Consider the following 72,089-nt stretch of genomic DNA (forward strand, 5'->3'; position numbering starts at 1 on the left):
AGTCTTAGTTTAAAATATAAGTCAGCCTTACATGAATTTTTTTAAATAGTTCCTAACCCCCCCCTTGAAACTAACTTTGTCACGTTTCACGGGACCAACAAATGGTATCAGAGCTTAACCAGCTCAGTGCACAAGATATAACTATCTTGAGCTGATCCCCATAATGGTTGAGAACAACACTCGTTTCTGTTGGTCCCTAGTAATTAGTTCCAAGGGGGGGATATGAACTAATGTAACTATTTCGCTTTTAATTATGCTGACTTAATGTTATTTTAAGAGTTTGTTAACTCAGCGTGTTGGTCAGCACAGCTGATTGATTAGTCAGACAGTTTTAGTTCTATGCTGACTAAGACTGCTTGACCTGAGAGTTGGGAATTGACTCTTGAGAGGTCAGCTTCCAACTCAGCACTCAGATTTACTCAGTTTCAGTTTTAACGATTTATATGCTGAGTAAATATCACAAGCAACACATGCACACACACACACACACACACACACATATATATATATATATATATATATATATTGAGAGAAAGAGTTTAGAAGTTACTCAGTACGACTTATCCTGGTTCGGCCTCTCTGCCTACGTCCAGTCCCCAGTTCCTCCTGGGATTTTTCAATCCAATACTGAGCTCTTTCAAGGTAGAGCATAAACCCTTTACAAGGCAGTGAGTATGCAAGAGTACGTCCTCTATTCGTCTACTCAGCTCCTACTAAGTACTACAACCCAGCACTTAGATTTTTCTACCACTGAATGCTTACAACCAAGCACCCAGCATACACTCTCAATATTACAATTGATAAACACTTGTTCTTTTTTCAGTAAAGAACACTTTAGAAGATTACACAGAATCACTCTAGCATTTACACAAAGAATAGAAGACTTGGTGTAAGATCTTTGTATTTGAGTGCTTTGAAGATTTCTCTCTTGGATTTTTCTTCTTTGTGATTCGGCAAATGTCCAAGTGAAATCCTTGTCCATTTTATAGATGAATTCTGGAGATTAGGCCATTTGAATTTGGTGTGTCCGTTGATTCCAAAATGGCTCTTTTAGTAGACAGCTTCTGGTCAGCTTCAATTTTGCAGGCCAATCCTGTCATCTGTTCTCTTCAGGTGTCAGCCTTGTCTTCTTCCTATAGACTTGTCTTTTTGTAGCAGTTGTCTTTTACCAATAATCCATTGACCCGTGTTTCTTGGAATTAGTCTTCTGTGTATTTTTGAGGCTTCAATTATTGGTGCAGAAGATTGGCAGACTTTGTCCTTTAGTGAACGGATCCTTCATGCTATCCTGACTGTCACTCAGCTTCATTCGTTATCTTCGAATGTTCAACTTCCATGCTGAGTTCCTTCTTAGTCAGCTCCGTTCTGTTTATACGATTCTGAAGGAATCTTCTAATTTAGTCAGCTTCGTTCTGGCAACTTTGAAGGAGACTTCTGAGACTGAGTTCTACTCCACTCAGCTTCTATTCTTTCATGCTGAGTTTCATTCCACTCAGCTTGGCTTATGCTGACTTTTGTCCTGTCTAACTTTATATATATATTTTTGCACTCAATATTGAACAAACACATTAGTACAATTAAATCAAAGCATTTAAATTTAATTGCCTCTTAATCATGGATGATTTTGTCAAATCAAAATCTTGTGGAAAGGTGTTTCAAAAAACTCCCCCATTTTGATGTTGGCAAAATACATAATTATGGAACTCAGTTATAAGTTACCCCATGATTGATTTATTTTTGAAATAACTCCCCCGTAAGGGTTGCACATATTGTCTTAGCTTAATTCTAAACCTTCCAAGATTTAATTGAATTATCCTTAAGACATTTGTGTATACTGACTTAGTTTAATGTTAGATTTTTCAAGATCTGAGCTAATTGGATTTAAGTCAGTTTTCAAAAATATTAGAAGTATGTTGTTACTCAGTTTATTACATAAGTATTTTAGTGTTAATGTATACTGAGTATGTTTTACTTCTTAATTTGTTTGTTCAATTTTATCAGCCAGGTTGAGAAAATGGTACTTGTCATAGATTAAGCAAAAACATATGAGGAAAGATTCTATGCTAAGTTCTAAACATTGACTAAGCTATAACTAGTTCTTCTTCTTTTCCTTCATATTGACCTGAGCTTGATGGTCAGCTTGATATACTCCTTTGCCTTTATCTTTACTTCCTGAGGCATTACCTGCAAGCTGAGTTCCGTATTGGCTTTTCTCCCCCGTTTTGCCATCATCGGGTATATAAAGGAAGGTTTCGTTTCTAGCTGCAGTGGAGAGGAAATGTGAGTAACGCTGGAGCCTCTTTGTGCTTTCACTCAAGCCATCAATTATAGGGACACTGTCATCTTGGACATGGCAAGGAACCCGGAGAGAGCTACTAATCATGCTGAGTAGGCATTCATGTGATTTGCTAAGCCAGGTGTGCGCACTGGTGAGCTGAGCAAAAGATTGGTGGTACATCTTTAGTATGGCAGAGTCATAAAACATGCGCTGAGCATTGTTGATGCGCATTGCCTTCATAATTGCTTGGGAAAAGCTTAAGAGTTGACCATTGGAGACTGGGTCAACATCCATCTGAGCCTTATTGACGTTAAGTAGACTTACCGCTTCACTCAGTTGGTCAATGGTGCACTGAGAGGTAGAAGATACTAATTCACGCGTACTGGTCAGTTCCGCAGTTAGCTTGGCAAAGCAGTCTTGTAACTCAGCAGAGGTAGCATACTCAGGATTGCCAGTTGCGCTTGATTTGGTCAGTTATGCAGTTAACTTAGCAAAATAGCGTTGAAGCTCAGTGGAAGTTGCATACCCTGGATTAACTTCCGACAGTTGTTGGATTTTACCTTCAAGCGAGTTCAAATGGTTCACCATTGTGAGTATCAATTCAGTCAGCTTTGCTATTTGGTCTTGCCTGGGTTGCTGAGTTTGAACGGTGGTCATAATACTTACAAGATCCTACATACCTATACCGATTATATTTGTTTGTATGCACTTATTTATATATATTCATTTATGATAGCTATCCTTATTTATACTTACGCTTGTATATATTTGTTTGTACGAATATGTAGCTATCAACTTCACCTATACGTGTCTGTATATGTTTATCTGTACCATTCTTATACTTGTACAAAACTGTATGATTTGTATGATTTTCTTTCAGCTTTCATTTATTTATGTATTTATCTTTTCTCAGCATATGCCTACGAGTTCAGCAAAAATACCGGTTGTCCCTCTTAACCCTGAACTTGAACGTACTCTTCGCAGGAGCAAACAGATCGGAAAGCTGAAGCAAGACGAGATCATCGAGCCTATCGAGCCCGTCAAGATGACTGACAATGAACGGAACAATGAGAACACCGGACCAGAGAGCGACACTCGTCTGATGAGTGAGATCCTGGCACCCCACCGACATCAGCATCTGTCAGGCATTGCTGCTCCAAACATTCCGACAAACACATACGAAATCAAGTCTGGTATAATTCACTTGATCCAACAGACTGGATTGTTTGGAGGAGAAGCACATGAAAGCCCGAATGATCATCTGGATCGCTTCCTAATGTGCGCAGACACTGCAAGGACCAACGGGGTCCCCCAAGATGCTGCTAGGCTGAAACTTTTCCCATTCTCTTTGACAGGGCAAGCTTTGGAATGGCTGAGAACACTGGAGCCTGGTTCAATCACAACATGGGCAGGGTTGGAAAAGGAGTTCTTGTCCTACTACTTCCCTCCCTCGAAAACAGCAATGCTCAGGGGTGAGATCACATCCTTCCACCAACCTGAACATGAGGCGCTCCACACATCTTGGACTCGATTCAGGAAAATGCTGCGCATGTGCCCTCATCATGACATACCTAAGCATCAGTTAGTGAGTGTCTTCTATCACGGACTGACACCCACCAACAGAGCCATTGTTGACTCCGCAGTGGGTGGAGATTTGTTTAGGAAGACAGCAGCAGAGGCATATGACATGATCAATGAGCTGGCCAGAAAGAGTGTGCAGTGGCAAGAACAGAAGCTCGTCGGCCCCACTAGGCAGCGGGTATTTGCTGTGGAAGAACAGGAGCAGAATCCAGTTGTTGCAGATTTGAGTAGGAAGATGGATGTACTGTTGGCTACACTTAGCCGACCTCCTACCTGTGTGCACTATGGCGGCGACCACAATGGTAAGGATTGTCAAGCAGGTAGCCCTTTCGCTGGAGATGGGGTGGAGATGGTGAATTACGTTGGGGGACAGCCGCGGTACAATCAGAATTACAACAACGGTAACCCCAACAACTACAACTCCTACAACAACAATGGCAACTACAGGAGGCCTCAGCACCCGAACCTTTCTTACGGGAATTCAAACCAGAATGTGCTTCGACCTCCTAACGGATTTGTTCAAGAGCATAGAGAGCAGGGGCTTGGCATGGCCCCATACCAACAGCATAATCAAGGGCCAGTGCAACACCCTAAGGAATCTGACGAAGTGATCACCCTTCTGAAGGAGATCTCAGCTAGGCTTGCCAACAACGAAGCCTTCTGCAAGGACTTGAGCAATCAGGTGGCTCAGATTAATAGGGACAGGCAGGAAAGGCCACAGGGTTCTCTCCCGAGCACAATGGAGAAGAATCCAAAGATCCTGAGAAAGGATTGAGTAAGGGGGAGAAATCGGGTTCTCCTCGGTTTTAATCCAAAGTTTGAACAATTTGATTCTGCAATTTTCTTTTCTCTTCTTTTATTTTGCTCTTATCTCCTTTTGTTATTTTGGTTAATTGAATTTTGATCTTGTTTGTTTTAACTGTCAAACTTTGTTTCCCCCGTACTCTATAAAAAAAAAAAAAAAAATTTCGCCCAGCCTAGGCGAGTTGGGCACTGCCCAACTCACCGGGTTGGTCGGCCGAGCCAGCCAGCTCAGCCGACAAGGGCTGTTCGGGATTTTAAAAATCCCGAGCCAAAAAAAAAAAAGATGGAAAAAGGAAAAGAATAAGAAAAGAAAAAAAGGGGGGGGGATGACTCATCATCCCTTTCCCCACCTTCTTCTTTCCTTCTCTCTTCTTTCTTTTCTTTTTATTCCACCATTTTTCTTCTCCTTCTCTTTTGCTTCTTCAAAACCTAACCCCCCAAATCCTTCATTCTAACCCGAATTCAAGATATAAGGTATGAATCTTTACCTATTTTTGATTTCTAACATGTTTATAGGCCTAAATTTTAGCTTAGGGTGATAATTTTTGAGATTTAAGGAAAACCTAAGTTTTGGGTTTTTTCCCCTTTTCTCAAATTAATGTCTTGTTTGCTTCTAAATTCTTGATTTCCTTGCAATTTATGTTAACATAATGATTAATCTATAGTTTGGGTGTGATTTTTATTCCTAATTTGTGAATATTTGGAGAAATTGCTCAATTTGGGCAAAATCCCCATTTAAGCTCAAAGTTCAACTATTCAATCTATAGTTAGAAACTTGTCAAAGAGGTTGGGAATTGCATTCTTTTTTTGTTTTAGTCATTGGGTATCTCCAATTTTGCATGAATTTTGTGAATTTCGGGTAAAACACTTAGAAGACCAAATGCTTATGATTTAGTCCCTAAGTGCCTAAAGCTATGATTATGCCTATGAATGATTTATTGGGGGTTTATGTTGAAGCTTGAGAATATTTTCTAACTCTCCCATTTTTGGTCTATTCCTCAGGAAATATGGGTCGGAAAGGAAAAGCTAAGATCATCGTCGAGAACGAAGCCGAATCGGAGGTCGAGTTCGATGAAAGCCTCCAAGCTAAGTATGATCCACCCTTTGGCCTTATTGATGAGCGTGAGGGTCTTTTGTATGATAGGTTTCCAAGCAAGACCTTGCTACACATATAATTGTCGATCAAACCTATTTATCGAGTCTAGGTCTAAAGAAGGATTTCAATGAACTCCTCAAATTCCACGGCTGGTATAGACTAGCCACAACCCAGACTCCGGTTTATCACAATTTCACCATATAATTCTTGACAACTTGGAAAAAGGAGCTACCCTTGGGCGGTGGGAAGCATTCCTTTAGGTTAAACGGTAAACCTTACCGCATTGATGCTACCACACTAGCAGCCTTAATGGGGGTTTATAATCACCCAGAGGCAATCTCAGACTTTGAATTGCCTCTAACAAAAGATATAGCTTGGGAGAAACTCACAGGCATATCAAGCTTTAACTCCCAGACTGCTAGCCTGGGCGCTCTCTGAGACCCGCTTCTCAATCTCGTCCACAAGTTTGTGGCCCATAACTTGTTGGGCAAAAACGAGAGCAATAAAGTCTCAAAGACGGAATTGCTCATATTATGGTGTGTGGCCAACCACAAACCCGTGGACACTGTCAAGGCCGTGTTTGAAGGCTTCTCGAGCCAAACAAGTAGAAAACGTGGTTCCCTAGGCCTTGGGCATCTAGTGACCAACCTGCTTGAGAGCCAATTCAAGAACTTAGATAATCCCGAAATTGCTATTTATCCTACTCTACTAAACTCCAAGTTTTTGGGGAAATCTACTTTTCAAGAAGTTTTAAACAGGAACCCAACTGGAGGAGCGAGCTCCAGCGGAGGAGGAAGAAAAAGAGCACGAGTTCCACAACAGAGAAGGGATAAAGAACCTGAGGAAGAAGAACCTGCAACGGCAGGAGACCAAAGGGAACACCAAGCGTCGGGGACGGAGGCCCAGTTCCAAGCCATCAACACCATGATGGCAGAAATGCAGGATCTTAACCTTCGGACTTTTAACACTGTTCAACAGATGGACCAACGGTTCACCAACTTTGAGCAGAATATGGACCGAAGGCTTTCGGGTCTTGAATACGTAGCGGCTGATTACTGCGAGCGCTACAACATGCCTTGGCCTTACCCCCCGGCCGATCAGTAAGTTGTCTTCTCCACCCTAACTTTTTACACTCGTATTTCATGATCTATAATGCAATGTTGGAACTTATTGCATATTTTAAGTGTGAGGAGGAAGGGTAGACAAACTTACAAAAATTGTATAAATTTTTAAATTTTTGTTGCGTCGTGTCTAGTTTAGGTTTGCGTTTTGGCGTTTTATTATGTTTTTGCATGTTTAGGACCTAAAACCGTGAACCTCCTTCGAATCTAAACTTCGTTATTTGTCTTTAAGGGCTGAAAACCGAATCTAAAATTGCATGACAACTAGTTTAGGCGTAGGACACAACTCTTGTATCTGTAAAAGCATGAGCTACAGTTTGCATTTAGACCCTACTTTTGAAGAAATGCTAAAATCATTACTTAAGTAGATAACTTAAGAATTGAAGGCATGTGATATTAAACTTGAGTTTGGGGAAAACTAGTAAACACAAATTGAAACCCAAAGAATTGTGAGCTGAATTTGAGCCTAAGAGCGAACATCAAAAAGCTCTTTTTCTTGACATTTTTGTGTGAATGCTTTGACTTGTGGAAGATTACAGATTTTGCACCTAATACTGTGTTGAACCTACATGCAATGATTTGAGATGATAAACGATGAATCAGCCTCATTAGAATTAACCTTTTCTTTACCTTGTTTTTCTTTTTCATCCACTCTAGGAAGCCCCTTTGAGCCGACATTTTTGTAGTTTGTAGATTTTTCTTTCGTTCTAACCCGTTTTTGCGAACCACAACTTAGTTCGCTACTTAACCTTTGTTTTTGCAAAGCTCAAATTGAGCCTTTGTTTTTCTCTAGCGCTTTATCGTTGTTTATGGCATTATAGTAGCAAGCCAAAAGGCTAAGAAGTGAATGAGCATCACTATTCCAAAAGAAAAAAAAAAGAGAAGAAGAAAAACAGAAAAATAAAAAGAAAAGAAAAGAGACGAACAAAAGGGAAGAACTCCATTCCCCAGTTCTTAGAAAAATCAAAAACGTCTCAAAGAAAACATCCCAAAAAGAAAACAATAAGGGACGAATAAAAAGCTCAATCACTTCATATTTGCTAAAGCCATTTAAACTTTGTTGTTGTAGCGCTATAACACTTAACCTTTGTTGTACCTTTAACCCTCTAACCACATTACAACCCCAATTAGAGGCTGTTTTTGATATCATCGGAGTCATTTAGCATAGTAGAGGAACTCGGATGAACGTTCAAAATCAACGTAATCCTAAGCAAGAATATAAGCCGAGAGTAAACACTTTAGCCACCAAAATTGTGTGAATGAGTGAACTACCTATGGTGAGGTGTTTTACTTAGCGATCCCCTCAAGCTCGTTCAATTGAACATGTGTCCTTTTACTTAAAACTATGACCTATTGTAATTGAAATGCGGCTTTTGGATATCGTGTCTCTACTTTGTATTTCCGAATGCATGTAATTACAGATGCTCGAAATTGTGTCAAGCACCTAGTCAAACTGGGAAGTTTTCTAGCTTGCTTGTGATGGCGGGTTTAGTTTTTTAGTTTACTTGGGGACAAGTAAAGTTTTAAGTGCGAGGAGGTTTGATAGGGGTCAAAAACCCCTATCTTTAGGTACGGTTTTAGGACGGTTTTTAGGTTTATTTGGCTAATAAGCGAGCAATTCTCGCATTTAAATGCTTTTGTGTGAGTTAGTTAGAAATTGGAAGCATTCTATTTACTTTTCATCGTTTAGGCTCGTTTTATGATCAATTTAGGCAAATACGGCCGAAATAACACGCATATTAGAATTCCGTTATCTTTTGAAGCTAATTGGTCCGTCAAAAGTCGCACCAAACGAAGCGTTTGCTCAAAATAAGCGATTGACGGATCAATTTGGCTTTTGGACTAATGTTTTCTGGAGTTTTTATGCGTGTGCAGGTGTAAGTTCGGACGAAAAAGGGTTTGGAAGTCATCCGGCACGGATCGAGCGCGCTTCGGGCGAAAACGCTCGGCGAGCAGGGCCCCCCGGGCCATTTCTGCTCGCCGAGCAGGCCGCCAGAGGCCTGCTCGCCGAGCAGGTCACCAGGCGCCTGCTCGGCGAGCAGGGGCTGCTCGTCGCAATTCTGCTCGGTGAGCAGCCTTTCCTGCTCGGCGAGCAGACCTGCGGGAATTGGTCAAAAAGACCAATTCCGCCCCCACAAAGCCACGTTCGGCCCCACGTCTTCCTACACCAACAAGGACACGAAATTAGGTCAAAACGAGGCCCGAGACGCGTCTATAAATAGGAATTTCCAATTGTAAATTAGAGATCTTTCGTTTTTGTAAATTATTTAAGCTTTCCCCTTGTAATTCCTCTCCATCTTCTCCATCTTCCTCAAACTCCATTGAAGCTCCTTCAAAGCTTTCTACCGAGGAATTATCAAGGTCCGTCCTTAAGATCATGTCGCCGGCTGCAGAGTAAACAGGTTCCCTGAAAGGGACTTTTGTATCTTCTTTCATCTTTCTATGTTTGTACTCTTTGATACAGTTGCCGAACTTGTCTTATTGTATCTTGTGACAATCATCTCGCCTTTAATAATAATTTAGCTCTTGTTTTGTTCTATGTTTATTGTCTAATTCTTGTCTTACGCTTTATTCAATTGGTTTAACTCATTCAAAAGCCCCAAAATCTAGTAGGCACATATTGCGAGCTGAATCTGACCTAGCCAGAGCCTAGGAGATTGACGACCTCTTAGTTGATTAAGCGCCAATTTACTGAGCCTTAGACCTAGTTTCGGCCTTAGGGAATCACGCGCTAGGAACCTCAGGAGGGTAAGTAGGGTTAATCGCCTTGAATACAAGTGACTTGGATTAGGTTTTACTCAATAGACTTGATAATCTATCTTAATTATTATCGATCATTCCATGTTCCTTCGAATAGTTTCATTAATGAAAGATCAATTAGGGGTAGAGTAATTTAGTTAGGCTTAGAATAACTTAGCTAGAATTAGATAACTTAGTTAGAATTAGATAATTTAGCTAGGATTAGCACAATTCAACCTAGGAGTAGATTAATTTAACAAAACCAAACTCAAAACCCCCTAAGCCTAGATAACATCCGAGACTTAGTAGCTTGATACTTGCAGAAATAAATCCTGTGGACGATAACCTGGACTTAAACCAGAAATTTATTACTTGATAACGACGGGGTACACTTATCCCTTAGTGAGGTTTCGCGAGAAGCCGCATCAGAAGGCATGTCATTTGCCAGTCGAATTAGAACATAAAGCCTATGGGCTATTAGAGAACTTAACTTTGATTTACGACAAGCAGGTAAGAAACGTTTGCTCAATTTGAATGAGTTAGATGAGTTACGTCATCTATCTTACGAAAATGCAAAGATTTATAAAGAAAAAGTGAAAAAATGGTACGATGCCAAAATTAAAGTCAAACACTTTAATGTTGGGGATAAAGTGCTGTTATTTAATTCACGACTTCGTTTATTTCCAGAAAAACTTAAGTCCAGATGGTTAGGACCATATTTAGTCGTCAAAACATTCGATTATGGTTCTTTAGAACTGGAAGGTCCTACCGGAGTTCGATTCAAAGTTAATGGTAATCGATATAAAATCTATTACGAAAATATTTCACAAATAGAAATTCCGTTCGTAACAAGATTATCTGACGTATAAATTACTCAGTTTATCTTACACAGTTTATTTTGTTTTATTGTTTTTATATTTTTAGTTTAATTTATTTTATTTTATTTTTATTTTAGTTTAATTTTATTTTATTTTTCCAAAATGCCATTTTTATGATTAGATGACTTTATGTTATGATTTAAATGCATAAAATATTTTTATTTCATGATTTTAGATTTAATTTGTAGGAAATTAAGATGAATTTGAAGTTTCAGGCAATTCTCTGCCGAGAATTTAGAATTCCCTGTCGAGAATCCTCTTTTTAAGAACAGTCCAAATAGGTTAAGATTTCTCTGTTCATACCGAGAATTTTAAATTCTCTACCGTGAATCAGGAAGAGCTATCGATGCCTGATTTTCGAAAGGAAATCGCGTGTCGCGACCGCGGCTTAGCCATTCTCGGTCGCGACACGCGTAATTTCTACGCTATCAGGTCTGAAACATCCTAACCCTTTCGACGAACCTCTTACCAAACGAAACATTAAGTTTCTTCATTCCCGAAAGGTGTAATTTTATACCTTTTCATAATTAAAACAACACCTCTTTTCATCTAAAACTCTTATAAATTAATCCTTGAGGATTCGAGTTCTGTTACAATTCTTTTCATCTTTGTCAGAACTCTGATTTTCTTCGCAAACACCGTTCTTGCTAAAGTAACACAAACTTTGCACCATGCCTACCAAATACAAACCATCTAGGCACAATGCTGCCTCAATCAACAAACGCCCAGACTTATCCAAACGATATGGGGGGCCTTTTCATATCTTCAATCACGATGAAGGTAGGCGTTATTAGAATCTCCATTACAAATTCTTCACCGGAATGTTGTATATGGATGAATTCCTTAACAACCAACTTGGAATTAGTGATGACATGAGCCGCTATATGGAGCGCTTAGGGTGGACAAAATTCGCCCAAATGCGATTTCCAATAATAGGCGACTGGATACTCGAATTCTTTTGTACCGTGCGTTTCACTAATAAACGACGAGTACATCTCAGTTTTCGTCGAGAAGGCGAAATCTTCACTTTCGGCTATCCCGAGTTGCATGCTTGGTTTGGTTTTCCCCCAAGGGATACAATCAAACGTCATCCTGGAAGAGACATGACATCCACTGATATTTGGAGAATGCTCACTGGATTCTGGCGATTCAATTCAAAACTCGCCTATAATCACTCTTTTCGCTCCAACTCCATGCTGTATCTGCACAAATTCCTGTGTCACAGTTTATTCGGGCGCACATTCAGTAGTGTGGTCCGTGACACAGATTTGTATGTTCTTGGAGATATATTCCAGGGAAATGCAGTGGATTCTTCCAAAATTCTGATGGAGGGTCTTGTCGCCGCTTCTCGATCCAAGGATAAGAAGATTGGGTTCGGCAATATAATCTGTGGAATAATTCTCGGTTCAAAGGGTACCATTGATGTTCCCTGGAGTGATGATGAATTCTTCCCGACAATTGACTATGAATTTCTCGAGCACGAAGGACTTGTGAAACGTGTCTTTCGAGCAGGGCCTCAATTTTTGTCTGCACCAGAAGGTGAAACTTTCGTGCAGTTTCAAATTGATCGTATTAAGGCTAGAAATATCCCGTTTGATATGGATGAATATGTAGAATAGTTTATGTTTTTCATTTTATTTTTGTATATATTTTGTTTTGTATTAATTATTGGTTTGTTTTCATTATTTGTACATATGTTAATATAATAAAGATCTTATTTAGTTCAATTCTTAATTTTATTAGACTTATCCATTTGATCCATTATCTATACTTAGCATATTTCATATGGGTCTGATAACCCGCGAAGCCCAAAACGGGTTATATTCATTTCGCAAGCCCAGCCCATATTAAAGCCCCATGGGCTAAGATTGGACGGGACCCGAATGAAGGAAGCGGGCGCAGCGAGTAAACCGCCCCGAATTCCTAAACGGAGCGTCAAGACTCCCACTCAGAACCACGTTCGTTGCCATGAAAGCCACGAAAGGGACATGGCCTAAAAAGGGGTAACCGCCCTCAGAACGTGGCCCACTAAGGAGTAACCGCCCTCGGCGGTTACCCAAAAAACACCTATAAAAGGCCTTAAGAATAAGGGGGGAGGTACGTTCACATTTTTTCCCACAAAGCTATTGCTAAATTATAGACTCATTTTTATAAAAACTGACTTGATCGTCGGAGAGTTTTCCCGGAGATCCTGTCTCCGGTTTTGTTTTGCAGGTAACTCCGGCAAAGAATATCAAAGCAAATCCAGCAAGTTATCATTGGTGCGGTGAACGTGAACCTTTTTTACCAACACTTGGTTAAAGGTACACGAAGAACATGTCAGAACCATCACGAACGACCGGTGTTACGACCAGATCCACTAGCATGAACTCACGAGGTTCACGGATTACAAATTCGCAGCCTGCAGGTACTCAGCCTGTGGTGCCTAGCTCGTCAGGCCCCTCGGGACAATTGGGTCCCTTATTGGAAGTGCAGGTGCAAAATGAAATGGAGATGTCCAATAGCGATTTCGTGCAGATGGCAGGACAGGTCTTGGCTTCAAATATGAGCCAGGCGGCTGGCGATCGAATGATTAATTTATTAACCGCCCTCGCCGAACGCGATACCGCCATGGCGCCTGCCCCTCAGGAACCTGTGGTTATCTCAACACAATCACCGACTATTCCTGTCATACCTGTCCTTCCGCAGCCATCTCAGGTGCCAAATCAAGTGGGCCAGAATAGTCGCACGAATCCACACAGTCACCCGAGCAACTACTCGCACCCAGATCTCATTACGACGACACCTCCAACCTGGCAGCCATCCCAACCGTTGCCAGGAATGCAAGGCACTCTTCCGCTACAACAACTGGACCCTTTTCCTCACAGACGTTCGAAATTGATGACGCCTAACACAACTATGTCTGGGCGTGAGCACACATGGAACTTTGATCCTATAACGGGACGGCGATTGGTCCACCAACAGGCACCCATCTCAACACCGATGGGCGAGTGGATGCCATCCAGAATTCACCAGCAGCGGATGGAAGAGGTCCGGCGAGTACCCGATATTGACTTAGAAGATCAATTACGGAGCATGATGGAGCGAATGGGGTACTCACCTCGGCCGAGAGCAGAGGTCCAGAGCGATTCACCTTTTGCCCCTTCGTTGCGGGAATTCATTCCAGATCACAGAATCAAAGCACCTGCCATACCAAAATACTATGGGGATCCAAATTCTGACCCTGAGGCTCATGTCAGGAACTACAGAGAGTTAATGGATGTTGCAGGGGCAAGCGAAAGCATAATTTGCAGGTTATTCTCGACAACTTTGGGCGGTGCGGCATCTGATTGGTTTCGATCTTTACCGGAAGAATCTATTCACAATTGGCAACAATATAGTCGGGATTTCTATGCGAAGTTCGTGGGATGTAAAGCGGCAGATGTGACAGATAGGCAGCTGAAGGAGATCAAACAGAGAAACTATAATTCCCTAAGGGAATTTGTTGTCGCCTTTAACGATATCCTGGTGCGATTGCAGAACCCAGATATCGTGAGTATTCGCAACATCATGGCGGATGGAACCACAGATTGGAGCATGCGGGAAGAAATCATCCGTAACAAACCACGCACTGTAGCCGAGCTCATGAAGATAGCAAAGGAATTCATGGAAGTGGATGATGTCAACAGGGAACATAGGGCCCAAACTCGGCGAGAAAGAGATGCCGCTAGAACCACTTCGGACAGTCGGCGTCAGACCCAGTCCAAAAGTAATTTTGTTCGAAGAGGCGATCGTCCCTTTCAAGGTGGAGGATATCACACACCACTAAACACGACTCGCCAAGAGGTGTTACTTTGGATCGAAAAGAGCCCCTTGTTGAAGGATGTGCGGTTCCCCGAGGTGAAAGGCCGAACCAGTTTGGGGCGCTATCCTAGTAAGTATTGCAGGTTCCACAGGTTGAATGGCCATGACACAGATGATTGCTACGAACTGAAGAAGGAAATAGAAAAACTGATCGAGAGAGGCAAGCTGAGTCAATTTGTAAGAAAAGAAACAGCTGATGAGAAAACAACGCTCCCGCATGAGGGAGAAACACGGCCAGAAAAGAAGCAGAAGAAGGGGGTGATAAACGTGATAGCATGCGGAATCTACGAGCCTCCAACAAAAAGAACTCGCCGTGAACGGCGAAAGAGCAACACACATAGGGGGGATGCCCTCAATTACTCATTTGCGAGAATCACGGAGCCACATGCGGATGCCCTGGTGATCACGATGGCCATTGAAGGATGGGACGTCAAGCGGGTCCTTATCGACACATGCAGTTCTTGCAACATCATTACCCGGACAGCATTCAACAAGTTGGGAATCAACGACGAGCGGGTGGAACACACCTTCATAGATGTAACTGGTTTTGGGGGTCAATCCTCCCAAACAAGTGGGCAGGTGGTGTTGGAGGCAGAAATGGGCGATAAGAATCTAAAATGGCGAGGTGATTTAGAATTCGCAATTGTTGATCTCCCACTGGCCTACAACATAATTCTGGGACGGCCATTCCTGTCGGAGACGGAGTCGCTCATCTCAATGAAGCATTTAACGTTACATTTGCCAACACACCAAGGGCGAGTCATAGTTGAAGGTGATCAACTTGTATCTCAACAGGCCTATACATTATCACTTGAACCAAAACCGGAAGAGGAGGATAAAGTCGAAGAGAAGCTGCCGGCGGAAGCATTGGGAGAAACGGAACTATTCGCCATCTCGAATGACAAGAACGTGCGAATAGCGGTTGGACTCTCAGAAGAAACAAAGAAGGCCATTACCGAGGTATTGATCCAATGTGAGTCGGCATTTGCCGCCCCAAATGAAGTGTTAAAAGGAATAAGCCCAGACGTAGCAACCCATCGGTTGAATGTAGACAAAGGGGCAACCCCAGTGCGGCAAAAGAAGAGGGGACATGCTCCTGAGCGGCAAAAGGCGATTGAAAAAGCAGTGGCGGACTTGCTAAGGTCGGATGCGATTCGAGAAGTCACCTATCCGGAATGGCTAGCCAATGTGGTGCTAGTCAAAAAGCCGAATGGAACGTACAGAATGTGCGTCGACTTCAACGACTTGAACAAGGCATGTCCGAAAGATATGTATCCACTTCCTAACATTGATATATTGGTAGATGGAACTGCAGGATATGAAGCTTTATCATTCACCGACGTGAAATCCAGTTACCATCAGATACCCATGGAGAAGGTGGATGAAATCAAAACATCATTCATAACTCACCAGGCGACTTATTGCTTCAAGGTGATGCCCTTTGGATTGAAAAACGCGGGAGCAACATACCAAAGGATGATGAACAAGATATTTTCAGACAAATCCGATGAGAACTTCTCGATCTATGTTGATGACATGATCATCAAAAGCAAGAAAATGCAAGACCACCCGCGGGATATCAAAGAAATCCTAGAAGTGTTGATCAAATATGGCCTCAAATTGAACCCAGAGAAATGCACATTCGGAGCAAGAGCGGGAAAGTTCCTGGGTTTCATTGTTAGCGGCAAAGGGGTTGAGGCGAATCCTGAGAAGGTTAAAGCAGTAATGGAGATGAAGACGCCAAGGAACATAAGGGAAGTACAGAGACTGAACGGGCGGTTGGTGGCATTAGGGCGATTCATATCATGCTCAGCTAGGCGATGTCTACCTTTCTACAATGCCATCAAAAAATCCAAGTCCTTTGAATGGACGCCGGATTGTCAAGAAGCATTTGAGGGGATAAAGCGATTACTATGTTATCCGCCCTTAATGAGCAGGCCGGAAGACGGAGAAGATCTGTTTCTTTATGTATCCGTCACCAGCATGGCGATATGCACTGTGATGGTGCGAGAAGAAGAAGGGCAACAATATCCAGTATACTACGTGAGCAAAGTCTTGAAGGACGCAGAACTCCGGTATTCGAAGTTGGACAAAATGGCCCTCGCGGTGATAACCACGGCGACTAGATTGAAACCATATTTTCAGGCGCATACTGTCATTGTGAGAACTGGCATCCCAATGCGAAAGGTACTGCAGAAACCTGACGCATCCGGCCGGTTGATGGAATGGTCGATTCGCCTGGGCGAATTCGATATCCGCTATGAAGGAAGACCAGCGCTAAAGAGCCAAGTGCTCGCCGACTTCGTGAACGAATTCACCTGGGATGATGATGAATGTCCAAAGGCACAAAAAGAAGAGTGGAGCATGTACACAGATGGGGCCTTATCTGCAGACGGAGCTGGGCTAGGAATCGTCATCAAAGGTCCGGAGGTTATCCGCCTGTACTATGCAGCAAAATTAACTTTCAAAACTACCAATAATGCCGCAGAATACGAGGCTATGATATGTGGATTGAGGTTGCTCAATGAACTCACCCCAGAAAGAGTGGTAATCTACAGCGATTCCAAACTCATGATAAACCAGATCACAAAAAATTATCTGGTGAAACAGGAGGAGCTAGTAAAATACCATCAGGTGGTCAGCCGATTGACACAAGAGTTAACGCACAAGGGAGTCGTTTGGGAGATGGTGCATGTTCCACGAGGCCAAAATGCAAAAGCTGACGAATTGGCAAAAGCAGCGGCAAGTAGAGAACCATGGAGTCAAAAAGCATGCAGCTTGGAAATAAAATCGGCACCAGCATTCGAGGTTGATCAGATTATGATCATCGAGGAACTGGAAGACGATGAAGATTGGCGGATGCCAATCCGTCAATATCTGGAGCAGGGAGATTTGCCGGTTGATAAGAGCTTAGCCAGAAAAATAATTGGGCAGTCGGCACGATACTCAATGCGGGATGGAACTTTGTATCGGAAATCGTACATATGTCCATGGTTGAAATGCGTTAGTCGCAATGAAGGATACTATGTGCTGCGAGAACTACACGAAGGAATTTGTGGCGCGCACGAAGCTTCGGCGGCATTGGCAAGAAAGGTCAAACTGATGGGATACTACTGGCCCAAGGTGGTGGAAGCTTCCCAGAAGATGGTTGCGGAATGTCACAACTATCAAATCCATGCGAATGAAAAGCATGTTCCCGGAGCTGAACAAATCACTATAATGACGGCGTGGCCATTCGCAACATGGGGAATTGATATAGTGGGTCCATTCCCAGAAACAACAAAGAAAAGGAAGTATTTGATAGTCGTAGTGGACCACTTCAGCAAATGGGTAGAAGCGGAGGCAGTAACCGCACAAACACCTGAGCGAATGATCGAGTTCTTACGAGAGAACATTATCATGCGATTTGGGATCCCGCAGAAGCTTATAACCGACAATGGCACCCAGTTCAACTGTGCCAAGTTCAAAACATACTGCGAAAGCATGGGAATCAAGAATCATTTTTCTTCTATAAACCATCCCCAATCAAATGGTATGACGGAGGTTACCAACAGGGCCATGGTTCAAGGCATCAAGAAGCGGCTAGGAGACAAAAAAACAGGTTGGGCGGATGAGATACCCCATATGTTGTGGGCATACAGAACCTCTGTAAAGGCAGCAACAGGCGAAACACCTTTCTCGCTAGTTTATGGAGCCGAAGCAGTCCTACCTGTTGAAATCAAGTCGCCCACAGATCGGACAATTTATTATTGCGACACACAAAATCCTATCAACATCAGAGATGCTTTGGATTCTGTGGAGGAACGAAGAGAAAAAGCTTACATGCGAATGGCAATGTACCGCAATAGAATCAAGAAATACCATGACAGAAGAGTGCGAAAAGTAATGATCAACGAAAACGACTTGGTCTTGAAAAAAGCAGATAAAATACAGTCTAGAGATGGCAAAGGCAAGCTAGGCGTCAACTGGATCGGGCCATACAAAGTATCCAAGAAGATGGGACCGGCCACTTTCGAAATAGAAGAAATGAGTGGAAAGAAGCTCCCGCGCACCTGGAATCTAGAGAATCTACGCCTATATAGAAAGGCCGAGTAGTTTGAGGAAATGACGAGTACTCTTTTTCCTTTTATGAGTTTTTCCCACTGGGTTTTCTGATAAAAGGTTTTAATGAGGCTTCGATCCCGCACAATTGGTGTACATATGTAATAAACTTTTTCTCGTCATTAATAAAAGTTATTACATTCACTCAGTATGTTACAACAAAATGCGGATTCTTTACAAAAACACATAAATGTGTTGCCTCTTAAAGAAAGGCGGATGCATGATTACGCATCACTCGCAAAAAACCTTAGGGTTAAAATCAAAAACACATAAATGTGTTGCCTGTTAAAGAAAGGCGGATGCTTGATTACGCATCACTCGCAAAAAAACCTTAGGGTTAAAATCAAAAACACATAAATGTGTTGCCTGTTAAAGAAAGGCGGATGCATGATTACGCATCACTCGCAAAACCTTATGATCAAAACTTATGATTGTTTTCGAAAGAAGAATTATAAGTTAAGGCATAAAATTAAGCGAATAAACGAGTACTCAAAATTGCAAAAAGGGTCTGGCCACCCTAGCTATGAAGAAACACAAATATGGAGTCGGCAAAAGGACAAAGGGCACATATAAAGGGCAAAAAAGTGACAATCACACACATATGAAAAGCAACAACCGAAAGAAAATATATATATCAGAGCGGTTTGTTACATGGTTTTTACATACAAAAGTCCAAATATAAGTTAAGCTATGCTACAGCTTCCTCTCCTTCGCCCCTAATGCCCTCCTGGACTGCGGCGACTCCCTCATCTCCTCCGGTAGGAGGATCTACTTCAAGCGAATCCTTAACCCTTGAATCGGTAACCGCTTCAGTAACCTCTTCGGCGAGAGGTACCTCTTGCACAGGTTGAGAAACGGCTTGGGGTGCCTCTCCTTCCGCGGGCTGAATAGGGATCTCGCAGCTAATCGGAGGATCCTGAAGACTCTTCCAATCTAAGAAGAGTACCTCATCCATATCAGCATCCTCGGCTTCCAGCTTATCCCACTCCCCAGTTAAATCCTTTTCAGGGATGGGAACTTTGGGGCGGTTAAGTACTAGACCCTGATGCCCGTGCTCATAAGCGGCATGAATCCGCTCCCCATACTAGTAGATGCGGGCGCCATCTTCAGCCAAAATCTCCTCAACCCTCTTCTTTTGGGCCTCCTTGAAAGCAGCTAGGTCGTCGAGGGCTTTTTGCAGTTCATCGGACTTGGCCTGAAGGGATTTAAGGGCCTCCTCCTTCTCGCCCACGGCCTTCTGACAGGTGCCCTCTAGGACCTTCACCTTCCCTTGGACATCATCATAAAGCGACTTCTGAGTCGCCAATTCCGTACCAAGACTTTCCAACTCCTTGGCTCGCTCTGCATCCCTTCGGAGAATGCCCTCAGCGAAATTGATAATCTGCATATAACACGTCTCACAAATAAAAATGGGCGAATAGAAATATGCGGTTACAATGAACACAAGATATTTGAAAGCGAAGGACAAAGCAATAATATACCTCTACAGAACGCTTCTCGATCCCTTCCACAGTAGTAGGGAGCGGTACTTGCTCGCGCACACGGGAGGCAGAGGGAAGTCGCCCGAGGACATTGCATATGGAAGATACAATATCCTTGCAAGAGAAGTTCACGGCCAGGCCGAAAGTCCTAGTCCACCATTCGCTAATATCGGGGATTGGCTGCAAAAGCATAAAGAAAAATATCAAGAGAACGACAGATAGCTCATGAGGAAAAAGTAGCAATACGAGAGGGAGTAGATCAAGATACCTCGTGAATGGGGGTACTGCTCTTTCCTTTAGACGAGGCGGATACAGGTGCGCCGCCAACAGTAAGGGACACAGAAGTGTTCTTCTTTTTAGAACGAGAAGACTCTGTATCCGCACTTATCTTCCGCTTCCTGGTTAAAGGAAGATCCTCGGAGGCAGAAGCGGGACCTTGTGAAGCGGAAGCCCTAACCGGGGAAGCCGCCCCAATAGAAGGAATCGTCCCTCCAGAAGGATCCGCCCCTACAACGGAAGCGGTTTCCGTCATCCGCTTCTTTCTTCTCGCCAGGGCTTTAGCCTCCCAATCTGCAGCGATTTGAGATAAAGGATCACCCCTGCAAAGGGTTAAAAGAAACCATCAACTTGGAAATAAAAAGTACCTTGCACAAAAACGCGATAAGGAATATAGACAACGCGATCCCCCTCGCGGTACGCAATCGCTACTCGGCTCCTTAGCATATGAAAGGCCTGATCGTATGTCCATACAAAAGGAGGAGTGCTCTTCAGGAACTTGATAACGGCGGATTCTTCCTTGCTGGGATACCCGAAGTTCAAACTCTTTACGTTGGGTCGGCTCCAGCAACGAAGGAAGTTCAGGTTTTCCTCATTAAACTTGATAAAAAAGTAAGATCGATCCCACTCGCGGATCTTGTTCAGCTTCTCGTCAAAACCATAGTATCCGCTATGGCGGATGAAAGTGAAATACCCCGCCGAGCTTTTGAAATGGTGGAGCTTGGAGAAGATTTTGGACGAAAAGGGAACCTCCAAACAATCCGCCAAGAATTTGTCCAGAGTCAAATCGGCCCAGCCGTTAGGATGCAATTGCCCGGGCGCGATTCCGTAACCGCCTAGGACGGAAGCAATCTCATCCGCCAGCGGATAAGTGAAGCCGCAGATAATCTGGGCCACGAAAATAGTGAAGTACCCCTTTGGGAAATCGCCCGGTCCCCTATCCTCCCCAGGAATGATAGTCTCGAGACCTCGGAGACAGGGATAATGCTCCCGCAAATCATCGATTGTCTCTTGACAAACCAGACTTCCCGACCTGTCCTTCTTTGGTAACAAACGAGGGGTTGGGACAGGTGGCGGAATCAACTTTTTGGGGTCAAAACCTAAACCCTCGTCGGTTGTATTCGCCAGATGAAGGAAGTCGGTGGGATGAGAATTACACCCAGGAGAGCTGGTTGAAGCTTCCTCAACCATCTCTTCGACCTCGTTAGAGACCTCGCGGACATAATCGTCGTCAAACGGCGCGAAGTCGAGGTCTGACATGATCGATAAAAGGAAAACAGAAGCAAAAAGCCGAACAAGGAACAAATGTGAAAAGAAAAACTTACATGAAAAAGACAACACAGTGAAGTGACGGGATTAAGAGGTCAACGCCGGAAAAGAAGTAACGGAATTAAAAGGTCGACGCCGGAGAAAACGAAAGAGGGGAAATGCACAAATTCAAAACTTTGAAATAATCGGACAAAGACGAAGCGTCCCCTATAAAAAGACCCTAAAAGGGCTCTTGCTAGACCAAGGGGGAGGCATGTGATAACCCGCGAAGCCCAAAACGGGTTATATTCATTTCGCAAGCCCAGCCCATATTAAAGCCCCATGGGCTAAGATTGGACGGGACCCGAATGAAGGAAGCGGGCGCAGCGAGTAAACCGCCCCGAATTCCTAAACGGAGCGTCAAGACTCCCACTCAGAACCACGTTCGTTGCCATGAAAGCCACGAAAGGGACATGGCCTAAAAAGGGGTAACCGCCCTCAGAACGTGGCCCACTAAGGAGTAACCGCCCTCGGCGGTTACCCAAAAAATACCTATAAAAGGCCTTAAGAATAAGGGGGGAGGTACGTTCACATTTTTTCCCACAAAGCTATTGCTAAATTATAGACTCATTTTTACAAAAACTGACTTGATCGTCGGAGAGTTTTCCCGGAGATCCTGTCTCCGGTTTTGTTTTGCAGGTAACTCCGGCAAAGAATATCAAAGCGGATCCAGCAAGTTATCAGGGTCAACTCTAATTATTCTTACTCAAAATTAAGATAAAAAAGGATTCACATGAACTAATATGGTTTTCTATTTTTCCACACGTTTATCCACATTTAATTCTATTTGTAACTCAATTTATTTTCAATGCATTAAGTTTTCATTTAATCAATTCAATTCATGTATTAAATATGTATTAACATGCACTTATTATGCATTTAATATGGTTCTCTTAACTTATATGCATAAATGTACATTTAAGTTTCATTAATTCTTCATAACAAATTCATTATACTTTAATTCAATTTATTAAGGTAAAACCTTTGGTTTTCCTTGCAATTAATGTCATTTATTTTAGTTTTTAAGTGCAGGAACACTTAATATTAAGTTCAGGAACCATTCCATCAACAAAATTGCACAAACCAAGTCAATAGGCACCCAAATAGGCCATTTTTACCAATTCTCTACCGAGAATTAATAATTCTCGGTATGAGCAGCAAAACTGGACCGATTTCAGGGCAAAAATTCCCTGAAAATCGCGTGCCGCGGCCGCGACTTTGCCATTCGCGGTCGCGACACGCGTATAATTTGCCCATTTCACTCCGATTTTGACACTAAATTTTGCCTATTCCTATTCCTATTCTACCTATTCACCTACCTATACAACCCTATATAAACCTACCTCTTACACAAACCTCACATCACCTCTATTTTTACCCAATCCCTTACTCCAAACTCTTCCCCAAAAATCTACTTTTACTCTTCCCAATTTATTCACTCCAATTTTTATCCTCTTTTCTATTTTCAATCACTTCCCATTCAAAACCCCCAAACTCATCTTCAAGCTTTACTTTTTCTCACAATTCCTTTTTCTTCTTCTTCTTCTTCTTTTTCTCAAACCCTAAAAACACTAAACACCATCACCATGGTTAGGACTAAGCGTGTTGGTAACAAGCCCACCGTTACGGAAGCTAATCGCCTTCGGGTTCAATGCGGAGCTTATTTCGATATCTATTCAGAGGAGGAAGCCGCTCGTTTCAAACATTTTTCTCAAGCCGACCGCCAATTTGTAGATATGCACTTCTTAGACTTCCATTCAGTAAGAGCAATAAATTTCTCTACTCGAATTGATGCCTTTATTGAAGCGTTGGGTTGGCAAGAATTCGTTAATATGCGTTTCCCGCGTATTAATGAATATGTAGTGGAATTTTTGGTCACTTTGACCATGAACAAGAAGAAAACCTCAATCTCTTTTAGGAATAATGGTATCACATACACCATTGACTATGAAGCAATGGGAAATATGTTTGGTTTCCCTACTTCTACTTTTTATGATAAGCCTAAAGATTTTGATAATGATGCGGTTTGGCAAACTCTTTCGGACCAAGATTATTTTAATTCGAAAAACACTTCAAGCAAGTTGATTAAGGAAAATTGTGTGTTCTTCTTTCATAAGTATTTGAGTTTCTCCTTGTTTGGTCGTGTTGAGAGTTCCAAGATTCAGGTTCGGGATTTGTATGTTTTGGATAGTTTGCTTAAAGGCTTGCGGATTGATAGCATTGGTATTTTGTTTGATAATTTGTTCCGTGCTTCGAGGGCTAGTACCATTCAGATCCCTCTTTGTAATTTTATCACCGCTATTGTGTTGGGAGCACGGGGTGAGTTGGCCGATTATGACATGTCCACCTACCGTGGGTATGTTCCGCTTTTGGACATCTCGGCCCTTGAGCGAGCTCATTTATTGCTTCCACAAGGACCTCCCGTCTTTATTTCCTATGCTACCCGAATTGCCCATCTTCGTGGCACTATGGGTGGTGGCGCTTCAAGTTCTCAATTTGTAGGTACCGAAGGCAGCGGAGAGGCGGAAGGCAAGGAGGATGAACCACCGGCTCAAGCACAACCCCAAGCACCTCAAGCGGATGATGATCCGGTAGATTTGCGGAGGATTTTGAACCAAATCAATTCCAACAATCGTCAAATGAATTTAAGAATTGATGATTTGGTTGAAAACAATATGGTGATGAATGACAACCTCAACCTTTTGAGGCGTGAACATCGATCGACTCGGCATCGGATGCTTTCCTTTTTCCGACGCCGCAATGTGGAGACGTCACCTACACCTCCCGATTTCCCACCTCAAGCTTAGGTTGTTTTCTTTAATTTTATTATCTTGTTAAAATTTGGTACAATTTTCATTTTCATATGTTTGGTACAATTTTCAATTTTTAATTTTATGTTGAATGTTTCATTTGCACCATTCCTATCTTTATTTCGTATGCTTAATTTTTGTGCTTTTATTCTTGATATCTCGCTTTTGCACCAATGAGGACATGGTCCAATTTAAGTGTGGGAGGAGATGTACATCATTTTCGTTTTTCTAGCACAAATAACAAATGCAACGTATTTTGCAACGTAAACTTGTTTAAAACGCTATTTTTATTAACTTTACATTTCCATATGCTTTTAAAATTAATCATAAGTTAATATGATTATTTTTAGGTTATCATTATCGTTAGAAATGATATTTCTATACGGGTAATATTTTTCAAATTTTTCACAAATCTCCGATACGATTTTAAGTAAAATTGTCTCGAGTGAATGTATTTAAGTAAAAATTCTTTATTTCAATCTCTGTTTTATATCATGAAATCATGATGCAATAAATCTTATTTTAAATTTTCAATTAGGTTTATAGGCATTAAATTGAACTAACAATTTTAGCTCGGTTTGATTTCGTCTTACATTAACACCAATTGAAGTTTTTAAGGAAACTTTAGCCATAATACATGTTGAATTTTTTTCAATATAGGATAAATGTGCTATTTTTCTTTTTCCCAAATTACAATTTTATAAATTCATATTAATTAATCAATTAGTTGAATTCTTAACTTTTGGCCACGATTGAGACCAACCTTATCACAATCGAGGTATGAAAGGGAAGAATAATTAAGTACCGTTTACTTTTGGCCACGGTTGCGACCACCCTTATCACAATCGAGGTATGGAAGAAACGTTTAAAGCAAAAAAATTATAAGCGTGTATAAGTTTAAAGTAACGATTGCGTCCACCCATGGCATGGTCGGTACCTCTTAAGCAAACACCAAGCAATAAAATACGTATAAGGTTACGATTGAAACCACCCTTATTTCAGGCGTAACCAAGCAAAAAAAAATTAATTAAAATCAAGTACTTATTCATTTTAATATATCTCGTATATTAGTCTAGGTTTGGGAAAGAAAATTTTAGTGCTTTGAAATACCTTGAGATGAAAGATTCAATAACATGCGTGCTTATTTTGTCCCGAATGCTTCAATACAAAAATTTGGAAATACAAGACGAATGATATATCGTATTTATACTAAGTTAGTTTGATATTTTGCGTATAAATTTGCCATACGAAGTTAGTCTTTTCGGCTTAACTAATTTAAAAGGTAATATAGAGATATATGTTTTATTTTCATAAAGAGATTAGTTAGAGAATGAATTCAGTGAAATTTTGCTCGGGACTAGCAAAAGATTAAGTGTGGAGATTTGTTAAGCCCAAAATATACCTAAAATATCATCAATAATTACATCAATATTGCTACGAATTTATGATATTTATAACTATTTAGAATACTTTTACTCCCGAATATGTTTCTTTCATACAAGGTACATAAATATTTGGTAAAATCCAAAAAGGAGTAAAAAGAGCTCAAAAATAGAAGAAAAGCCCTACAAAAGGAGTCCAAGACGACGAAAATTAATAACGCCAAGTCGAGGACACGAACGAGAGCTAAAGAAGTGAAAAATGCTCCGTGCCGCGACCGCGGCCCCCAATATTCACGGTCGCGACACGCGTCCCTCAGCCTCTCCTTCCCTTCGTCCGAAGTACAAATTGTTGCTCCCCCATTCTCGGTAGAGAATTTAATATTCTCGGTACGAGCAGGAGATTTTAGAAGCCTAGTTACACACTTTCGTTTTTGACGAAACGTTATCGTTCGGGTGGATAAAGACGTCCTTTCGCAGCGGACACGATCCTTCACAACGGACACGACACTTCAATCAAGACTCTTCAACATCTATAAATAAAGAGTTGAAAAAGAAGATTATGTGTAGAACAAAGAGATTAGTATAGAATTTATGCAAAAATTCCGAATCAAGTGATTCAGAAGTTAGATTTCGATTCTGTTCAAAAGCAATATGCTGTACACACATTGTTTACTAAATAATAACAAATTCAGTAACGTTTAGACATTGTTCCAGTTTAGTTTTCATTTTGGTAGTGGACCGACCCAGTCTCTATTACGAAGATTCAACGAGAAGATTGAGTAGAGGATTCGCCCCTCAGCCTGACAAACTCTAACGAAACCCAAGGAAAGGATTGACAACCCGTTCACTTGCACGCTGTCGAAGAATTCAATGCTCCATCTTCTCTGTAAACTTGTATCAATTTATATTTCATCTAATAAAGTCCGTTCTATTCGATAGATTTTTATGCAGCACTTATGGTAACCAATCCACTAAAGTGACTGCTGGTGTTTTCATTAAAACGTATTTAATTCAAAATCTTTACAAGGAAACTTTGTTGAACACTTAGGCAAATTATTATCTCGAAAGAGTTTTAATTTGATTAAGGGCAACTATCCCGCAAGGGTTTTGTCATGTTCAAAGCCAATTAATTAGAGGTTCCGTCATTTATTTCATCCTTATAATTCGTACAAAGTTTAAAGTTGTTTTCTTTGCTTAATGCAAACAAATACATCTGTTTACTTTTCTAAAAAGTACTAAACGTTCCTATCTTGCAAATTCATTCTTAAATCAGAACATTTTTCTAACGTTATCATACTCTAATCTAATTCTCATTCTAGCAATTTCAAAACCAAAACCGATTAAACAATTTTTCCATATTATAAACCTTAAAGTAAATTTAACCGATTATAAGTAAGTTTTGTAAAAAAAACGTTCCATGTGGGATCGATATCTTTTATTACTACAGGCGTATACCGTGCACTTGCGGAAATCGCTCAACAACCCTCATGTGCTTCAGACAATGAGGAACAATCTACTAAGGTAACGTCCCTACCCTTGCTCAGAAATGAAATGATAAATGCCCTGAGTGATCTTTACACACTTGTTAAAAAATGTAACAAGAAAGTAAAAGCACTCAGCAGGCGATGTGATGAGATAGAAGAGGTCAAGCTCAGTGACATTCGATATCTTCTCCAGGACAATACCAGGCATGATGAAAACTTAAAAATCATGCATAGGTTTGTCACTAAGGTCCAATCAGATTCAAAGAAACTGAAAAAGGACATCACATCTATTCAGAACCAACTCGGGGTTCCGAATAAAAGAAATCCACATCATCACGCTCAGTACTCAGGTACTAGTCAGCAAAGATGGAATCCCCAACAAAATGTCCAATGTGACTTTTGTGGGAAGAAAGGATAGATGACAAAAGTGTGCCGCCATGCTCAGCACTCAGGTGAGTGGAAATGGATTCGCCAGCAAAAGATCAATCGTGACTTTTGTGGCAAGAATGGCCACACTACAAAAGTGTGTCGCCACCGAGTAAAGTATAATGTATCACTTGCTGAGCCTAACAAACCAGGACCCAAAAAGCTGTGGGTACCTAAGAATAACTAGTGTATTGCAGGTTGGCCTGAGTTGTGCTGAGAAGTCAAAGTTATGGTACATTGAGAGCACATGCTCGAGGCATATGACTAGTGATGAAACTCAATTCATCACACTCGTGCATAAACATGGAGGAAGTGTAAGTTTTGGAGACAACAAAAAGGTTAAGATAGTAGGTTCAGGAACCGTTGGTGGAAATCCTACTATTGAGTCAGTCTCCATAGTCAAAGGACTTGAATATAACCTACTGAGCGTAGCTCAGCTGTGTGACAGCGGTAGGAAAGTTATATTTGATGCCTCTGGATGTAAAATACTCGAGGGGAAAAAATGAATTGATTTTAACTGCTCCTCGTGTTGACAATGTCTTTATGCTGAATTTGGAAAAGAAGTTTTCAAAGAATATATGCTTAGTGTTAAAGGAAGAAAATTCTTGGCTATGACACAAGAGACTTGGTCATGTAAGCATGGACCTCCTGGCCAAATTAGCAAGAAAGCAATTAGTTAAGGGACTGCCCAAACTTAAGTTTGAAAATGATCAATTATGCAATGCTTGTCAGTATGGAAAACAAACTAAGAAATCTTTTCAAAGTAAGAATGTAGTCTCAACCAAGCGTCCATTAGAGTTGCTACACTTGGATCTCTTCGGACCAGTCCAACCGCTGAGCTTGGGTGGTAGGAGATTTTCCCTGGTCATTATAGATGACTTTTCTAGGTACACTTGGGTCATCTTGCTGTTAAGCCCAAAATATACCTAAAATATCATTAATATTTACATCAGTTTTGCTATGAAATCGTGTTGTTTATATCTATTTAGAGTACTCTTACGTCTGAATATGTTTCTTTCATACAAGGTACCTAAATATTTGGTAAAATCCAAGTAGGAACGAAAACAAGTCAAAAACGAAGGAAAAACCCTAAGTTACGAGCAAAAGACGAGGAAATTCAGCGCACCGAAACGAAGATGACGGAACGAAGTCGGAGATAGGAAAAACTCCTGTGTCGCGACCAAGATTCCCTAATCTCGGTCGCGACACGCTAATTCCAGACGCTCCCACTTGCGTTTCGAAGACCAAAATTTTACTCCCTAATCTCGGTAGAGATTTCCCCATTCAGTAACATCAGAGAAATCTCCAGCACAGTTTACACATGTTAAAATTCAAAGAAACGCATCCGTTCGGGTGGATAGAAACGTCTCTTTGCAGCAGGCACGACCCTTAAACACTACTCTTCAACATCTATAAATAGAGAGTTGATTTCAGAGTTGTGGAGAGTTAGATTTTTAAGATTAGTACAGAATTTATGCAGAAATTCTGAGTCAGAAACGATTCAGAGTTAGAGTTCAATTTTGTAAAAACAATCTGATGTACACACATTGTTCTTAGATTAATTATAAACATAGTAGCAATTAGATTTAGATTAAGATCTGTTCGAAGACTAGTTTACATTTTGGTTGTAGAAACATCATCGCTATTCCAAAGATTCAGCGAGAAGATCAAGTAGCGGATTCGACCCCGGAGCCTGACAAACTCTAACGAGGTTTGTGGAAAGGATTGACAACCTGGAACTCACTAAGTCCTCTTGAATGCTTCCATGCTTTTTGTTCTCTGTAAACTTGTATCAATTTACACTTCATCTAATAAAGTTCATGCAATTCAATAAATTCTTATGTAGTTACTTTGGTAAATGATCCGAAGTAAAGTTCTGGTGTTTTCATTAAAACGTAGTTAAATTCAAAATCTTTACAAGGAAACTTTGTTGAACACTTGGGCAAGTTCATTCTTACGGATGATATGATCGTTAGGTCGACTTATCGGAAATAAGTGTAAATCTGGTCAAGGTAGAAATCTACTCAACATCAGGGGGATTCTGTACAGTTCAAAGCCCTTTAATTGAAGGAGTTTACGTTTATTACACATTTATAATTTTTACAAAGTTTAAAGTTGGTATCTTTGCTTAATGCAAACGAGTACAACTCTTCTCTTATTTTAAACTCTAAATGTTTCTGTCTTGTAATTTTATCTCAAGACAAAATTGATTTCTAACATTCTACATACATTCTAATCTGATTCTTATAAATTCAATCTCAAAACCAAATTCAATTAACTATTTTCTATTTAATAAACCTAAATCGTATTTAAACTATATCAAAATAAGTTTTTGTGAAAAAACATTCCCTCTGGGATCAATATCTTTTTATTACTACAAGCGAAACCGTGCACTTGTGGAAACCGCTCAACACTTGCTGAGTAGCAAGGATGAAACCTTTGAGATATTTTTAACACTGGTTAGAAAACTTGAAAATGATAAATACCTAAAATTAGCTCACATTCGAAGTGATAATGGTGGAGAATTCAAGAATCAATTGTTTGATGAATTCTGTGAAGCCAACGACATTGACCATAACTTTTCTGCTCCTAGAACTCCTCAACAGAATGGGGTAGTTGAGAGGAAGAACAGAACTCTGGTTGAAATGGCCAGAACAATACTGAGTGAGAATAGGCTTCCAAAGTACTTCTGGGGAGAAGCTGTTAACACAGCTTGCTATATACTCAATAGGGCTCTAGTTAGACCTATACTGAGGAAAACCCCCTATGAACTTTGGAAAGGACGAAAACCTAACATAGGATATTTGTGTGCCTTTGGGTGTAAATGTTTTATTCTAAATACTAAAGACAACCCTGCTAAGTTTGATTCAAAAGCTGATGAAGCTATCTTTCTAGGCTACTCAACAAACAATAAAGCATATAGAATTTTCAACAAACGAACTCAGGTCTTAGAAGAGTCTGTTCATATTGAGTTCGATGAAACTAACCCTGCAGAGAAGGTCAATCAGACAACTGAAGATGATCTCAGCTCAGCACCTGCTGACCTGAGTACAACCATTGAGTCACTTCCTCAAGGACTGACTAAAGGTAAAAACGGAACTCAAATCATTTTCACTGACCAATCTAAACCTGTAGAGATTGTTGAAATACAACCCACTGAAGACATTACACTACCGAGAGAAATCAGAATCCCAAGAGGATACTCTGAAAGCAACATCCTCGATGCTGCTGAGAATACCTTGATGACAAGAAATCAACTCAGAAGATACCTCAGTAATGTGGCCTTCGTCTCAGTTCTGGAACCGAAGAACTTTTCAGAAGCTGAGAACGATGAGTTCTGGATGGGTGCAATGCAAGAGGAGCTTGACCAATTCAGAAGGAATGAAGTGTGGGACTTAGTGCCAAATTCGAAAAGCCAGAAGACCATAGGAACAAGATGGGTCTTTCGCAACAAGCTAGATAAACAAGGGAATGTAGTAAAAAACAAAGCCAGACTCGTAGCTCAAGGCTACAGTCAGCAGGAAGGTATCGACTACGGTGAGACCTGTGCCCTAGTGGCAAGGCTAGAGGCTATTAGAATATTATGTGCTTATGCTAGCTTTATGAAATTTCAACTGTTTCAAATGGATGTTAAGTGTGCATTTCTTAATGGAGTTATAAATGAGGAGGTTTATGTTAATCAATCTCCAGGGTTTGAGGATCCTAAGTTCCCAACCCATGTTTATAAACTCAAAAAGGCTTTGTATGGTCTGAAGCAAGCACCACGTGCTTGGTATGAAAGACTAACAAGCTTTCTGCTGACTAGAAATTATGTCAGGGGAAAAGCTGATACAACCTTATTCATAAAGAAAAAGGGTACGGATACCCTGCTGACACAAATTTATGTTGATGACATCATATTTGGTGCTACTAATGAGTCTATGTGCAAGGAATTTAGCAAGCAGATGCAAACTGAGTTTGAAATGTCAATGATGGGAGAACTCGACTTCTTCCTTGGACTCAAATCAAACAAGGCAAGAATGGCATATTCATCAGTCAGACCAAGTATGCAAAGGAGATATTGAAGAAATATGAGATGGACAACTCTAAGTCAATATCTACACCAATGGGCACTGATAATGTCCTCTATGCTGACGAAAACGGTAAGTCAGTAGACAACAAATTGTACCGAGGTATGATTGGCTCTCTACTCTATCTAACGGCAAGTAGGCCAGATATTCAGTTCTCATTATGTTACTGTGCAAGATATCAATCTAACCCTAAAGAATCTCATTACATAGCTGTAAAAAGAATCCTTAGATATTTGCAAGGCTCAATGAATGCAGGTCTATGGTATCCTAATACTGATGATTTCACACTCCTTGGATACACTGACGCTGACTATGGATGAGACAAGCTGGAGCGGAAAAGCACTTCAGGAGGATGTCATTTCCTCAGAAGCTGTCTTGTGTCTTGGTTCAGTAAGAAGCAGCCGTCAGTAGCCCTATCAACCATTGAAGCTAAGTACATTGCTGCTGGAAGCTGTGTTGCCCAAGTCCTCTGGATCAAGCAACAACTTGATGATTATGGAGTTCAAACTAAAATGATTGAAGTCAAATGTGACAACAAAAGTGCCATTGACTTATCAAAGAATCCAATCCAGCACAGCAGGATGAAGCATGTCAGCATAAGGCATCACTTCATCAGAGATCATGTACTCAAAGGTGAGATCAAGCTGACCTGCATCCTAACGGATGAGCAGCTTGCCGATATCTTCACGAAGACGCTGGCTCGTGAGCAGTTCAGTATACTGAGAGAAGCCATAAGTATGTTCAATCCTCTTCAATAAATTCTAAGTATAAAATGTGCTAAATAAATTTGCATGCTGAGTGAACTTATATGCTGAGTTGTAGAACTGTCTTGCATACTCAGTACCTTAACTACTGAGTACCTCAATTACTGAGTAAATCAACTTGCACAATTAGGGTTTGCACGCGTATTTAAGTAGCCACTAGGATGACGTAAGCGTCATCATTAGTAAACCATGCGTCGTAATCTGTCATTAATGTCAGACTTAAATGATGCTGAGTGGTTCGAATTCCCACCGTTTTATTGACCTATCAAATCACTCCTCTTCGGCTATAAATAATGAAAGTTTTTCACTGTTTATCTTCTACGCTTGATATTCGCACTGAATCTCTCTCTCTCTCTCTTTCAAACCTTAAATCTTTCCGTGTTTCCTCAAGAACTCTCAAGAACACCATGTCTAGAGATGAACAACAAACCTCCTCTAGCCACAATGACCTTTACGAGGACAAAAACTTAGACATTAACCCTTCTTCTCCCGAAGGAAGTCAAAAACAGGAGTACAGTGATACTTCCTCTTTAGAATTCGAACAGCCAGCTCATGGTCAGCATGACTAGGCTATGACTGAGTTCAGCATCCTAGGTCAAGATCCCCATGCTGAGACCTCTACTCCTTCTAAGAAAAAGAAGAAGAAGAATAACAAGGAACCTAGGGAAAGGACCTTCACTGCTGCTTACAGCAATCTTACAAATCCCAAAATCAACATCTCAAGATGGTTCTCCAAAGACTTCGTAGAAGCGGAGCAACCCTTTCGTCAGTGGATTATTGACAATAGATGGACAACACTGTTCTCTCTACCCGGAATAACTTATCTGACGCTTGTCACTGAGTTCTACTAGAACTTGACAATAGCAGATGACGATGTTGACTATATGGTGACCTCAGTAAGAGGCACCAAGATCATCATTACCCCAACATACCTCGCAACACTCCTGAAGCTGAAAGCAAAAGGAACAAAGATGAGGAGAGTAAAAGATGTGAAGCATATCAAGTATGAAACTGAGTACTGCAAGCCCAAAGGCTTCGTCGGGGAGGTCTCAACCACTTCACTTGCTCAGACTCACCGTCATGCTCACTACATACTGACCAACTTCCTCTTCCCTAAAGTCAACTCAACGACGTCAACATCTAACTTCGAGCAATGCTTTATATAGCATATTTTGGAGACCAAGCCACTGAACATGCCCGTCTTCTTAATCGGGGCATTTCAGAGAAGCACCAGGATACTCAGGATGGGATCCCTTATCACCGCCATCCTCAAAGATCACAAGGTCAGCTTGGCCAATGAGAGGAAAGAAATAGGGACTGAAATCACTTCGATGATTCTGAACGGGCTAACACACAGTTTGCCCTTCAAGCCTAAAACCAAGAAGGGTAAGGTAGTCCAAGATGCTGAAACTGACCTACCCAGCAAGGGCAAGAAGAGAAAGGCTGCTGAGCCTACTACTTCAGTACCTAAGTCAGTAGTAAAGAAGGTCAATGTATCTTCTACTCAGCCCAAGGCAAAAACTGCTGAGTTGCCACAGAAGAGAGCAGCACCTGACACTGATGAAGTGAATGAAGAGCCACTGAGAAAGAGGATAGTCCTTAAAGTCAGAATGCAGGATGCAACTCCTCTGGGTTTTACAATTTCTGAAGATGCCTTCTTTCTTCAGGCACAAGGTGTTTCTACCTTTGCTGGTCAGCAAGGAATGCAGCTGCCTCCTCTATTCCCTCCAACACCGAGCAACCTGAAAATCAATCTCTGCTGAGGAGCAGATTGAAGATGAGGGAAGAAGAGCTCCTGAGTAGGAAGACTTAGCTGTTGGAATGCAGGCTGATGAGCCAGAAGCTCAGTCCATTGAGAAGGAAGCTGAGGTAGTTTATGAGGAGCACACTGAACTGAATGAAAACGTCCAACTGGATGCTTTCCTTCCTGCCACTGAACCGATTCCCGCTGGCCCGTCTAAGAAATCCAAGCACCACAGGGGAAGTAGGGAAAAGAGATACAAACGGACGTCATCCAAACCCAAAGTCTTCGATATACTGGATGACTCTCCTACTCGAGACCCTATTGTTGACTTAACGGGTCTAAACTTCAACTTCTGCACAAGTCCACCTGAACTTACTCAACAACTGGGAACCAAAAAACAAGCCTCTGTTTCTGGCTCTCAGTAACACGTCATATCTGAACCCAACATGGGCAACCCATCTGCCGACACCGCTGCTCCTAAGAATTCCTCTACTGAGCAAGTGATCGAAGCTTCTGCTGCTCAACTCAACGAGCAAGCACTTGAAGACACACCTGTTCAAGACAACCTTGAGCAATTACAACCCTAAGTACTGCTCCTTTATATATTGCTTGCTATAAAACTGACTAAGTAACGAACTCACGCTGAGTTCAGGAATAGACTCTAAGTGTTATCTCCTGACTCAAGGAAAGAAACAGACTTAGTCACAAGTTGACTAAGCTTGTGTCTTAAAACTACTTAGCGCCGCTGTGTAAACTTTTTCTTAAGAAAAGAAGTCAGCCTTAACGGAAAAAATTTTAAATAGTTCCTATCCCCCCCTTGGAACTAACCTTGTCACGTTATAAGGGACCTACAGAGAGAAGGAAGATGAAGAGAAGAGAGAGAGGAAGAAGAAGAAAAAGGAGAGAGGAGAGATGGTGGCTCCATATGGGGATTTTTTTTATTTTTTTTAATTTTCTTTTTGTTTTTTATTTTTTTTATTTTTTTATTTTAATTCGGACAATTTTACCCTTTGTCACGTCATCAAATTAAACGATGTTAAGCTATTTTCCGTTTTTTTTGTAAAAACAAACCACATGAGTTTTTTTTTTGAAACCATGAAACCACATGGTTTTTTTTTGGAATTTACCCTTAAAATTAACTTGAGAAATATTTGGAAAAACTATACTAAATTTTCAAAATACAACAAATAGAACAAATAATAAAATTTGAGGGACAAATTAAACTTTTCCATCTAAATAAGTTATCATCGTGTCTTATACCGCCCCTTTTTAGGTATAACTTTATTGGGATAAGAGTCTTATCTCTCACTTATCTCCTATCTCCTAAACAAATATAACTTATCTCGTATTCTATATCTCTCTAACAAACATCCTGCGTAGAGGTATAAGGGATACATGTAGACTTTTAAAGATTTATTTTTTAAAAGTCTCTTAAAAAAAATTATTCAATATCACAAGATTTTTAAAGATGGAATTGAATACCTCAAAACTTATAAATTCCATGAACATGTTTTAAAGATTTGTAAATCCCTAATCGTAGTTATGTTTAGAAACAATTTGATACGACCCCTATTGATGATGGTGGAAATGTCAGAAGACGGAGTAGTCGGGTTCGACATGTTCCAACATGGCAAACTGATTATGTGATGGAATAATCCTTAATAAGTTAGGATTGGAATAATCCTTAATAAGTTAGGATTAGTTTTCTATTTTTAGTATCCTAGTTGTTTAAGAAGTTATGTTTTGTTTTCCTTTTTGGTTTTGGATTCTGTTTTCCTTTTTGGTTTTGGATTCTTAAGGCTATATATATAGCCCTCAATTGTTCTTTAGTTTTTCAAGCAATAATATCAAGTCTCTTTTCTTTCTTTAACTTCTGGAGCTGACACTCGCTCGAAGAGTGGAAATTGGGTTTATCAATTGGTGCTTTCATTGAGAGAAACCAATGGCGGAAAATACAGAACTTCGGTTACTTATGAAACAACAACTCGACGCCTTCACGCAGCAGATCAATGCTTTAACCATGGAAATTCAGACAGTCAAGGCACAAAACACATCCGGAACTAAAACCGACGGATCCCAGGGCCATGACGGTGCACTACCACGATCTATGCGATTGGAGGTTCCACGGTTCAATGGAACTGATCCTGAAAGGTGGATTTTTGCCATGGAAGAATATTTTGAGCTACACGAAACACCTGCTGATCAACGCCTCCGAATTATAGGATTTAATCTGGATGGAGACGCAGCCGAGTGGTTTCGATGGATGCGTCGTAATAATATGATTACGACCTGGGCTAATTTTCTAGAGAACGTTAGAAGCAGGTTCGGCCCTTCAAGGTTCGAAGATCCCCAAGGCGCTTTATCCAAACTTCTCCAATGAGGGACAGTAGCAGAGTACCAGGCAGAATTTGAAAAGATGATGAATCGAGTCACAGGTTTGTCTGATTCGCTATTAATCTCTTTTTATACCTCGGGGTTGAAACCATCATTACAACGGGAATTACTCATCGCAAAACCGGGTACGCTGGGGGAAGCGTTTGCACTGGCTCGAATTTACGAGGCCCGCATCGAGGATAGCTGGTCTGGAATGCGCTCTAGTAACCGAGGCCGTGTCACCACGACTATGCCATCAGGAACACAGATTCAACCAAATTCGACACAGAACACTTCGGCTAGCAGCTCACTGGTAGCGAAATCAAATGCAACTACTAGCGCTCTATTACCAACCCCTAACTCTCCTAAAACTACAACAACGCTTCCCATTAAGTGGATTTCGCCGGCTGAAAGACAAGAACGAATGAGCAAGGGATTGTGTTTTAATTGTGATCAGAAATTTGTGCGAGGACACAAGTGCGCGGGGCGATTCTTACTAATGATGAAAGCAGAGGAGGATGATTCGGGAGACGGAACACATGACTTAGAGGAGGAGACAGAGGAGCTTAATGATCTCATAGAAAGCGGGGATGTGTCTATCTTAAATTCCCTTGTGAGCCATGGCAGCCCACGGTCCTTGTAATTGACAGGAAAGATTGGAAATAAAGGAATTCGGGTATTGATTGATAGTGGGAGCACGCATAATTTCGTGCAGCCTAAAGTTGTGGAAAAATTGCAGCTATCTACCCAAGCTATTCGAGCTTTTAAAGTATATATTGGGAATGGAGATACATTATTATGTGAACATACTTGTGCTAATGTCACGGTTGAATTACAGGGTCTCAAATTTACCGTGGATTTGTTCGTATTACCCATCAAGGGGGCTGATGTAGTGTTGGGAGTGCAGTGGCTCCAGAATTTGGGGCGGGTCACACACGATTACCTACACCAATCGATGGAGTTTGAGATGAATGGGAAGAAACAAATATTAGATAGGGAGGATGCAGTACCGCCAAGGCGAGTAAATTTTAATCAAATGCAAGCATTGCTAGATTCTGACGAAGTGTATGGAGCATATGAGGTGCACCTTGTTGGACCTCCGACCGATGAGAGCGATAAAACCGACACAGCCATGGAAACCCACCCAGATATAAATGGCCTACTTCTGAAATACCAGGAATTATTCCAGACGCCAACTAAGTTACCCCCACATCGAAGTATCGATCATCGAATACACCTCTTGCCAGAAACCAAACCGGTAAATGTTCGCCCTTATCGGTACCCTCATTACCAGAAGGAAGAAATGGGGCGATTAGTGACCGAGATGATGGAGCAGGGAATTATCCGCTACAGCCAGAGTCCATTTTCGTCACCAGTATTGTTGGTTAAAAAGAAGGATGGCACTTATCGTTTTTGCGTAGATTATCGCGCGTTAAATGCAGTCACCATTAAGGATAAATTTCCCATTCCAACCGCGGATGAGATGTTTGATGAGCTTGGTGGCGCTCGGATTTTCAGCAAGTTGGATCTACGGGTCGGATATCATCAGATACGTGTTCATGGGAGGGACATCTATAAAACAGCTTTTCGGACCCATCAGGGACATTACGAGTTTTTGGTGATGCCGTTTGGACTCACCAACGCACCTTCAACCTTTAAAGCAACCATGAATCGCATTTTTGCACCATATTTACGTAAGTTCGTAATCGTTTTCTTTGATGATATCCTGATATATAGTGCGGATATGGAAAAGCATTTGGAACACTTACAATTGGCATTCCAATGTTTGCAAGATCACCATTTTTTTATCAAAAAATCTAAATGTGCATTTGGCACGGATTCCCTAGAGTACCTGGGTCATATTATCTCAGGGCTTGGTGTGGCAGTAGATCCAAGGAAAGTAGAAGCAGTTCGCGCATGGCCAAGACCAGGTAATCAAAAACAAGTTAGGGGTTTTTTGGGACTCGCTGGATACTATCGGCGATTTATTAAAGGTTATGCTGCCATTGCGGCCCCGTTAACTAACTTACTACAAAAGGATGGTTTTAAATGGGGTCCAAGGGAGGAAACAGCTTTCGATCAATTAAAGGAACAATTATCCAGTGCACCAGTGTTGCGGTTGCCAGATTTCAATACGACTTTTATCATTGAATCCGATGCTTCTAAAGTGGGAATGGGAGCAGTGTTGCTACAGGAGGGTCAACCGCTGGGGTACTTTAGTAAGAAATTAGGACCCCGGATGCAAGCAGCGTCAACTTATCAAAGAGAATTACTAGCGATTGTCGAAGCCGTGTTCAAATGGCGTCAGTATTTGTTGGGCCAAAGATTTATCATTCGAACGGATCAGAAGAGCATAAAAGAATTAATGCAACAGGTCATTCAGACACCGGTGCAACAGCTCTATGTCCGCAAGCTCCTTGGATTTGATTTTGCTATCGAATATAAGCCAGGAAGCACGAACACATCTGCGGATGCTTTATCTCGTATTCACGAGGAGGAGGCAGCGGACCAATCAGTTTTCATGGCCTTGAGTTGTCCAGTGGTGGGGCTGCTCGAAGATTTACGGCGGGAGAATAGGGAATTAAAAGAGCTGCGCGAGTTGCACGATCGTTTGTCGCGAGGAGAGGTCTTGACAGGATTTAGACAGCAAAATGGGTTGTTGTTATTCAACCATCGTTATTATATTGGTACGCATTCGCTTCTTAAAGAGCTCCTACTTCGTGAATTTCATGCTACTCCATTCACGGGACATTGTGGGATTAAGAAGTTATTAGCAAGCCTCTCGGTGTTATTCTATTGGAAAGGCATGCGTGCTTCAGTAGAGAATTTTGTTCGTCATTGTACAATTTGTCAACAGACAAAATACTCCACGCAAGCACCCGGGGGATTATTACAGCCTTTGCCGATACCGGAAGCTGTGTGGGATGACGTTACGATGGATTTTATTGTAGGATTGCCGTTATCAAAAGGGTACTCAATGATTTTAGTGATGGTCGATCGCTTGACTAAGTATGCACATTTTGGAGCACTTCCCCCAAATTACCATGCTCAGAAGGTTGCTGAGTTATTTGTGGATATTGTAATTAAACATCATGGGTTCCCTAAATCTATTGTGTCCGATAGGGATGCCATCTTTCTTAGTAAATTCTGGAAACATCTGTTCGAGCTCAGTGGGACCAAATTAAAACATAGCACAGCCTATCACCCACAGACGGATGGGCAGACGGAAGTCGTTAACCGTGGGTTAGAACAATATCTGCGAGCTATGGTATTTGATCGTCCCAAACTGTGGTACTCTTTCTTAGGCTGGGCTGAGTTTTCTTATAACTCTAGTTTCCACGAGAGCATTAAAATGTCGCCTTACCAAGCTTTGTATGGAAAGCTTCCGCCCCATTTAATTCCATATGTACCTGGTGCTTCTAAAATCGCTGCTATTGACGAGATGTTACAAGATCGCGATGATTTACTTCGCCGCTTAAAAGAGAATCTGCTTCAATCTAAATTAAGGATGGAGATGATCGCTAACCGCAAACGCCGAGAAGTAGACTTTTCTGTCGGGGACCAAGTCTTGGTTAAATTGCAACCATATCGGCAGATTTCGGTGGCCTCTCAACTTTCTCATAAACTTGCTAAGCGCTATTATGGCCCGTTTGCGGTCGTTGAGCGTATAGGTTCTGTCGCATATCGCTTGCAATTGCCCTCTACAAGTCAGATTCATCCGGTTTTTCATGTTTCCTTGCTTAAACCATTTCACGGTTCTGATGAAGTTGCTAGTGGAGAATTGCCCATTGAACTAGAGGAAGGCCGGGTCGAGGAAAGTCCATTGACCATTTGTGATTCACGGCAGGTTTTGAAAAATGGGCGAATGGAGGATCAAGTGTTGGTGGTTTGGTCGAGTTGTTCTCCAGAGAATGCTACTTGGGAGTGGTTATCGGATTTTAAAAGGGCATACCCTTATTATGACCTTGAGGACAAGGTCCATTTTGAAGATGGGGGGAGTGATATGACCCCTATTGATGATGGTGGAAATGTCAAAAGACGGAGTAGTCGGGTTCGACATGTTCCAACATGGCAAACTGATTATGTGATGGAATAATCCTTAATAAGTTAGGATTGGAATAATCCTGAATAAGTTAGGATTAGTTTTCTATTTTTAGTATCCTAGTTGTTTAAGAAGTTATGTTTTGTTTTCCTTTTTGGTTTTGGATTCTTAAGGCTATATATATAGCCCTCAATTGTTCTTTAGTTTTTCAAAGCAATAATATCAAGTCTCTTTTCTTTATTTATCGCTCGAAGAGTGGAAATTGGGTTTATCACAATTGAATAGTGTAAATTAATCCGATTTTCATCAACTTGTCCTAGAGAGAAAAGTGAGATATGAGACATGGGAAGACCGAAGAGAAAGTAAAGGAAGAGTGGAAGGAGAAGTCGAGAGCAGAGGGCAAGTAATCTTTGGCATCAAAGAAAGGAATCATGAATCATGATACAGAAAAGAAATGCATACATGTTTGATAAAACACTAGAAAGTTTCATTCGTATATATAGACAGACAGATAGAAGAAAGTTGATTAGCACAAGGATCTGATCTGAAGAAATTGTCATCATGGAAGGTGCATGTGACTTTCTATACTTGCAGATGTTGAATGTTACAATCTCAATTTGTTTGTTTGTTTGTCCAGGAGCAGGAGCAGGAGCAGGAGGACAAATTAAGACTAGTGCTAAATCCAAATTCACATGGGAAATTTCAAACTTTTCCCGAGTGACAGAAAAGAAACTGTCTTCGGATACTTTCATTGCCGGTGATTGTAAATGGTAATCTTGAGTTGATCCTCGATCGTATTATTTAATTAAGATATGTGTTGGTGTAAGTGTAATATTGTGCTCGACAGGCGTTTGCTTTTATTCCCAAAAGGAAACAGTGTGGATCATTTGTCAATATATCTGGAAGTTGCCGATTCAACAGAATTGCCTCATGGATGGAGCAGAGATGCTGAGTTTAGCTTGGCAGTCATTAATCAATCAAATAACAATGCTACTGTCAGAAAAGGTACCTTTCTTGCCTTCGTTTGGTTTCCATATGATTGATTGATTGATTTGGCAATTCAACTTCACTCTTGTATTGTAGCCAAATTAAATGAGTTAGTTCAAAATCACAATATCAATAGTTCACAAGTCACATGAAGTTATGTATCAAATTGAAACATATAGATAATGGTTGCATTTTGCAGAAACTCGAAAAGTATTCAATGGAAAAGTAAACGATTGGGGTTTCACATCTTTTATTCCTCTAAGGAAAATTAAAGACCCTGCTGAAAGGTATCTTGTGAAAGATACCCTTATAGTTGAGGGTGATGTTCTTGTACTGAGTGCTGTGCATTACTCCAAAGTTGAATATAAAAAAGAAGTAAGAAAATTGAAACCAAAAGCACCAAATCAGACTCCTTTAATTGATGAAAAGGTTGTAGAACCAACTGTAACAAGTGAAACTACTGCTATTGCCTCTGCTGAACAAGTACTAGCGCTGCCACCACCAGTGATTCAAGAGATCAACGTAAGTGCTGCTTAATTTACTAATGGAACACAATACAAACTCAGTGAAAACTAATTAACTCTTGTTATTTTCTTTTTCAGTCTCGCTCTTAGCTCATATTCTGTTGATAATCACCTACGATTTTTTATCCCTTAGTAATTTTCGTTATTTACTTGGAAAAGTGCAGAATTGAGCTAAACAAAAAACAATGGGGTGACATTAAAAACAACAAAACGTTAATTTTAAATTTATTTTTTTTCACTATACAGTTTAAGGGTAAAATTGCACCTTAACCATACTTGTCATCACAATAACATATGAACTTTGGTACACAATCTATCGATGAACAGAATACAATTTCCACCCAATGAAATTTCTTCTATTTCTCGTCGTACCATGTTTGATTTTTAGTTTGGCCAAGTCATCTCTGAACGTTTTGTGCTGGCATGACAGGATCCTGCATCTGAACCTGCAAAATCGTCTGCAGATGTGCAGACAATTTGCAAAGGTCTCATAACAGAACTTTCAAGTAGGAATAGGACTCTAAAATCTGTTTCTAGTAAGGAAATCTCAGTTCCAAGCCAAGCATCTAGTCCTGCTATTCAGCAGCAACAGAAAGAAGCATTGCAAGGATTCTTGAATATGTCATTAGAGGCTCTACAGCAAGCTAATTGCTTTGTCAATATTGAGGGAATTCTTCATACCCTTGTTCAACATACTAGTAATCTGCAGGAAAAGACAATTCTTGAAGATATGTTGTCTCGCTTGACAGGATTTAAAGAAAGTATTCCTCATGCCAAAGCTGTTGTGGAGACTGCTCAAGCTCGAAGAGCATCTCTTGCGGGAAAAACTGCTGATCTTGATTCAAAGCTAGAGGAAAGACAAAAGGAATTAAGTTCATTAGAATCTGAATTCTCAACACTTTCAGAAGAAGAAGCAAAACTAGAAGCAGAGATTCAACGACTAATGACCCAGAAGGAGGAGCTTCTTATCCAAAAGAAGTCGGTTTCATTTAAGTTGGAGAGAGCGAACCAAGAGACATGTAAAGATATTGAAGAATGGAGAAGTTTGGAAGGAGAAATTAAGAAGGCTAATGGTGAATGGCTTGGAGGTAAAGAGAAGTTAGCTTCAGCTAATGTGCATTGGAAACTCTTCAGGGAGGATTTGGGTCTTGGAAAGCTTCACATTTCCTAGTGTTATGTTATTCTTGTGTATTTCGTTTTTCCTTTTCTTTCCTCTTGTGCTAAACAATTTATTCAAATGGAATCCTTTGATTGCGGCGGACACTAACTCCTCATTATTTGGTTAGATGAGGTGTTATTAAAGTATGATACCATAAAGTGAACTATATTACCTTGGTTGGATGAGGTGTTATTAAAGTGTGGTACTGTAAAGTGAAGTATATTACCTTGGAAACGTTTCAAATGTTTAGATGAGGTGTTATTAAAGTAAGATATGGCAAGGTAAATGAGGTGATGGTAAAGTACAATGAAATACCTAGTAAGGTAAAGTAAATGTTGAATAATATTAATGTGTTTGTTTTGGGGGTAAATATTAGAACTACTATTGTGTTGTTATAATAAAATGATAAACTCCAATTTGGAGTTGTTAGAAAACTCCTGTCAAAAACCATACATATCGAGTATGAGCATTTACTAGAGGGGGAAAAGTTAAGACAATTTTCTCTCATATTGACACTTGATAGAACAAAAACAATAGTATAAACCAAACAGAAATCTAATAGAAAACAAAATTGTATCGCCAAAAATGAATCCAGAGGTCAATAATAAGTTTTCTTTTGTGGCTTTTGAGCAAAGTCAGTTGAAGTCTAACAACGAAACTGTTTAGCTATTACTCGTATTGACGCCACTACATAGAACAAGACTGAACAGAAATAATATATATTAATATTTGGGCACAATAAAAATCCAAAGCTTTGTCCACAGAGACGGGTAAAAAATGTAAGCAATACCAATATACAGACTGCACGATTGTAAAAGCACTCATGTAACAATGATTTTTCTATGAATATGCTCCCCTGATAAACCACCAGCTTCGTCATGATCATGATGGTGAAATATAAGCGTCAGAATCCCTACCAAACATAAAACTGAACCCACAAGAAGTTTGTCATACCGCTCCACCCAGTGAAATTTGAGCTGGCTAGCACCGTAGAATGATAGAGCCACCAGTGAGGTCATCACAGTAATAGTGCTGCCAAATGAATAAAAGTATCAAAAATTGTATATGATGGCAAAATGATAGCCAAATAAACACCACAATTGAAACATGGAATAGATCTAAGCAGCATGTGCTTTCCTTGTCAAAACAAATTTCATATAATCAACATTGTTTAGTAACTAGACAAAAAATTGAGCGTATAACTACCAAAATGGATAGTGCAATAAAAGTAGTTGGGTGAATCGGAAACCAAGTCAAACCCCACCTTTCGGATTACCTTGATTAAACCTACCTACAGAGACCCACCCATTCCTAAACTATATTTAGATGATTGCATCTGGAAGAGAGTTGGTCTTAAGAAGCCATTTGGATATGAAATTGTATGGATTGAGATGGTTTTTGTGTTTCCCATACAATCAAGAAAAGGTAACCGGGAAAGGAAATAAAAGTTCCTAGAGTTATTTTAAGACTTGACTTTGCTTTCATAAGGAAGATGCACCTTAAGAAGCCATTTGGATATAAATTAATCTGTCTGCTGAATTTAAGAAATTTCATTACAACAGAGAAAAGCAAAAGCAAAAGAAGAAAGGATGTATCAACATATGCGCCATCAGGCATTTTAGGATCTAGCCAGGGATAGATGCATATACCATGTAGTCTTCCCCCTAGTCTTACAAGACGTTTGTTCCATAACTTAAATCCGATCATAAAAGCTAAGTACCTTACAACAGACACATTAATAGACATGCATAATGATCGGTAGACCCAGATTTATGTCATCATTTTTCAATTGAACAGTGTAAAACTAAAATCTTTTACATGCCACCAAGAATTAAACTGACAATGGCTTAGGCTAGGAGTGAATCAATAGTTTGAAAAGGGCAAGAAGAATCACTAAATTGGAAGAAATAACAAGAAGAAATTAAATGGCTCGATCAAAACCTGAATAAAAGCACTATTATTGCAAGCACCATCATGGAGGAGGAATTCCCAACAGCAAGAAAAACTGGAAGTGTGGTTGCACAAGGGGATAATGCAGGAACAAGGACAAGCCCTGCAACTGCCATTTTTTCCATGGGTTGGTTGTGAGAATGACTGTGGCCTCCCCTCCCAGAAAGAAAAAGCAGCACATAACTGCCACCAAGAATTACAAGCAAAAGTGAGGCAAGCTTATGCACCGTTTCTTCTCCTGCAATTGTATTTGCCATGGTGATTGCAGTTATACCAAGAAGTGAAGTGGATATCACATGCAAAACTGCCCCAAATGCCGCTGCGCAAACGAAAAAGGAAACAGGCTGAAGAAGTAAAATATATAAGATTTACAAAACAAATCCAAACTTAGCTATCTATTCTAGTTCACCCGGTGAACTTAAACCATGAAACACAATATGACCTGATAGTGTGATGAAGTTAGGAAACAAGTTGTCGGATAAGCAGTTCCAGTCCAATATGTGCTTAAGCAAATCAAACATGCCATAAACTTCAGTCTTGAGAAGGAGAATAATTCTTTATACCATGCATATATCTTCCATGTAGATATAGAAGAATGAGGATTTTAGCCGATCAAATAACTTGCGGACACCAAGTGGTTGGGCATATACCATAGAAATGGATTAAAACAGCAGTTAGTTTTACTTACAGTGAGTCAAATCTTTAGCATTACCATACTATAGACCCACCAAGAAGAGCCATCCAGATCTAATCTATCAGCTAATAACTCTGCTGCTATGCAGCAAAAGAAAAATTAACAAAGAAGGCCACACCAGGAAGGACTTTAAGTGGCTACATTTGGATCCTAATGACTTGTACTAATAACAATAAACTTACCATAGCAATTCCACAAGAAAAAGATTAAAAAAAAAGAAGAAAGAAGAAGCTAAAATACACATCAATCTCAAAAATAACTTGTCAAGCAATTAAACCCATCACAACAAGCCTTGAATTGCAACGAATCGGAACTTCTTGGGTTAATTTTTTATTGAATGACACTTGTGCCTAATAGAATAAGGCTAAGGCAAAATGAAATTTAAAGTTGCTCTCAGAGTTTTATAGTCCATTGAACCAAGTAGGGATTGTCTTATTGAGTAAGATCTAACATGCCATGTATACTTTACAGAAGAGATAGAGAAGAAGGGTACATACTGACAAGTAAAGTTCTGGATAGATTCCATTTCTGGGCGCGACCAACAATGGAGAAAGGGAGCCAATGCGTGGGAATGAATGAATGAAGAAGCGAAACGGTGGCAATTCCTCCAATCGTTGAAAGATCTTCAGCGCTAAAACTATTCTCCATTTTACCGACACTTTATCACTCAATAAGCAATCTATTAAGAAGAAGAAGAAGAAGAAGAAGAGAAATTAAGATCAATTTATAAGGGTTAGAGTTCTACAACAGAAGTTATGGCGTATGTTCTCTGAGTTGTGACTAATGATACCTGAAATGGGCTGCTCGCCGGTGATCCAAACTTGTTCTAAGACGAAGATGAAGGAGATGCAAAATGAGAGGGATTCGAAATTAAGATGAAATAAATAAACCCAAACTAATAAAACACAAATTCATAAAAATGCGACAATCGAATGATAGAGAAATTTGATGGATAAAGGTCAAATTAGCCCTTCAAATTGGTACTGCCAGTTCATTTAGCCAGATTAATATTTGGGTTACAACGTAAAACTTATTTTGTTGATGATGGTGAACTTTAACAAGGTAAGTTCATCTGATGGTAGTAAAAACAAAGTAAGATTTATTTTGTAAAAAACAAAGTAATCATAAAAGATATCATTTTTAACTGGGTTTAAAATGTTGATATTTTTATGAAATTGTAATTTATTTATTTATTTTATAGGAAAGAGGTAAAGTCAGTGTCATGCGGAGAAGACACGTTCTACAGGTATCAGAAAATAAGATATGCTGGATGTTTGTAGGAGTCTCAATACACTCGTGAAGATCCAAAGACAACCGTCCCATGTAATTAGCCATCCAATCTGCTGCCATATTCTTCTCATAAAGAACATAGGCCCGTCTAACCTCCCAATGTCTTTTATACAACCGCCTACACTTCTCAACAAGCCAATAGAATCTATACCGACTTACCCCCTCGTCATTAATCATTCTGATAACACTGCTAGAGCCGAGTTCAAAAATAACCCTATGAAATCCTTTATTCCAAGCAATACTTAACCCAAAGAACAGCCCCCACAATTCTGCCAAAATTGCACTGCATATACCCAGATTAGCCACAAAACCACATACCGAGCCACTAGAATTATTCCGAAAAATCCCACCAGTCGCCGCTGGACCCGGGTTTCCCTTTCTTTCACCGTCGTTGTTCAGTTTAATCCATCCGAAATCTGACAGTCGCCATCCTACCATGAACTCCTTTCGCCGCCTCATACCAGAACCTTGGTCTTTCCGAACAGCAGCTCGGAATCCGTAAATCTGTAGGCACAGAAAGCCGATCTTCTCCAGACATTGCTCACCCAACTGATCGAAAACTCTCATGCAGCTCCAGCGCCAAATCCACCATATAATTGTCACAAATGTGGTTTTCCAGTCCCTATCCGTCACTGCCTCCTTCGATAAGCAATTCCTCCATATCTAGTCCTCTAGACTTCCGTTAAAGAAAGCAACGCGGTCAGATACAGATATCCAGACATTTGTTTTTTTAATCATGTTCACGTTTTGATATTTACAATTTATTTTAAATTTAAAAATTATCATTTTAAATATTAAAATTCATTTTTATATTTTTTATTTAATTTAATTTTAGTTATCTCTTTCTCTTTTGTCTTATCTTTCTACTCTCTAATATCTTTAATATATATATATATATATATATATATATATATATATATATATATATATATATATATATATATATATATATATATCAACGATAATTTATAGATTCTAACACCAATTTGAAGATAATATATTCTGATTAGGCAGGGTAATGTATAAGATTCATATGTATAAGCATAGCCTTTACCTACAACTTTAACACTGTTTTTTAATCTCACTTGTCAAAAAGATCAATAAAGCTTAACCCATTGACTGGGACAAGTTGATGAGTATTTTATCTTTCAATTACTAAATATAAAAAACATGCATACAAGTATTGATATTTTGATTCAAAATTTTTCATATATATTTCCTAATTTGTTGTAGGTAATTTCAAAAAGAGACTTCTAACAAAAGTTTAAATTTCAATGTTAAAAATATACTTTTAATATTTAAATTTAAACTTAATGTGAGTGTTCCAAGTTCTAATAGTAGAAGTCTCTTTTTGAAATTGTCTACAACATATTACGGAATATAATGAAAAATTTTAAATCAAAATGTCAATACTCATATGCATGTTTTTTTTATAATTAGAAAGTGAAAGACAAAACGCCCATCAACTTGTCATAGTCAATTGATTGAACTTTATTGGGGTAATACATATATTTTCCTTTGTATTTATATGTTTAGACATATATGTCCCTATATCAAATAAACATACAAATGTATCTTTATATTTTTCAAATTACAGCAAAAATGTCATAATTTAAACAGCAGGCTCATTTGGCATAACACTGTTAGTCTAGTCATCACACCAATGACATAACACCAATTAACACATTACACATTATTAAAACTAATTTTAAACCTTAATAAAAATTATAACACATGGCATATGAATATAAAATGAAAAACCCTAAAACTGAAGAGGATGCGCTTTGTTGGTCCCTTGTAAAGTTGCAAATATAGTTCCAAGGGGGGGTTAGGAACTATTTTACCTTTTTAAAATGATTAGGGCAGATTTCTTTCCTTTGAGAAAAGATTATGTAACAGCGGCACTTAGCAATCAGCAAGACACTGGCTTAGTCAACTAGTGACTAGGTCAGCTTCGTTGCTTAGGTCAGGAAATAGCACTTAGAGTCTATTCCTGAACTAACTCGTTGGTAGCGCACAACTCAGCTTGACCTCTTTTACTTGGTCAGTTTTAGTTTGTTTTAAGCAAGCAATATATTAAGGAGTTAAGGGTTAGAAATACTTCACTCAGCGGAGTTATCCAGGTTCGGCTTCTTCTAAGCCTACGTCCTGTCCCCGGAACACGTTCTGAGATTTCCAATTCACTACTGAGCTCTTTAAAGGTAGAGACTCGAAAACCCTTTACAAGTCAGAAGCTGAGTATAACAAGAGTACCTTCCTCTATACCTCTACTCACTTCTATTCTAATTCACTAAGTACTAAAACCGAGTACTTAGCTTCTCCTTTCTATTCCTAGAAATGATTAAGATTTGTCCTAAACAACAATTGCTAGAACACCTTAGATGATTGAGGATCAATCACTCTAGACTTTTACACAAATGAATAAGCTTGTAGTGTAAGAATTTGCTTTGCTTTTGATGGAGAACTTTTATACACGTTTGGTCAGCGTAACGGCTTTAGCTCAAAGTTCTCTGTTGAATGTGGATTCTGAATGCTCTATTTATAGAGAGCTGTGAGAGCTTCTGGTTATTTCGAATTTCGAAATAACCGTTGAAGGGAAACGGCTACAGGTCGTTTTCACTCAGTCTGTCAGCAGTTCTCTTGGCCAATCAGATTCCAGCATCTTCTGTTCTTCGGTCAGTGTGACAGTATGTTCCTCCATTTTAGGTAACGTCAACCAGACAGCTTGCTGCGTCTTCTGATCTTTACTAAAAGAGGAAATACTTTGTCTGGAAGCTGTCTTGTGGTCAGCGGCTGTCGTGTACGTTTTGTCGAGACAGCTCAGCAGCTTCTAGCCGAAGTTGTCTACGTGGATCTGCTGGATCCTTCTTTGCTCAGCATGCGTTTCATCACTTCAACGGCAGCGTTTTGAAATACGCGGGCTGAGTGATCTTGGGCTTGTTTGACTTGGGCCTTGACTTCCATATAGGGCTTGAGCCTTATGATCTTTATGTCTTATAATAAATTATAAACTCAACATTGAACAAACACATTAGTAACAATAAATCAAAGCATTTAAACTTAGTGTGTTGTAGAATATTTAATTTCACTTAATTAATTTTGTCAAATCAAAATCCTGTGGAAAGGTGTTTCAACAAACTCCCCCATTTTGATGTTGGCAAAACTAATCAGCAAGGAACTCAGCGTTGAGCTCCCCCATGATAGTTGACCTTTTTGATTAAGTGAACTCCCCCGTCAGGGCTGAGCTACTGACTTAGTTTCATTTTAAACATTCTAAGGTTTAATTGAATAAGTCTAAGATCAGTTTTCAGGTATAGGTCAGCTTATGGGACATATTCTATTTTACTCAGTATTCAGCGGAAGTAATGTATAGTGACAGAGCGCTGAGTAATTTATTTGTTCAATGGTTTAGTTTAGACAGGTTCAAACATTAATTTCTACGCAGCATGCATTCAGATAATACTTAGCATTTGAAAGGATGAATAACAAAAGAAGTTAGGCATATTGAATTGCTTGAATAAAAATAAAAATAAAAGGACATTCATAGGGAATTCCTAACTTCTAAATTCTTCCCTAACTTCTAACTTTGAGTTCCTCCTCCTGAATTGCCACTTTTCTCCCCCATTTTGCCAGCATCAACAGTAGGCAAATTCCCGGTAGGGGCAGTGGACTTGGTGAGTTCTTGCAGCAGACGAATTTGACCCTCTAAAGAATTCATGTGATTGACCATAGTCAACATGAGTTCGGTCATTTTGGTCATTTGAGTTTGGGTTGGTTGCTGCGCCTGAACCGAAGAGAAGTGGTTGATCAGGTCATGGATTTCACGCAGAATTTGGTGAGTTACAGAAGGATGAGAGGACTGATCTTGAGTGGACTGGTTATGGTTTGGTGGAGGATGAACTTGTTCTTTAAGCAGAGTGTGAGCTGAGGCAATGACACGCCGTCCTGATTCAGTAGCACCTAGGTGTGCAAATTGGGTAGGAGTGGGCTCGCACTGAGTGCCTTGAGTAGCAACAGGACTACGGGGTGTGTTGACTTCAGGTGCTGAGTTGCTCTGGTATTGAGTTGGAGGTGGAATTTGAGTTTCTTTTGGACTAGCAGGGTTTTTGGCTTGTTTCTCATTTTGAGCAACATAGGCTTATTTTTGTGGAGAATCCTCTTGAGTGATGTTGGGCTCAAGAACAGTTTCTTCTTCCTTATCCATATCTCCTGCTGTTCTCATTTTCTTCTGAGCTGACTCAGCTATTTCCTGATCAGCTTTCTTCTTGTTTCTTTGCATTAGCCTTACTTTTCTTGGGACAGTACGAATATCCTTCGAGCAGGTTCCCTTTTTCTTCTCCTTCTCAGCTTGAGCAATCTCAGATGGCACAGTAGAAGTATACTCAGTTTTAGGTTCATTTGTTGGTTCTGTACCCTCATCAGATTGAGCAGTTTCAGAAGACTGCTCCAGATCTGTTAGATTTTCCATTTCTCCAATGGCTTGCTCAATCTCAGCCATAATATCCTCCTTCTCGGTGTTTCCATTTCCGTCATATCCTTTCAAGGGTTGACTATGTGATAGTCCATTCAACAGACCTACAGTGATAGCATTTCCTGATGAACTTATTTCACCTATAGTCTCTATATTCTTGTCCTGTATTATCTTTGTGATGAGATAACCCAAACGGAGCTTCCTTCCACTTTGTTGAAAAGCTCCGACCAAAAAGACAGGAAGATTGAATGGAGTGCTGGTCAGCATATGCCAGATGAAACATTGTTCAAAGTTGGAGGCGGATGAGGGTGAGCTGAGTTTAGGAAAGATGAAGTTGGTCAGCATGAAGTGGACCATCTTTTGATTTTTGCCCATGCATGTGCTGGGTACTTCTCCTTTGTGGTCTCTGGGTTTACAGAACCCCTTCATCTTTTCTGCGATGGCTTTTGGTATTGGCTCCTTTGTTGTCCTGAACTGGATCCCTGTGTTTGGTATATCTAGCAGTGTTGCTAGATAATCAGGAGTTATCACTATCTTTTGACCTTTAACTGTGGTCTCTAAGTAGTCAGAGTCATCTGCATCAACGTGCAGGTTGGAGTAGAATTCTCTCACTGTCGTGGGATAGGTTTGTCCGGAAAGAGAGAAGAGACCTTTCCATTTGTTCTTTTCGATCCATTCACAGAATGGTTTCTCAGAAGAGACGAAACCAGAAGGAAAGTATTGGCTCCTTAGTACTTCTTGATTCTTGGCCCAAGAGTGTACCTTAATCATCCTTCTTATCATGCTAGTTGAAGGACCAGCCTGATTAGTGGTTTTGAGGGTTGGAGAGAAGGTACTTTTGCTATAGGACATTTTTGAAGTTCTGAAGTTCTTAAGTGCTTAAGGAAAATTCTGAAGCTTTCTAAAGTTCAGTACGCGTAGAGAGAAGGTAGTGGGGAAATACCCACTATTTATAGATTTTTTAACTTAGGTTTCCGTTTGAATTTAGGTCGATTTTGCCCTTGGGTTGTCCAATCGGCAGAAACCCTGACATTTATGACACTTTAAGACGTATTCGGCGCATGCGCAGTACAGGTGTCATTACGCGTGTGGTGGCATTAAATGCTAATAATTACTTTTACTCAGCGTGTGTTGTTATAAACGTTTCATTTTCTGAGTAGTCAGTTTTGTTCAACGGATAGTTATAGAGATTAGTTACTCGGCATGAGATAACTCACTCAGTGTGCATTTATTTCTGGGCATGTGATTTTGAATGAAAATCTTTAGGCACTCAGCATGGTATCACTCATTCAGCATGCATCATATCACATTTTTACTTAGGAATTTTAAGACAGTGGATTAAACATACCAATGGCTTCTCTCAGTATGCTGAATTGCTCTCGTGCTAGAGGCTTTGTAAAGATATCAGCAAGCTTCTCATTTTCTTGCTGACTGTAGCCCTGAGCTACAAGTCTTGCCTTGTTTCTGACTACGTTTCCTTGTTCATCCAGCTTGTTCCTGAAGACCCATCTCGTTCCAATGGTCTTTTGGCTCCTTGGATGTGGCACTAGCTCCCATACATTATTCCTCCTGAATTGGTTGAGTTCCTCTTGCATGGCATTCATCCAGAATTCGTCATGCTCAGCTTCGGCAAAGTTCTTCGGCTCCTGAACTGAGACGAAAGCTACATTGCCGAGATACTTCCTTAGTTGATTCCTTGTCATCAGCGTATTTCCAGCTGAGTCAAGAATTGCATTTTCTGAATGCCCTCTTGGGACTCTTATCTCCTTGGGTAGATTCGTGTCTTGTTCTATTTGTGTTTCAACATTCTCTGCAGAAGTAGATGGGTTAGTGAAAGTAATTTTAGGTTCACTCTTACTCCTGGTCAGCCGTTTTGTGAAGGACTCAGTAGCTGGTTCTTGATCAGCAGGTGCTGAGTTTGGTTCATCTTCTATCAGCGGCTGGTATCTTCCTGCAGGGTCAGTTTCATCGAATTGCACATGTATAGATTCTTCTAATACTTGAGTTCTCTTATTAAAAACTCTGTATGCTTTGCTGTTTGTTGAGTAGCCTAGAAAGATAGCCTCATCAGCTTTTGAATCAAATTTGGCTAAGCTATCTTTGGTATTTAAAATAAAACATCTACAGCCAAAGGCACGAAAGTATCCAATGTTGGGCTTTCGTCCTTTCCAAAGTTCATAGGGGGTTTTCTTAAGTATAGGTCTAACTAGAGCCCTATTCAGAATATAGCATGCTGTGTTAACAGCTTCTCCCCAAAAATACTTTGGAAGCCTATGCTCATCCAGCATTTTCCTGGCAATCTCAACCAGAGTTCTGTTCTCCCTTTCAACAACCCCATTTTGCTGAGGCATTCTAGGAGCAGAGAAGTTGTGGTCAATGCCGCTGGCTTCACAGAATTCAACAAACTTTTGGTTTTTGAATTCTCCACCGTTATCACTACGGATATGAGCTAATTTTAGGTCTTTCTCATTTTCAATTTTTCTAACCAAGTTTGAAAATGTCTCAAAGGTCTCATCCTTGCTGGTCAGCAAGATAACCCACGTATACCGAGAGAAGTCATCTACAATGACCAAGGAAAATCTTCTTCCACCCAGACTCAGCGGCTGGACTGGACCAAAGAGATCCAAGTGTAGTAACTCTAACGGACGTTTAGTTGAGACAATGTTTTTACTATGAAAAGATTGTTTGGTTTGTTTTCCAGCTTGGCAAGCATGGCATAGTTGATCTTTTTGAAATTTAAGTTCAGGCAGTCCCTCAACCAATTGCTTTCTTGCTAATTTGGCCAGGAGGTCCATGCTTACATGACCAAGTCTCCTGTGCCATAGCCAGGAATTTTCTTCCTTTGTGACAAAGCATACAGTTTTTGAAAACTTCTTTTCTAGGTTCAGCATGAAGACATTGTCTATCCGAGGGGCAGTTAAGATTAACTCATTTGTTTTTTCCCTCATATATTTTACATCTAGTATCATCAAATATAACTTTTCTCTCATTATCACATAGCTGAGCTACGCTGAGTAAGTTATATTTGAGTCCGCTGACTAGGGAGACAGATTCAATAGTGGGATTACCTCCAACGGTGCCTGATCCTACTATCTTACCCTTTCTGTTGTCTCCAAAACTTACGCTTCCTCCTCGTTTACGTTCAAACGTGATGAATTGAGTTTCATCACCCGTCATATGCCTTGAGCATGCACTGTCAATATACCACATTTTTTACTTCTCGGCACATCTCAGGCTTACCTGCATTGTGATCAGTTTCCTTTAGGTACCCAATTCTGTTTGGGTCCTGACTTGTTAGGTTCAACAGGTAAAGCATCATATTTTATTTTGTGGCGACATATATTGATAGGATGGCCACTTTTTCCACAGAAGTCACAACTGACTTTCTGTTTAGGATTCTTTACTGACTTGTCAGCACCACAGTGTTGAGCGTGCCAGCACACCTTAGTGGTGTGTCCTAACTTCCCACAAAAGTCACACTGGACTCTTCGCTGGGGATTTCGACTCTGCTGAGTACCTTGGTACTGAGTACCTTGATACTGAGTTCTCAGAGGAAAATTGTTTTTGTTTGGAACCTTTAATTGGTTCTGAATGGTTGTGACATCCTTCCTCAGTTTCTTGGAAACCGACTGGACTTCAGAGACAGACTCATGAATGGTTTTCATATTTTCATGTAAAACTGAGTTGTCTTGAAGAAGGTATCTGAGGTCACTCAGTTTGACTTCTTCCACCTCATCACAGCGCCGGCTGAGTGACTTAATCTTCTTGTTACACTTTTTGACAAGTGTATAAAGATCACTCAGGGCATTACCCATTTCATTTCTGAGTTGAGAGAGTGAGATTACCTCATTAGATTGCTTTTCATTATCTGACTCATCAGATTGGTCAGCATGCTCAGAAATACATGGTTCAGCAAGTTCGTCAGCCATGAAACATATCTTTGCTGACTCGGTGGCCTCAGTTTCTGTTGATGAAGATTCATCACTGTCACTCCAGGTAGCCACCATTGCCTTCTTCCCACTCTTCTTGTCTTTCCTCAGCGTGGCGCAGTTTGACTTAATATGGCCAGCTTGATGGCACTCAAAGCATGTAATGGGCTTTGAGCTGTCCTTTCTGTATTTGTTGTCGCTTGAGTCAGCCTTATACTTATCAAACTTTTTGTAAGGCTTTTTAGAATATTTGTCATTTCTTTTGAATAGCCTCTTCATTTTCCTCGTGAACATAGCCATCTCCTCATCGTCAGTTGAGCCATCATCAGTTGAGTCAGCTTTCATGACAAGTGATTTTTGCTTCTTGTCTTCGGATTTTTCCTTCACCTCGAAATTCTTCATGGATATCTCATGGGTCAGCAGTGAGCCTATGAGTTCATCATATTTATAGGTGGTTAAATCCTGAGCTTCTTCAACGGCTGTCTTCTTGGCTTGCCAGTCCTTAGGAAGACTTCTGAGTATCTTCTTGACTTGTTCTTCCTCAGTGAAGATTTTTCCAAGTCTTTTGAGCTCATTTATGATGTTGGTGAATCTTGCATTCATCTCAGAAATCCCCTTATCATTGTTCATTTCGAACAGCTCATACAATCTCATTTGCTGGTTGACCTTGGACTCCTTCACCTTGTTGGTTCCTTCGTAGGTCACCTCCAGCTTCTTCCAGATCTCCTGTGCTGACTCACAACCTGATATTTTGTTGTACTCTGCAGCATCCAGCGCACAGTGAAGCATATTTATAGCCGAAGCATGATTTTGTAGCTTCTTGAGATCATCCTCTGTCCATTCAATCTCAGCTTTGACAACTGACTGGCCAGCAACAACTTTCACAGGTACAAAGGGGCCTTGGACTATAGATAGCCAGACACTCATGTTTGTAGCTTGAATGAAGTTCTTCATCCTATTCTTCCAAAAGGTATATTTTGACCCGAAGAATAGGGGAGGCCTAGTAATGGACAGCCCCTCAGGTAATATCTGAGTTGTCTGGTTTCCAGGGAGAAACCGAGTGCTGTTTTCACCCATGGTATGGATCAACTCAAGGTTGTTAGACCTTTAGTAATGAGCTTTTAAGCTCTGATACCACTTGTTGGTCCCTTGTAAGGTTGCAAATATAGTTCCAAGGGGGGGTTAGGAACTATTTTACCTTTTTAAAATGATTAGGGCAGATTTCTTTCCTTTGAGAAAAGATTATGTAACAGCGGCACTTAGCAATCAGCAAGACACTGGCTTAGTCAACTAGTGACTAGGTCAGCTTCGTTGCTTAGGTCAGGAAATAGCACTTAGAGTCTATTCCTGAACTAACTCGTTGGTAGCGCACAACTCAGCTTGACCTCTTTTACTTGGTCTGTTTTAGTTTGTTTTAAGCAAGCAATATATTAAGGAGTTAAGGGTTAGAAATACTTCACTCAGCGGAGTTATCCAGGTTCGGCTTCTTCTAAGCCTACGTCCTGTCCCCGGAACACGTTCCGAGATTTCCAATTCACTACTGAGCTCTTTAAAGGTAGAGACTCGAAAACCCTTTACAAGTCAGAAGCTGAGTATAACAAGAGTACCTTCCTCTATACCTCTACTCACTTCTATTCTAATTCACTAAGTACTAAAACCGAGTACTTAGCTTCTCCTTTCTATTCCTAGAAATGATTAAGATTTGTCCTAAACAACAATTGCTAGAACACCTTAGATGATTGAGGATCAATCACTCTAGACTTTTACACAAATGAATAAGCTTGTAGTGTAAGAATTTGCTTTGCTTTTGATGGAGAACTTTTATACACGTTTGGTCAGCGTAACGGCTTTAGCTCAAAGTTCTCTGTTGAATGTGGATTCTGAATGCTCTATTTATAGAGAGCTGTGAGAGCTTCTGGTTATTTCGAATTTCGAAATAACCATTGAAGGGAAACGGCTACAGGTCGTTTTCACTCAGTCTGTCAGCAGTTCTCTTGGCCAATCAGATTCCAGCATCTTTTGTTCTTCGGTCAGTGTGACAGTATGTTCCTCCATTTTAGGTAACGTCAACCAGACAGCTTGCTGCGTCTTCTGATCTTTACTAAAAGAGGAAATACTTTGTTTGGAAGCTGTCTTGTGGTCAGCGGCTGTCTTGTACGTTTTGTCGAGACAGCTCAGCAGCTTCTAGCCGAAGTTGTCTACGTGGATCTTCTGGATCCTTCTTTGCTCAGCATGCGTTTCATCACTTCAACGGCAGCGTTTTGAAATACGCGGGCTGAGTGATCTTGGGCTTGTTTGACTTGGGCCTTGACTTCCATATAGGGCTTGAGCCTTATGATCTTTATGTCTTATAATAAATTATAAACTCAACATTGAACAAACACATTAGTAACAATAAATCAAAGCATTTAAACTTAGTGTGTTGTAGAATATTTAATTTCACTTAATTAATTTTGTTAAATCAAAATCCTGTGGAAAGGTGTTTCAACACGCTTGACGATGAGGATCGAGGTTGATATGAATCTAAAAAGTTCATTTTTAAGTACCTTAATGTCTTGTTTTATTAAATAATCCAAGTATTCATTAATAAATTCAAGTATTATATCTTCATTACGTGTTTTATTTTACCTTTGAGGTACTTAAAAAGGATTTAGGATAAACTTTCCTCTAACAAGCAAAGGAGCCGAATTTATGAAAAAGCTGAAATTCCAGATTGTGCAAGCGCGCAATTTCCAGATTTTATATAAATTCACAAATGCTGCATCAAACGATTTCCTTCCTAAATTCTAAAGGTTATTATTAAAAAAACATTTTAGAAGACTCGTCTTCTCCCAAAAGTTGCATCTTCTCCTCCCAAAAGACATGTCCTCCTAGAAAGGTGTCTTGAAAAGTCATGTCCCTATGAAGAGATTGTTGAAACACCTTTCCACATGATTTTGATTTGACAAAATTATTTAAGTAAAAATATTCTAACACATTAAATTTAATAAGCTTTGATTTATTACACTAATGTGTTTGTTCAATGTTGAGTTTAACTGTGTATAAGACATTGAGAATAAAAAGACCAAAGGCCCATTAAGTGGAAGTCAAGCTCAAGTCAACACATCAACAGCATTCGGCTTAGAAGATCAAAACGAAGCCGTATCAACCAAAACGACGACTCAGCATGAGAAGGATCGAGAATCCTTTGTAGCAAAAGCTTCAAGATGAAGCTGCTGAGTTGGACGACAAAGCAGTCAGGACAGCGGCAGGAAATGTTCAACTTCCAGACAAAGTATTTCCACTTTAGGAAAAGATCAGAAGGCGCAGAAAGCTATCTCACGGACTTTTCCTTAAATGGCTAAACATTCTGCCGAAGACTGACGAAGACAGAAGATGCAAGAATTCTATTGGCCAACGACGCTGAGCACGCACAGAGTGACAATAATAGGAAGTTGTTTCCCTCCAACGGTTATTTCGAAATTCGAAATGACCAGGTGCCTCAAGTGTCACTATATAAAGGCCATCCATTTGCTTCAATCGATGCAGATCTTCAACTAGAAATTATGCTGACCAAATTCATACTCGAAGAATCTGTGAGAAAAGCAAAGCAAATACCTTACACCAATTTCCATATTTTGTGTAAAAGTCTAGAGTGATTTCCAATCATCTAAAGTGTCTTAGCAGTTGTTGTTTAGGACAATCTCATTATCATTTCTAGAAGTATAGAAAGGAGAGGCTGAGTACTCGGTTATAGTACTCAGCGATAGAATATGAGTGAGTAGAGGTATAGAGGAAGGTACTCTTGTCATACTCAGCTTCTAGTTGTAAAAGGTTTGGTGCTCTACATTTAAAGAGCTCAGTAGAGAATTCGAAAGCTCGGAACATGTTCCGGGGACAGGATGTAGGCATAGAGGCCGAACCTGGATAAATCTGCTGAGTAACATCTCTCTAACCTTAAACTCCTTTGATATATATTTTGCTTGCTTGAAAACTGACTAAGTAAAGAGGTCACGCTGAGTTGTGTGCATTGAGTATCTGAGTTCAGGAATAGACTCAAGTGCTATCTCCTGACTCAAGGAAAGAAGCTGACTTAGTCACCAGTTGACTAAGCTAGTGTCTTAAACTCACTCAGCGCGCTGTGTAATTCTTTTCATAAAGAAAAAGAAGTCAACCTTAATGAACAAATTTTAAAATAGTTCCTATCCCCCCCCCCCCTTGGAACTATACTTGTACGTTATAAGGGACCAACAAGTGGTATCAGAGCTTAAAAACTCACTGTGCAAGGTTTAACTACCTTGAGCTGATCCCCACTATGGCTGAAAACAGCACTCGGTTTCTCCCAGGAAATCTGACAACTCAGATTTTACCTGAGGGTCTGTCCATAACTCGGCCTCCCCTATTCTTCGGGTCTAACTATACCTTCTGGAAGAATAAGATGAAAAATTTCATTCAGGCTACAAATATGAGTGCATGGCTATTGATGGGCATAGGATCTAGGTAGAGCTTTCTAATGACGATTTAATGTGTATTGCGGTGAATGTGCTATGTCTATGGATGTGGTCTTTATAAATTGCTCTTAACTCTACTAGACGTTACGACTACGTAGGGGCAAGTGTACCCCGTCGTTATCAAGTAATAATCCGGTTAAGACCGGGTATCGAATCCATGGGATTTATAACTACAAGTATTAGACGACTCGGTTTCGTATGTTATTTAAGCGGTAATTACTTTGGGATTAAGTAAGACACAACTACACACTATTCCTCACTATTGGCGACACAGATTTATGTAGCTAAAACTCTATGAAGTGGGGTGAATATGATAAGTTATAACAATGATAAATAATGACTCTAAATGTATACGGATAATAGTTTACTCTTGCAAAGATGACCAAGTGTAGTAGAACCGACCTGTGAAGCACTTAGACTACGTGATTCCTAGTCAAGGCGTGTCTAATGCAATGGAATTAGAAACTAGGGCCCGTAAGTTCTGTGGCTTGTCAATTCCTACGGTTTCCAGTTTGTCACTTCCGGTAAGGCAACACCTATATAACTCCCTAAAGATAGCCCGAATGGCGGCGGTAATCGCGTTCTCCTACACAAGAATCAATTATCAATATCAAAACAAGAAATAAACATTAGCACATAAAGGGAAATAGAGATTATAAATCATAAATTATAAATATGGAAAGTGATTAGATGAAATACAACCAAGCCTAGTACATAGGAAGAGTACAAGCTAATTAGCAAGTAAAAAGGGAGAATCCGCCCTTGGAACTAGCTAACCGGACTCAAAGCCGTCTCCTAGGTCGTGGAGGTGGAACTCTCGAGCTTGGTGACGAATGGTGGAACGGAGCGTCAATGGAACACCGGAACAACGAACAAGCTCTCGAGGGGGAGAGTTTAACTTACAAAATTGAATCTAAATTACAAGGAAAGAAAAGAGTATAGTGTAGCTCTCTAGTATGTAATTGGTGTCAAATGAAGTTCAAGAGCTTCTTATTTATAGACATCAAGAAAGGGGCAGGTTTGTAATTTCATAAAGCACAAGTATGGAGCAACATTATTTGGTGCAGAAATCCCATGATATGCCCCGCGTAAATTGGTCTACGCCCCGCGTAAATGCCCATTCCGTCAGAAATCTTCTGCATGTGGACCAATTCGTTGTCTTGTTGACTCAAGTACGCCCTGCGTAAAGGATTGTACGCCCCGCGTGTTTGAGTCTCTGGAGTTTTATTACCTGAATTGGTGCTTTTACGCCGTGCGTAGCTGAAGTACGCCCCGCGTAAAAGAGTCTCTGATCTTTTTATGTTGAAGAACTGCCTTTTACGCCCCGCGTATATAGTGGTACACCCCGCGTAAGTATAGTTGACTCTGGGAGACAATGCAGTCTGACTTTCAGGATTAGGCCAATTATTACCGACATGTGTCATACGCCCCGCGTAGTGTGTCATACGCCCCGCGTATGCTGAGTCAGTTCCACATGGTGCCTACGGATAAGGCAATTATTTCTGGCACTATGTTTTACACCCCGCGTATTGAGTGGATTTTTGCTCCTTTCTCGTACCTGAAATACAAATCTTGAGAGCCGAGTTAGCTTGACGTTTTTATTTCCTAAACTAATCAAAAACGAGGAAAATAAACTAAAAGTACGAGATTTATTTTTATTTCTTTATTTATCAAAAACACTTTATTTTTGTAATTAAACTTATTTATTTTACTCGAAATCATCCCGTAAATCACGCTAAAAGATAGGGGTAAAATACCCCTATCAGCTATCTATAGTCCAAGGCCCATTTGTTCCTGTTGAAACTGTTGATGGCCAAACGGTTGTCAAATCTGAGACCAGATGGACAGAGGATGATCTCAAGAAGCTACAAAATCATGCTTCGGCTATAAACATGCTTCACTGTGCGCTAGATGCTGCAGAATACAACAAGATTTCAGGTTGTGAGTCAGCGCAGGAGATCTGGAAGAAGCTGGAGGTCACCTACGAAGGAACCAACAAGGTGAAAGAATCCAAGGTGAACCAGCATATGAGATTGTACGAGCTGTTCAAAATGAACGATGATGAAGGGATCTCAGACATGAATGCAAGATTCACAAACATCATCAACGAGCTCAAGAGACTTGGGAAGATCTTCACTGAGGAAGAACAAGTCAAGAAGATTCTTAGGAGTCTTCCTAAAAGCTGGCAAGCAAAGAAGACCGCTGTTGGGGAAGCTCAAGACTTAACCACCTATAAGTATGATGAACTCATTGGCTCACTGCTGACCCATGAGATCTCGATGAAGAATTTCGAGGTAAAAGAAAAGTCTGAAGACAAGAAACAAAAGTCTCTTATCATGAAAGCTGACTCCACTGATGGGAGCTCAACAGACGATGAAGAGATGGCTATGTTTACCAAAAAGATGAAAAGGCTGTTCAAAAAGAATGACAAATATTCTAAGAAGCCTTATAAGAAGTTTGATAAGTACAAAGCTGACTCCAGCGACAGTAAGTACAAGAAGGACAGCTCAAAGCCCATTACATGCTTTGAATGTCATCAAACTGGCCATATCAAGTCAAGTTGTCCCTTGCTGAGGAAAGAAAGGAAGAACGGCAAGAAGGCAATGGTGGCAACCTAGAGTGATAGTGATGATTCATCATCATCTGAAGCAGATGCCACTGAGTCAGCAAAGATTTGTTTCATGGCTGATGAACTTGCTGAGCCATGTGTTTCTGAGCATGCTGACCCCTCCATTGCATCTGACGATGAGGAACATTCAACTGAGGTAATATCACTACCCTTGCTCAGAATTGAAATGGTTAATGCCCTGAGTGACCTCTACACACTTGTCAAAAAGTGTAATAAAAAGGTTAGAGCACTCAGCATGCGATGTGACGAGGTTGAGGAGGTCAAACTGAGTGACCTTCGATATCTTCTTCAGGACAACTCAGATTTGCATAGTAACATAGGAATTATGCAAAAGTTTGTCTCTGAGGTCCAATCAGATTCTAAGAAACTGAGGAAGGACGTCACATCAATTCAGAACTAACTTAAGGTTCCAAATAAAAGAAATAATCCTCTGAACACTGAGTACCGAAGTACTAGTCAGCAGAGATGGAATCCTCAGCGGAATGTCCAGTGTGACTTCTGTGGGAAGAAAGGACACACCACAAAGGTGTGTTGGCACGCTCAGCACTGGGGTGCTGACCAGTCAGTGAGACATCCTAAACGGAAGGTCAGCTGTGACTTCTGTGGAAAGAATGGCCATATTATCCAAGTATGTCACCATAAAATAAAATATGATGCTTTACCTGTTGAACCTAACAAGCCAGGACCCAAAAAGAATTGGGTAACTAAAAGTAACTAGTTACATTACAGGTAAGCCTGAGGTGTGCTGAGAAGTAAAAAATGTGGTATATTGACAGCGCATGCTCGAGGCATATGACTGGTGATGAAACTCAGTTCATCACATTTGAGCATAAACGAGGAGGGAGCATAAGTTTTGGAGACAATAAAAAGGGTAAGATAGTAGGGTCAGGAACCGTTGGAGGAAATCCTACTATTGAGTCTGTCTCCCTAGTCAGCGGACTCAAATATAACTTACTCAGCGTAGCTAAGCTATGTGACAATGGGAGAAAAGTTATATTTGATGACACTGGATGTAAAATATTCCAGGGTAAAACAAATGAGTTAATTTTAACTGCCCCTCGTATTGATAATGTCTTCATGCTGAACTTAGAGAAAAAGATTTCAAAAACTGTATGCTTAGTATCAAAGGAAGAAAATTCCTGGCTATGGCACAAGAGACTTGGTCATGTAAGCATGGACCTCCTGGCCAAATTAGCAAGAAAGCAATTGGTTGAGGGACTGCCAGAACTTAAATTTGAAAAAGATCAATTATGCCACGCTTGCCAAGCTGGAAAACAAACCAAACAACCTTTTCCTAGTAAAAACATTGTCTCAACTAAGCGTCCATTAGAGTTACTACACTTGGATCTCTTCGGTCCAGTCCAGCCGCTGAGCTTGGGTGGAAGAAGATTTTCCTTGGTCATTGTAGATGACTTTTCTCGGTACACTTGGATCATCTTGCTGAGTAGCAATGATGAAACCTTTGAGACATTTTCAAAATTGGTAAGAAAACTTGAAAATGATAAAGACCTCAAGTTAGCTCACATCCGAAGTGATAATGGTGGAGAATTCAAGCACCAATAGTTTGTTGAATTCTGTGAAACCAACGGCATTGACCATAATTTCTCTACTCCTAGAACGCCTCAACAAAATGGGGTTGTTGAAAGGAAAAACAGAACCTTGGTTGAAATAGCCAGGACAATGCTGAGTGAGCATAGGCTTCTAAAGTATTTTTGGGGAGAAGCTGTCAACACAGTGTGCTACATTCTTAATAGGGCTCTTGTTAGACCTATACTAAAGAAAACCCCATACGAACTTTGGAAAGGACGAAAGCCCAACATTGGATACTTTCGTGCCTTCGGCTGTAAATGTTTTATTTTAAACACTAAGGATAGCCTAGCTAAGTTTGACTCAAAAGTTGATGAAGCTATCTTTTTAGGCTACTCAACAAACAGCAAAGCATACAGAGTTTTTAATAAACGAACTCAAGCTTTAGAAGAGTCAGTACATGTAGAGTTCGACGAAACTAACCCTGCAGGTAGATACCAGCCGCTGACCGAGGATGATCCACACTCAGCACTCGCTGACCAAGAAACAGCTACTGAGTTGTTTCCTCAAGGGCTGACCAAAGGTAAAGGTGAAACTCAAATTACCTTCACTGACCAATCTACATCTGCAGAGATTGTTGAAACACAGCCAGCGCAAGACATCCATCTACCAAAGGAGATTAGAATACCAAAAGGCCACTCAGAAAGTGTTATTCTTGTTGCCGCTGAGAATACCCTGATGATGAGAAATCAACTCAGGAGATACCTCAGCAACGTAGCATTCGTCTCAATCCAGGAACCAAAGAATTTCGCTGAAGCTGAGTATGACGAATTCTGGATGAATGCAATGCAAGAAGAACTTGATCAGTTCAAACGAAATGAAGTATGGGATCTAGTGCCAAAACCAAGAAGCCAGAAGACCATAGGAACAAGATGGGTCTTCCGCAACAAGCTGGATGATCAAGGGAACGTGGTCAGAAACAAAGCAAGACTGGTAGCTCAGGGCTACAGTCAGCAAGAAGGTATTGACTACAGTGAGACCTTTGCCCCAGTGGCAAGGCTAGAGGCTATTAGAATTTTATGTGCATATGCATCTTATATGAACTTTAAATTATTTCAAATGGATGTTAAGAGTGCATTTCTTAATGGAGTTATAAACGAGGAAGTCTATGTTAATCAGCCTCCAGGGTTTGAGGATCCTAACTTCCCAAACCATGTTTATAAACTCAAAAAGGCTCTGTATGTCCTCAAGCAAGCACCACGTGCTTGGTATGAGAGGCTGACCAGTTTCCTGCTGACTAGAAATTACGTCAGAGGCAAAGCTGATACAACCTTATTCATTAAGAGGAAGGGTAAAGATACCCTGCTGGCTCAGATTTATGTGGATGACATTATTTTTGGTGCCACTAATGAGTCAATGTGCAAGGAATTTAGCAAGCAGATGCAAACTGAGTTTGAAATGTCAATGATGGGGGAACTTAATTTCTTCCTTGGACTTCAAATCAAACAAGGAAAAAATGGCATCTTCATAAGTCAAACTAAGTACGCAAAGGAGATATTGAAGAAATATGAACTCGAAAACTGTAAGCCAATATCTACTCCAATGGGCACTGACACTGTCCTCTACGCTGATGAGAATGGTAAGTCAGTAGACAGCAGATTGTATCGAGGTATGCTAGGCTCTCTACTTTACTTAACAGCGAGTAGACCGGACATTCAGTTCTCAGTATGTTATTGTGCTAGATATCAATATAACCCTAAGGAATCTCATTACATAGCTGTAAAAAGAATCCTTAGATATTTGCAAGGCTCAGTGAATGCAGGTTTATGGTATCCCAACACTTCAGATTTCACACTTCTTGGATATACTAACGCTGACTACGGACGAGACAAGCTTGAACGAAAAAGCACCTCAGGAGGATGCCACTTCCTTGGGAGCTGTCTTGTGTCCTGGTTCAGCAAGAAGCAGGCGTCGGTAGCCCTGTCAACCATTGAAGCTGAGTACATTGCTGCTGGAAGCTGTGTTGCTTAAGTCCTATGGATTAAGCAACAGCTTGAAGATTATGGTGTTCAGACTAAGACAATTGAAGTCAAATGTGATAACAAAAGTGCAATTGATCTATCAAAGAACCCAATCCAGCACAGCAGGATGAAGCATGTCAGCATCAGACATCACTTCATTAGAGACCATGTACTCAAGGGTGAGATCAAGCTGACCTATGTCCCAACGGATGAGAAGCTTACAGATATCTTCACAAAGCCACTAGCTCGTGAGCAATTCAGCATACTGAGAGAAGCCATTGGTATGTTTAATCCTCTTCAGTAAATTCCAGTCCTAAATATATATTCAAAATGCTGAGTGAACTACCATGCTGAATGATTTATGCTATTACGTGCTAAGTAGATAGATATATGTTGAGTGATTATATAAAGCTGACCTACTAAGCATAAGAACCATTCCTTTTCACAACACTGACTACTCAGAACTTCAAACGCTTGAAATTCTTAACACTGAGTAAAGAGCCGTTGCAAACTTTAATACACAACACGCGAATTCAATAGCCACCTAGGATGACGTATAGGCTATAATTAGAAAAGACACGCGCCGTATATGTCATAAATGCCAGAATCTTTGTTGATTAAGGATCTCGAGGTCAAATTGACAACGCAACGTCTTGGATCAACTCGACACCTCTATAAATAGTGGATGTACTCCCACTGTGATCTCTTTACGCTTAGAAATCTTTGGCATTTATATTTCTCTCTCAAAATATTCCCAAAACTTCCCAAAACTTCTCTGAGAAAATGACAAAAGTCTCAACGAACATTTCCGGTGCCGGTCACTCCCAAAACCGCTCCGATGACAATCCCTCTTCTCCTACCCAGCGTAATCCCACTGGAGCTGTTACGCCGAGCAAGAAAACTCAAGCTGTCCAAGCTACTTCCTCTAAAGGGAAACAGCAGACGAAGGACAAGGGCAAGAAAGTTGTACAACGCACCTACGTTCAAGTTTTCGAAAGTGTAAGGGGGTGGAAGATTGACCAATCTCGTTGGTTTTCACCCGGTTTCGTGGATACTGAGCAACCTTTTTGCGAGTGGATCAAGAAAAATGGCTGGACCGAGTTGTTCTCCATTCGGGATTACACTTACCCTGAGTTGGTACGCGAATTTTACGCCAACCTGAAAGTTGCCAAAGAAGACAGGAACTACCTAGCCATAAAAGTTCGAGGAAAGAGCATCTCCATCACCCCAGCGTATTTTGCCTCGCTGTTCAAACTAAAGAACAGAGGAGCTATACTTCGTAAGTCTGGTGACCATGACAAAAACGACTATGTTAAGACCTTCTGCAAACCTGAGGGTCACAAAGGTGAAATTTCGGGCACGTCCATGGGTTAGCATCAAAAGATGGCCCATTACATACTGACTAACTTCCTCTACCCTAAGATAAACTGCACCAACTCAGCCACCAACTTCGAGCAGTGCTTCATATGGCACATGCTCACCTACACGGCGATCAATATGCCTGTTTTCATCATCGGTGGGTTTCTCTGAAGTACGGGGACTCTTAGGCTGGGCTCCTTCATCACGCGAATTCTTTAGGATCATAAAGTGGACACAGTTTCTGAAATTCGAATTCAGGGAACTGAAATAACTGCTGCTGCCCTATTTGGTTTGGCATATGACCTACCAATTGTGCCGAAGGAAGGAAAAGGTGAAGCTGAACAGAATGCTGAGGGGGCAAACACTGAGGGGGTTGTGACTCGCAAGGGCAGAACACAATGAAAGAGGAAAGCTGTGCAAAGCACCTCTAAAGGAGCTGCCTCTGCCCCAAAGAGGATCAAAGTTGTATATACAGGAACACAACCTCTAACTCAGCAAAGTCCAGGTGTATCTAGGTCAGCTTCGAAACGACCTAGGGAAGCTGAGCCTGCGACAGAGGAAAGGGACGAAGTTGATGAGCAACCGCTGAGCAAGAAGAAGAAGAGGAAGCTCAACTTTGAGTTAAGACCCATCAAAGCTATACCCACAGATATTGTCGTTCCTCCTAACTCTCACTATGCACAAAGTCAAGGACTTGACACTGAGCAACAGGTTGAGGAAGAACACGACCAAGCTCAAGTAAGTGGTGAGCTTGATGAGGAAGAGTTGGATGACCAGTTTGAAGAAAATGAACTGGATGATGTGTCAGATGAGGAAGACAGTGGTCAGGATGACACTAAAGAAACAGCTGAGGATGAGCAGTTTGAACCAATCAACACTGAGTTTGTTGAAGAAGAAGAAGCTGAGCACACGGAAACTACTCCTGTTGATCAAAGGGAAAACTCACTCAATGACTCTATCGAGTCCATTCCTTGTGATCCCACTCCTCCAAAGCTTAAAAGACTTAGAAAGAAGAGCGTCGTTCGAAAACCAGTCATTGACCTATTGGGAGACTCTCCGCTGAGAGATGAAATCACTGACCTCACTGAGGTACATCTCAAATACTTCTCCAATCCTCCTGAATCTGACCAAGGGCACTTAGAAAATCAAGCCTCTATTTCTCCAAAGGAACATACCGACTTAAATGCCGCTGCAAATCCAAGCAATACCGAGCAATTGCTCGAAGATTCTGCTCCTCAAACTGATGAGCAAGTTAAGGAATTTCCTGCCCAGGTGGATGCTGAACTTCCTTCAATTCCATCACCAAGTCAGCTTCAGCCTGACTCAGTGCAAGGAACTCCTTCTGCCGATCCTCCACTTCCCCAAGTAAATGTGTAGAATCCGCTTCAGTCAGCTTCAACTGACTATGCTGGAACTCCAAATGTCGAGCAGAACCTAACACTGCCTCTAACTAGTTCTACTCCACCTCAGGCATCTGGGCCAGTGCTGGATGGATCCTTTAACTACAACATTGCCTCTGAGTCTAGTCGACGCATTGTTGACTCAGCTCAAGCTCTCATCCAGGACCTCCAAAAATCAAGCACCCATGCCGCTGAATCCAGCACTGTTGAGACAACACAACTTTCATCTATCACTCAGCTTCTGACCGAGATAAAGGGTATGAAGGATCTTCTGAGTGTTCTAACTTCTCTGCAATCTCAACAGCCCCGGCAGGACTCTATTTTAAAAATGGCAGAACTCCAGCTGACCATTGTAAATCATGTGAATTCTCTACACCAGGAATTCCATCAACTGTTAGCTGTGAACTCAGCATATGCCACTTCTGCCGAAGTTCAACATCTCTTTCGCCAACTTAACACCGAGCAAGAGAAAACAAACCATCAGCTTTCCACCTCCTCCCAATGCTCCATTGAGAAAATTTCTGAGGCTGTGCGTCTGCTGAACTTGAACCGGCAAGAGATGGCCACTGATGAGCTTAAAACGAACGAGATTCTGAAGTATTCTCGAGCCATCTACAGCGATGTGCGCAAAATCCAGGGTCAGTGTGAGTATTATGATGCATCTCTACTCAAGATGTTTCATCAAGCTTTTGCAATCCTCGCTGACACCATGCACTGGATTGGCAAGTCTCAAGCCACTGTGTTAAGCATGCTGAGTGCCGCATCTATCGGTATTCCTCACGACATTATCGATGATGGCATTCCCATCTTCGACGGAATGAATGAAAGCTCGAAGAAGCTATAAAGGCATTTTCTCAGCGTCTTACTCAAGCTGCCAATGACTCAACCTTCATTTCAAAACCTGATGATGGAAAAAAGGGGGAGAAAGATCAAACCCGAACTCAGCAAGCTTCAGGAAGTCAGCAACAGAAGGGCAAGGGAAAACTAAAGTAGTTTTAGCTTATATTGAATAGGATAGCTAGCTGTTGTCTTTTGATCCTTTTGTTAACTCTGTTGTGCTGACTTAAAACAAATTATATGCATCTCTATCTTTTTCGAAATGACTATCTTTATGTGATGCTTACATAAGTAATTAATATAATTTGTTAAAAACGCATCTTCATTAAATCATCTGTGCTTTACTGTCTATATTAATTGATGATATGACTACTGATCATGCATGTTGACCACTTCTTATATGTCGATTTAACTAAAACTCATTGAACAAATCATACTCAGCGCTCTCTGATATTCAAACCTTCCGCGTAAAACTGAGTTAAATAGAATATGTTCCATGAGCTGACCTATCTCTGAAAACTGACCTTAGACTTATTCAATTAAACCTTGAAATGTTTAGAGTAAAACTAAGTCAGTAGCTCAACCCTTACGGGGGAGTTAATTACTATAGGTCAACTATCATGGGGGAGCTCAACACTGAGTTCTTCTACTGAATATTTTTGCCAACATCAAAATGGGGGAGTTTGTTGAAACACCTTTCCACATGATTTTGATTTGACAAAATTATTTAAGTAAAAATATTCTAACACATTAAATTTAATAAGCTTTGATTTATTACACTAATGTGTTTGTTCAATGTTGAGTTTAATTGTGTATAAGACATTGAGAATAAAAAGACCAAAGGCCCATTAAGTGGAAGTCAAGCCCAAGTCAACACATCAACACCATTCGTCTTAGAAGATCAAAACGAAGCCGTATCAACCAAAACGACGACTCAGCATGAGAAGGATCGAGAAGCCTTCGTGGCAAAAGCTTCAAGATGAAGCTGCTGAGTTGGACGACAAAGCAGTCACGAGAGCGGTAGGAAATGTTCAACTTCCAGACAAAGTATTTCCACTTTAGGAAAAGATCAGAAGGCGCAGAAAGCTGTCTCGTGGACTTTTCCTTAAATGGCTAAACATTCTGCCGAAGACTGACGAAGACAGAAGATGCAAGAATTCTATTGGCCAACGACGCTGAGCATGCACAGAGTGACAACGACAGGAAGCCGTTTCCCTCCAACGGTTATTTCGAAATTCGAAATGACCAGGTGCCTCAAGTGTCACTATATAAAGGCCATCCATTTGCTTCAATCGATGCAGATCTTCAACTAGCAATTACGCTGACCAAATTCATACTCGAAGAATCTGTGAGAAAAGCAAAGCAAATACCTTACACCAATTTCCATATTTTGTGTAAAAGTCTAGAGTGATTTCCAATCATCTAAAGTGTCTTAGCAATTGTTGTTTAGGACAATCTCATTATCATTTCTAGAAGTATAGAAAGGAGAGGCTGAGTACTCGGTTATAGTACTCAGCGATAGAATAGGAGTGAGTAGAGGTATAGAGGAAGGTACTCTTGTTATACTCAGCTTCTAGTTGTAAAAGGTTTGGTGCTCTACTTTTAAAGAGCTCAGTAGAGAATTCGAAAGCTCGGAACGTGTTCCGGGGACAGGACGTAGGCATAGAGGCCGAACCTGGATAAATCTGCTGAGTAACATCTCTCTAACCTTAAACTCCTTTGATATATATTTTGCTTGCTTGAAAACTGACTAAGTAAAGAGGTCACACTGAGTTGTGTGCATTGAGTATCTGAGTTCAGGAATAGACTCAAGTGCTATCTCCTGACTCAAGGAAAGAAGCTGACTTAGTCACCAGTTGACTAACCTAGTGTCTTAAACTCACTCAGCGTGTTGTGTAATTATTTTCATAAAGAAAAAGAAGTCAGCCTTAACGAACAAATTTTAAAATAGTTCCTATCCCCCCCCTTGGAACTATACTTGTACGTTATAAGCGACCAATAGAGATGTCTTTCGTTTCCTTCATTAAAAAAAAAGAAAATTCAGAATCAGAGACAGGGACAGAGAAAAAACATCTGAGAATTAATACAAAAGTATTAGAGATCAACTTATCATTCTACAATTGAATTTTAGAAAAGAGATATCAAGGAAGAAGACTACATTGTAAAGGATAGAGAGATCATCTTCCCCTTTAAACTTCATTCTTTCTTACTTGAATTCTAC

General features: G+C 40.5%; 2 protein-coding genes across 4 annotated transcripts; one reads left to right on the forward strand and one right to left on the reverse strand.

Annotated features, from left to right (window-relative positions):
• Nucleotides 1–40,833: 40,833 nt before the first annotated feature.
• On the forward strand, nt 40,834–43,755 carry LOC136223379 (MATH domain and coiled-coil domain-containing protein At3g58270-like). 2 transcript variants are annotated; one of them, XM_066011334.1, is made up of 5 exons: nt 40,834–41,169; nt 41,245–41,371; nt 41,449–41,606; nt 41,788–42,110; nt 42,543–43,755. In XM_066011334.1, exons 1-5 carry the CDS (start codon nt 41,163–41,165, stop codon nt 43,281–43,283), a joined length of 1,356 nt encoding a protein of 451 aa, XP_065867406.1. In that variant the 5' UTR covers nt 40,834–41,162; the 3' UTR covers nt 43,284–43,755. The 2 variants fall into 2 exon arrangements, with proteins under 2 accessions (XP_065867406.1, XP_065867405.1); XM_066011333.1 differs by having other exon boundaries at nt 41,239–41,371; nt 42,543–43,753.
• A 219-nt stretch (nt 43,756–43,974) lies between these two features.
• On the reverse strand, nt 43,975–46,861 carry LOC136223380 (uncharacterized). Of its 2 annotated transcripts, XM_066011335.1 has the most exons (4): nt 46,706–46,861; nt 46,413–46,594; nt 45,213–45,540; nt 43,975–44,303 (listed from the first exon to the last, which is right to left on the reverse strand). In XM_066011335.1, exons 2-4 carry the CDS (start codon nt 46,561–46,563, stop codon nt 44,093–44,095), a joined length of 690 nt encoding a protein of 229 aa, XP_065867407.1. In that variant the 5' UTR covers nt 46,564–46,594; nt 46,706–46,861; the 3' UTR covers nt 43,975–44,092. The 2 variants fall into 2 exon arrangements, with proteins under 2 accessions (XP_065867407.1, XP_065867408.1); XM_066011336.1 differs by lacking the exons at nt 46,413–46,594; nt 46,706–46,861 and adding an exon at nt 45,664–46,375 and having other exon boundaries at nt 45,213–45,565.
• Nucleotides 46,862–72,089: the final 25,228 nt, after the last annotated feature.

This window comes from Euphorbia lathyris, chromosome 3 (genome assembly GCF_963576675.1).
Source record: "Euphorbia lathyris chromosome 3, ddEupLath1.1, whole genome shotgun sequence".
NCBI classification, from domain to species: Eukaryota; Viridiplantae; Streptophyta; class Magnoliopsida; order Malpighiales; family Euphorbiaceae; genus Euphorbia; species Euphorbia lathyris.

Bases quoted from the DNA above. Each gene is read 5' to 3' on its own strand.
- LOC136223379 (XM_066011333.1), top strand. The intron at 41,607-41,787 runs GTACCTTTCTTG...TGCATTTTGCAG, and splicing joins CAATGCTACTGTCAGAAAAG to AAACTCGAAAAGTATTCAAT. The intron at 42,111-42,542 runs GTAAGTGCTGCT...CTGGCATGACAG, and splicing joins CAGTGATTCAAGAGATCAAC to GATCCTGCATCTGAACCTGC.
- LOC136223380 (XM_066011335.1), bottom strand. From the start codon at position 46,563: ATGGAGAATAGTTTTAGCGCTGAAGATCTTTCAACGATTGGAGGAATT. The intron at 45,541-46,412 runs GTATGTACCCTT...TCGTTTGCGCAG, and splicing joins ATCCAGAACTTTACTTGTCA to CGGCATTTGGGGCAGTTTTG. The intron at 44,304-45,212 runs GTTTTGATCGAG...TTCATTTGGCAG, and splicing joins ATAATAGTGCTTTTATTCAG to CACTATTACTGTGATGACCT.